Source organism: Cygnus olor, chromosome 1, assembly GCF_009769625.2.
Source record: "Cygnus olor isolate bCygOlo1 chromosome 1, bCygOlo1.pri.v2, whole genome shotgun sequence".
Lineage (NCBI taxonomy): Eukaryota > Metazoa > Chordata > Aves > Anseriformes > Anatidae > Cygnus > Cygnus olor.
In genome coordinates, this window is record NC_049169.1 from 20897928 (window position 1) to 20970016 (window position 72089).

Genomic DNA, 72089 nt, shown 5'->3' on the forward strand with positions numbered 1-72089 from the left:
TTACTGAGGGTGTACTTGATCCCCTCATCCAGATCATCGATAAAGATATTAGAAAGAACTGGCCGTAATACTGAGCCCTGGGGGACGCCACTAGTGACCGGCCTCCAACTGGATTTAATTCCATTCACCACAACACTTTGGGCCCGGCTACCCAGCCAGTTTCTAACCCAACAAAGCGTACGCCAGTCCAAGGCAAGAGCAGCCAGTTTCTTGAGGAGAAAGTTGTGGGAAACAGCGTCAAAAGCCTTACTGAAGTCAAGGTAGACCACATCCACAGCCTTTCCCTCGTCCACCCAGTGTGTCACTTTGTCATAGAAGGAGATCAGGTTCGTCAAGCAGGACCTGCCCTTCATAAACCCATGCTGACTGGGCCTGATCGCCTGCTTGCCCTGCAAGTGCCACGTGATGACATTCAAGACAATCTGCTCCATGAGCTTCCCTGGCACTGAGGTCAAACTAACAGGCCTATAGTTCCCCGGGTCTACCCTCCGGCCCTTCTTGTAGATGGGCGTCACATTTGCTAGCCACCAGTCGACTGGGACCTGCCCCGATAGCCAGGACTGCTGATAAATGATGGAAAGCGGCTTGGCCAGCTCCTCCACCAGTTCGCTCAGTACCGTCGGGTGCATCCCATCCAGCCCCATTGACTTGCGTACATCTAAGTGCTGTAACAGGTCGCCAACCATTTCCTCGTGGATAGTGAGGGCCACATCCTGCTCTCCATCCCCTTCCACCAGCTCAGGGTACCGGGTATCCAGAGAACAACTAGTCTTGCCAGTAAAGACTGACGTAAAGAAGGCATTAAGCACTTCAGCCTTTTCCTCATCTCTTGTAACTAAGTTTCCCCCTGCATCCAGTAAACGATGGAGATTCTCCTTAGTCCTCCTTTTCATGTTAATGTATTTATAAAAACATTTTCTATTATCTTTAACAGCAGTAGCCAGGTTGAGTTCCAGATGAACTTTGGCCTTTCTAATTTTGTCCCTACAAATCCTTACAACATCCTTATAATCCTTCTGAGTGGCCTGCCCTCTTTTCCAAAGATCATAAACCCTCTTTTTTTTCCTAATCTCTAGCCACAACTCTGTTCAGCCAGGCCGGTCTTCTTCCACGCTGGCTGGTCTTTGGGCACATGGGAACAGACCGCTCCAGAGCCTTTAAGATTTCCTTCTTGGGGAGTGCCCAGCCTTCCTGGACTCCTCTGCCCTTCAGAACTGCCTCCCAAGGGACTCTGCCAACCAGTGTCCTGAACAGCTCAAAGTCTGCCCTCCGGAAGTCCAAGACAGCAGTTTTACCGGTCCCCCTCCTGACTTCGCCAAGATTAGAGAACTCTACCATTTCATGGTCACTCTGCCCAAGACAGCTCCCGACCACCACATCTCCCACCAGTCCTTCTCTGTTTGTGAACAGAAGGTCCAGCGGGACACCTCCCCCGGTAAGCTCACTAACCAGCTGCATCAGGAAACTATCTTCCACACTCTCCAGAAACCTCCTAGACTGCTTCATTGTGCACCCCAACCCGCTCACCAGCAGGACAGTGCGAGAAGCTGAAAAGTCTTCAGTTCTCTGTAAGCCCTGCTCTGCAACAGCTGAAACATCAGTTTGTTATCAGCATTATTCTCATTCTAAATCCAAAACACAGAACCATACTAGCTACCAAGAATAAAATTAACTCTATCACAGCTGAAAACAGGACAACTGGTAGCCAGGGCTGCAGAGCTCAGGGCAAGAGCCAACATGGAGCCTCTTATCTACAAGATGCCAAAGATGGGAACCCAAATGTTACCAGAGTTCATATACTGGATTATGTAGGTATTCCTCTGTTGTGGCTTAGCCCGGCTGGCAGTCAAACACCACACAGCCGTTCGCTCACCCTCCCCCCTCCCTCTCTGGGATGGGGGAGAGAAACGGGAAAGTGAAGCCTGTGAGTTGAGATAAAGACAGTTTATTAAGACAGGAAAATAATAATAACAATAATAATAATAATAGTATTAATAATAATGGTGTGTACGAAATAAGTGATGCACAATGCAATTGCTCACCACCCGCTGACCGATGCCCACCCTATCCCCGAGCAGCCGCCCCCACCCCCCACCCCGGCTAGCCACCCCTATATATTGTTCAGCATGACATCAGATGGTATGGAATACCCCTTTGGCCAGGTTGGGTCAGCTGTCCTGGGTCTGTCCCCTCCCAGCTCCTGCTGCATCGCTAGCATCGCTAGCATCGCTAGCCTGCTCGCTAGCAGGACAGAGCGAGAAGCTGAAAAGTCCTTGGCTTGGTGTAAGCACTGCTCTACAACAATTAAAACATCAGCATGTTATCAGCGCTCTTCTCATCCTAATCCAAAACATAGCACCCTACCAGCTACTAGGAGGAAAATTAACTCTGTCCTAACTGAAACCAGGACATCCTCCATGAAAAACTCCTGTGAAAGGGAGATGGACCGTTTCCTCTGCCCAAAGTCCCCTAGGTCTACAAATTATCCAGGCTTCTGTGTCTGAGTAATTTGACAAGTTTGACCATGGATTCTTGTTTCCACTTCTCCAGCTATCCTGATTACCTGTGTTAGTAGATGCACAGTGGTCTTTAAAGAGCTTTAAGAACAGCATTAAGTAAGCTTAAAAACAATTTTACTTAGAATATACCACAGGGATAAAGAAATTATGAAGACGTTATAACCTATTTATCTCCTGTACTTAGTGTGTGGTCCAGTTAAGGGTATTCTAGAAAAAGTAGGCAGCAGGTACATAGCATAACTCTTTTTTTTTTTCAGGGTACTTAAGCAGATTTCAGACAATGTTGTGCTTCAAGTTGTTTCACAACAGAGCTATATGGGACATAGGAAGCCACCTTCCTGCAACACAGTGCTTTTGAGCATGTGTGGCCATCTAAATTGAAACATTTAGGAGAATTGTTGGGAAGTCTTAGAGAGTTGAGCAAGCCTTAAATTAAGTCAGTCTGTACTATTCTCTGATATAATGTGGATTATAAAGTTTTGTGGATTTAGGAGGAGTGGATCAGGCTGAGGAGACGACTATCGAGAGGTTCTCTGAATAGAATCATAGAATCATAGATTACCCTGAGTTAGAAGGGACCCATAAGGATCATCGAGTCCAACTCCTGGATCCACACAGGTCTACCCAAAAATTCAAAACATATGACTAAGAGCACAGTCCAAATGCTTCTTAAACTCCGACAGGCTTGGTCCCGTGACTACATCCCTGGGGAGCCTGTTCCAGTGTGTGACCACCCTCTCGATGAAGACCCTTTTCCTGATATCCAACCTGAACTTCCCCTGTCACAGCTTGACACCACTATCTCAAGTCCTATCACTGGTCACCAGAGAGAATAAATCGGCACCTGCCCCTGCACTCCCCCTCGTGAGGAAGCTGTAGACTGCAATGAGGTCTCCTCTCAGCCTCCTCTTTTCCAGGCTGAACAGGCCAAGTGACCTCAGCCACTCCTCATACTTCTTCCCCTCTAGGCCCTTCACTATCTTTGTAGCCTTTTTTTTTTTTTTTTCTTTCTTTCTTCTTTTTTACTGGTAGAACATGTAGCACTTTCAAACCTTTCAAACCTTTATTTATTGTGAATACACTTCCATATCAGAAATAATTTTATGTATTTTTTTTTAATTACTTTTGCTGAAAAGCCTCAAACAATGCAAGCTTTGAGAATTAGGGAATAAGTGAGAAATTCTTCCAGTGCATCTTAGACTGTATCAGTGCTGATAAGAGCCTTCTAGCACCCTTATGAAGGGTACTGGATCACACCTTAACCTGTTTTAAGCAGATGAGTACACAAGTGCATATAGAAAAAATATAATTGTACAAGGATTCAGCAGTTCTAAAGACAGAGGTGAGTTTGCCTGTAACCTTTGAACCCAAGAATCTGGAGCACAAAGGATAACTTCACTGACATGTGTAATTGCTCTCTATATCTAGTCATTTATCTCTTATCTCAGACTAATGCCAGGCTGTTCTGTCACTTCTCTGCTGTGGGAGAGGCTCAGATGGCAGGCTGTGACTCATGTTACATTAGACTCTGAGTGGAGCCGCAGCTACTTGGAAACGTTTACAGCTGCTGTCTGATCCAACCCCAAAACTTGCATTTGTGCTACATTGCATTTGCTCATCAAATTAAATGCTCTTACGAAAAAATCATTATTGTATTACGAATGGCATATGTATCCAATTATTTCAAAACACAGATGTTACTGTTCTAAATGTGTGTCTTAATGACATATTAAAGTCATGAGACATTGCATATATCTCAGAAATGTGTTTTTTTGCGATCCAGCAGCTCAATAGAACATTTTCTCAAGGGTCTGAACATGATTTACTAGAAAGTTTTATGAATGTCAATGGAGTTTTTAATATTTGGACACTTCCTTGTTTTATGCTCCACAGACCGTTGTTTCCCAATGTATACTATTCATTAATTTTGAATAAACTGTTCTGTGGTTTGACCCTTATAAACTGAATGGATTAAATATTTAGATTTCCCAGAATGATGACACTTCCAATTTCTACAAAGGGTTTTTATAACCCTTTGTCTATTAAAATAGAAGGAGATAATGGGGTAAGACAACATACTGAAGTAACAATCTTAATTTAAGATTAAAGCTGAAATTATGTAGAATTTTTTAATCAAAAAAATTAAGACATGAGTTGAGTATGGCACCCCTGCTTTTATTTCTGTAGGAAATAGGAGCCATTCAAATATTTATCACTTATTTTTGCTTGATGTGTTCTGGTAAGAGGTTTCAGAACGTCTATATGACTATCTGGAAGCATGTAAGCAGCTGAGATGGTGCAAAACGAGGAGACATCTTTAAAACCTTGCTGGGAACACATTCCACCTTGAAATCTAAGACTCAAGAGATGTTTTCCTTCAAAGGCTTTGCACAGTCATCAAAAATATCTTCCTAGAGAAAAACAGGTTTCACACATCTTTGCAGGATGGATTAAACCGGTGTAAATACGATCACATTTTGGCTGCTGCAAGACATATATTGCTCCTACATCTGACAATTTTTTTCAGCACCTTTTAAATTTATACTTCTCCTTAATGTTTATCTGTGTATGCATTGTGTCTCCATGTCCAGTCTCTGTGAGGAGAGACTGGGGTTGCCCCATGCTGAACACAGCTGGTTCCAGCCGGCTCCAGTAGACTCACTGCTTAACCTCTCAGACAAATTGGTGGCACTGGGAAAACTTGCTTAAGAAAGGGTGAAAAATGCTGCAGAGCAGTTGTGAGAAACAGGATGGAGAAAAAAAGTGTGAAAACAACCCTTCAGATACTAAGGTCAGTGAAGAATCACAGAATTACTAATGTTGGAAAAAAACTCCAAGAACATCTGATCCAACCATCCCCCAAACACCAATATCACCGACTAAACCATGTCCCTAAGCACCATGTCTAACCTTTTTTTAAACACCTCCAGGGACAGTGACTCCACCACCTCCCTGGGCAACCTGACTAGGGCAATGCCTGACTACTCTTTCTGAGAAGAAATTTCTCCTAATTTCTAACCTGAACCTCCCCTGGCGCAACCTGGGGCCATTCACTCTCTCCTGTCACTAGTTTTCTGTGAGAAATGGCTGCCCCCCAGCTCCCCACACCTTCCTTTCAGGTAGTTGTAGAGAGCAATAAGATCTTCCCTGAGCTTCCTCTTCTCCAGACTAAACAACCCCATTTCCCTCAGCCGCTCCTCACAGGACTTGTGTTCCAGGCCCTTCACCAGCTTTGTAGCCCTTCTCTGGACACACTCCAGAGCCTCGATGTCCTTCTTGTAGTGAGGGGCCCAAAACTGAACACAGTATTCAAGGTGTGTCCTCACCAGCGCAGAGTACAGGGGGTGTACTCCCTGGTCCTGCTGGCTACACTATTCCTGATACAAGTCAGGATGCCGTTGGCCTTCTTTGCCACCTGGGCAAACTGCTGGCTCATGTTCAGGCAAACATTGACCAACACCCCCAAATCCTTTTCCTCTGCACAGCTTTCCAGATATTCTCCCCCAAGCCTGTAGCACTGCATGGGGTTGTTGTGACCAAAGCGCAGGACCCGGCACTTAGACATGTTGAAGCTCATCCCATTGGCTTCATCCCATTGATCCAACCAGTCCAGGTCCCTCTGTAGGACCTTCCTACCCTCTGGCAGATCAACAGTTCCCTGCAACTTGGTGTCATCTGCAAACTTGCTGAGAGTGCACTTAATTCCCTCATCCAAATCATCAATAAAGTTATTAAAGAGGATGGGCCCCAACACCAACCCCTGGGGAACACCAATGGTGACTGGTTGCCAACTGGATTTCACTCTGTTCACCACTACTCTCTGGGCCTGGCTGTCCAGTCAGTTTTTAACCCAGCAAAGAGTGTACCTGTCCAAGCCATGTGCTGCCAGCTTCTCCAGAAGAATGCATGTTTGCTGAAGTCTAGGTAGATTACATCAACAACCTTTCCCTCATCCACCAGGAGGGTTACCCTGTCATAGAAGGAGATGAGGTTGGTCAGGCAGGACTTGCCTGTCGTGAACCCATGTTGACTGGGCCTGATCCCCCTGGTTGTCTTGCACATGCTGTGTGATTGCAGTCCAGATGATCTCTTCCATAACCTTCCCTAGCACCGAGGTCTTGCTGACAGGCCTGTAGTCTGGATTCTCCTTATGACCCTTCTTATAGATGGGCGTCACATTAGCAAGTCTCCAGTCATCTGAGACCTCTCTGTTTGAACATGATAGATGATGGAAAGTGGCTCGGCAATCACATCTACCAACTCCTGCAGCACTCTCAGGTGGATCCCATCTGGCCCCATGGACTTGCGACAGTCCAGGTAGAGTAGCAGGTCTCTAACTGTTTCCAGCTGAATCATGGGGGGGGTTCTTCTGCTCCTTGTCCCAGACTTCCAGGTCAGGAGGCTGAGTACCCTGAGGATAAGTGGTCTGACTAATAAAGACAGACGTAAAGAAGGCATTGAGAATCTCAGCCTTTTTCTTTTCCTTAGTAGTCATGTTCCCCCATGTATCCAGTAAAGGATGGAGAGTCTCCTTGGCCCTCCTCCTACTGTTAATGTATTTGTAAAAACATTTTTTTGCTATCTTTTGCCACAGTGGCCAGGTTGAGCTCATGCTGGACTTTAGCCTTTCTGATTTTTTTTCACTGCAGATGTTGGCAACTTCCTTGTACTCTCCCCGAGTTGCCTGTCCCTTCTTCCACTAGACATAAACTCTTTTTCTCCCAGACAATCAGCAAAAGTTCCCTGTTCAGCCACACCAGTCTTCTTCACCGCTAGCTCATCTTACGGCACATAGGCACAGCCTGCTCCTGTGCCTTTAAAACTTCCTTCTTGAGGAGCATCCAGTCTTCCTGGACCCCTTCAGGACTGACTCCCAAGGGATTCTCCCTACCAGTGTTCTGAACAGTTCAAAGTCTTCCCTCCAGAAGAGGGAAGGCAAAAGTTTTACTGACCCCTCTCCTGACTTCACCAATAGAGAACTGTATCATTTCATGGTCGCTCTGCCCAAGACAGCTCCTGACCACCACATCTCCACAACAAGAAGTGGTAGAAGGTGTTTCAGGTGCCTGAGATTCCTCTTCAGCCTGAGAGGACCACAGTGGAGCACGTTGACCTCTGTAGCCCATGGAGGACCAAGCTGGAGCAGATATCCAGACTGATGCCTGCAGAGGACCCACACTGAAGAACTTTTTGAAGGACCGCAGCCTATGGAGAGGACTCAGGCTGGAGCAGGGAAAGAATGTGAGTAGGAAGTAGTGGCAGAGAGGAAATCCTTTTCTCCATTTCCCCTGCACTTTATTGCTCTCCCCTGCACTGCTTGAGGTGGAGAGGTAGAGGAGCTGGAAATCAAACAGTGAATTTAAGCCTGGGAAGAAGTTGTGCAGTAGAGAGAGGAATAGGAAGGATGTTTAATTTGTTGCCTTTGTTTTTCATTATCCAAACCTATTTCAATTTGGAAAATAATAATAATAATAATAATAATAATAATAATAATAATAATAGTCTTGTTTTCTTCTCCAATCCTGTTGAGGAAGTTGTGAGACAGCAGCTAGGTCTGGCAGCTGGCCAAGGTCAACCTACTACAGTGGACATTGAGCCATGAGGATTCAAGTTTAAGTCCTAGATCTTGCAAATATTTCCGTAACATTTATAATTTACTTCAGCTTCAGAAACACAAGGGAAACATTGTCTAGTTACAGAGACATAGTATTAAGGATAGATTCCAGAAAATATTTTTTTTTTTTTAAAAAAAAGGAAATACAGATAATTGTTATGTTTAGTGAAGGTCTTCCTAATGCTGACAGATAAAATGTATCCTAATATTACTCTCTCAGTTAGTATATAGCTAATTATATTACATCTGGTTGTAGATGCTTCCAAACTCTCCACATTCAAAAATGTAGATTTAAACACTATTTCCCATTTATGTCTCATAGCAACCAAAAAAAAGAAAAAATACATGAATGGATATAAAAAATAAAAATAAAAATAAAAATAAAAATAAATGCCACTCTTCCCTCCAGCAGGCAAGATAACTTATTACCTGTCTTGTAAAAGCCCATATCTACAATATTAAAGAGTGTGAGTAGCATACCCACAAAATGGTAACACTATACATAAAAATGTGCATTAGGATACTTTTATGAGAGGAGAAAGCTTGCAATGCCCTTAACTGTATCTTGGAGATTATTCAGAGAATAAAATATTTGACAGAATTACCCTTAATAAATGTAAAGCATCTGCAAACACTGATTCACTTGTCTATCAAACAGTTGACTATTGGCTTGAATTATGTATTTTACAACCCACTTAATACTTCTGCCTTTATTTTTAAGCAAAATATATTTCATTTTTAAGCAAAATGTATTTATTTCAATATATGTATAGCATGTGCTGGACCATAGCACAATGGACTAAACTAAATTGCTGGTCCTGAAGAGTGTCTCTTCTAATATTGATTAGTGTCTTGAAGCAGCCTCATAAATTACTTGTGCAGACAAGAAAGCAAATTGCACTTTAGTTTGCACAAACACAGCTCAATGATTCTAAATCAGCGTTGGAATAATTTGCCTTGCTCACAATGTCTGTCTTCTGAGAATGTCTCCTAGACTTACTGGTTTGAAAAAGAATGCATCAAAATGGTGTTATGAACACATCAGTTCATTCTAACAAATAGAAATAACCTCAATTTATGGACTACCATATCTCTTCTTACATACATACATACATACATGCATAAGAGAGAAAATACATGAACAGTCCAGGCTGCCCTGCTTGGAACCATAGATGATTGCCCTAATTACAGTTAGTGGTGCTGATGTGTTTTATTGCTGGTCCTGAGTCTAGCATGCCGCCCTATATTGCCTGTGTCTCAACAGCTAGGATAGGCATCTCGTGAGGATGTAGGAGCTATGCAAGCAAACTGTCTCAGGCAAAGCTTGGCTAAGAACTTTGCTATATCCAATACATTGAAATGGTTTTGCAGGAAGGCAAGGAAGCAACAAGAGTGATACAGTCATCACCATCTTAAAAATTCACAGAACTTGAGTGTTATCACAGAATCACAGAATCATAGAATTGTAGGGGTTGGAAGGGACCTCGAAAGATCATCGGGTCCAACCCTTCTGCCAAAGCAGGTTCCTTAGAGAACCTTCCTTATCAGATCATAGGATCATAAAATCATTACGGTTAGAAAAGACCTCCAAGATCATATGATCCAACCATCCCCCAAACACCAATATCACCGACTAAACCATGTAACTAAGTGCTACATCCAACCTTTCCTTAAACACCTCCAGGGATGGTAACTCCACCACCTCCCTGGGCAACCTGACTAGGGCAATGCCTGACTACTCTTTCTGAGAAGAAATTTCTCCTAATTTCTAACCTGAACCTCCCCTGGCGCAACCTGGGGCCATTCACTCTCTCCTGTCACTAGTTTTCTGTGAGAAATGGCTGCCCCCCAGCTCCCCACACCTTCCTTTCAGGTAGTTGTAGAGAGCAATAAGATCTTCCCTGAGCTTCCTCTTCTCCAGACTAAACAACCCCATTTCCCTCAGCCGCTCCTCACAGGACTTGTGTTCCAGGCTACACTATTCCTGATACAAGTCAGGATGCTGTTGGCCTTCTTTGCCACCTGGGCAAACTGCTGGCTCATGTTCAGGCAAACATTGACCAACACCCCCAAATCCTTTTCCTCTGCATAGCTTTCCAGCTACTCTGCCTCAAGCCTGTAGTGTTTTCAAACACCTGTGGGATTCATCTGGTCAAATGTACATGTTTATAGCACAGATATCTGTAAGCTAGCCTTCTGAAGGCCTTTCATATCAACATATCAACAGTCACTTTTAGGATGCAAATTATCTTGTCTTAGGAGACACTTAAAATCAATCAGGTTATGCCCTACAAGTCCCACTGACTGTGCAGAGAGCTACTTAGATATCGTCATCAAGCATGGTAATCAGCTTTTAACCAAAATTCCTAATACATTACACTATCCACTGGGGCATCCAGCTTGCTCTAGAAAGGCCTGTGTCTCTCACACACCATGTACCAAATCTCCCAGCCTCATGCAGAGGTCTCTTATATCCTACAATATTACTAGCCATTTATGTGAGAAGCTGAGTAACCCTTACCTGTGATCAGCCAAAGAGCTTTGCATGCTTTAGATTTTCTCATTGATTAGACTTCCTTTGACTATAATTACACACCAATAACAGCTATTCAACTCACAGGCTGACACCAACATATAGATGCATACAATGCAGTACTGACCTCAGACTGAACACTAACTGTGCAGCATCCACGTTTTGCATTTGACTCAGCCAGCTGAACATAAACAACCAATGTTATTTGAGATTTTATAGGGTGTCCAAGAGAGCTACATGGCCCTGACACTGTAACATAGGACTTAAGAAAAAACATGTCTTTCTCAAGTGATGGGTAGAGGCCAGGCAGGTCTCCCACTATAAAATAGCACTAGATGCCCATTTTTAGGAAATTAGGGGAGAATTCAGTTGTTTAAACATGTGTTAAATAATATCAGGTCTCCTTGCTGGCTTCCATATTCTGCTTCAGAGAGTGTAAATCAACCATGAGACCTGAACAAGATCTAGTGTCTATACATTATTTCACACAAAAATGTCTAGTACTATTTCATTTGTCCTACAGCATACTTCCTGGCTTCCCTGTACTGTTCCTGAAAGACATGAGTGTCCTCTCAGTACTGCCTTGGATACCTCAGGACATTTCAAATGACGCTAGACACTCCTAAGTCAGCAAACAAATACTGCCTTTAGAGTTACGTGAGAATGAATCAAGTCTAATCCATTTTACGAATGCTCAAGCATGACATACTACTTCAAGATTTTGACTATTCTGTGCCCGTATGAAAATGCAATACTGAACACCAAGGAAATTCTAAAAAAGAAGGATATTTCACAGCAAAAGAACAACTGAGTAAGGATTTTCAGATTTATACGTTTTATTTTAGCAACCAATCTATAGTCTATACATCACTTTTGGCCTGTACTGGCCTTTAACATACTTTAACTACTTTAAATATAAATCAGTTAGTACACCAGTACTAGTTGATTTATATTTAAGCCCTTTGTTTTTACTTTTACTAAAAATCAAAATACTCTTAAAGTACAGAATTTGGGTGAAAAATCCAAAGGATACAGAAAATTCACTGTATTTCTTTAAAGATATATCAATATTGTTCCTAAAATAATTAATTAATTAATTAATAATGTGACTTTTTAATTTTCCCCTTCTTCATATAAATAAGAAAATAGGTAAACTAATGTTGAAAGTCTTTGTCAAAATAGATATGATTTCTTGTCACTTTTACTTTCACCTCAGTTTCTTCCTTTGCCTTCTTCAAACATTCATTTTATTGTATCTCAATATAATACAAAATTGTGCAAACCATAAAAAATTTACATATACAAAATATATCTAATATGGCTGTTGAAGAATTATAATGATTGCAGTTTCTATTTGTATCCTAGGTTGTTAGATATACTGATATGAATACAGTAATGCTGACATACTTGAATATTGTAAGTTATCATTTTTTTCCAGGTTGGCTTTCACACGCCACAATTTTGAGAATTTTTAAGGACAACAGAAATGCTAATGTTGATAATCAATACATTTATTTTATGCAATTAACTGTATAAGGCTACTGCCATTGTACCAAGTCAATGTTGCAAATCTCAGTTTTCACAAGGCCAGCGAACAGATCTCAGCTTGGACCTTTTCATTTTTGTTGATAAGATGCTTTAGCATTATTCAACTGAATCCCAGGGTCACTCTGATCTCAAATTATGTGGTTATTTCCAAAGTACAAGTTGTTTCAAGGGAAGCATGGTCTGTTTATTTACTGATGCATGTCCAGATGTGGTTTTCAGACTTTAAAGAACTGAATCAGAAGCAATTCGGCTAAGTCCTACATGAATAATTCATCTTGTTCTTGCACATTTTTAAGAGAAGTGACTTTATTTGTTAGCATTTTGCCAATGCAACAAAAAATGTTGCTAACTGGGATTTGTGTCATAAGTGTTTTGGTCACAGAGCTTGTCATGCTTGCACACTAGGTGTTTCATTAATCAAAGGTATGCTAGATTGTCAGACTTACTGAGGACAGAAAATCTGGATGCCCACTGATTTGTGAGTGTCATCAGTAATTTCCTTCCTCAGCTACTGCTGGCTTTAGAGCCAGCCTGACATTTTCAGTACAAATGAAAATGTTACAAAAATGGACTGCTCCTCTGTTGTGAGGTGGCACATTTAGAAAGTCTTTTTGTGAGCTCATATGCTGGAAATGTAAATATTGGCATATCCAAACTCATGATGTGAGGCAGGCCTTATGGCCCTGTATATTTTCAAAGCACTCCCTTGTTAATGCAGTACACAAGCCTAAGCAATGAGGCAAGGTTGGGGAGCCAAAGTCTGATTAGGTTCACCTAGTATGAAATGTCTGCATGAAACTGTCAACCTTTGTTCAAGCAGGAAGTGATTGGCTGCCTGCGATGGTAGCATGTCTCATCGAACACTGCTGAAAGGTTCCCTTGAACATGCAGGGCAGTACCCGGTCCCAGCCACTTGTTCAGGAAAAATGACTAGAGAAGGTACTGAAATGAACTTCTAGCATGAAAAAGTGAATGAAGAACATTTCTTCTAAGAGGAATATGCAAGGATCTGGTTTCTCTAGCCTAGCAAAACAAAAGTTGAAAATTATATGACTTCTCCCTTTAAATACACTAAGAAGGAAAATACCGGGGAGGGACAAGAGTCACTTAACTTTAATAAACACTATGTTGGCACAAAAACAGAACACAGAAAACAGGAATAAATTTAGGCTACACATCAGAAAGAGATTAAACTATTAAAGCAGGAATGTTCTGGAATAGCCTTTCAATAGGAGCATTTGCACCTTTTCAGCTAGAGCTTGATAAGCTTATACAGCTTGATAAATTCATGATGTGCGTGAGTAGAGATTACCTAACCAAGAATTTGACCACCAGCTATAGCTGGTTTTCTAAGCCATACATATTCATAATTGCTGTTCATGGATTTATTCTGCTTTTAAAAGAACCTCATTAAGTCTCTAGTCTAACTTCCAAATGGGTCTTGAAAATCCCAAAGGATGGAGAGAGACCATACCATTTCTCTGAGTAACTTCTTCCAATGTTTTTCTGTCCTCATGGGGAAATTATTTTCTTTCTTACATGTAGCTGGACCTGTCTTGTTTTGATTTAAGCCCTTTTTCTGCCATTCTCTCACCTTTTATGCTGAAAATTCTGGCATCACCTTCTAAAAAGATTCTCCTCAGATATTGGGTGCTGCAGTACAGTTCTCAAAAAGTCATCTTTTCTCCAGGCTGGACAACCCACCACACACCTCCCATGGTCTCTTCTCACAGAGCAAGCATTGCAACCCCCAGTCATCATTGTGGACATCTGCTGAAATCACTCCAGATTATTGATGACTATCTTCTTTTACAGGGGACACTAAAACTCAGTGCAGTACTCTAGATGGGGTCTGATGAAAGACAAGTAAAGGGTGATAATCCCTTCCTTCTGTGTGCTGCTTTTGATCCTGTTTATGCAACCCAGAAAGCTGTTAGTCCTCTTTGCTGCCACAGCACTGCTGGCCTATGCTCAACTTGCTGTCCACCAGACCCCCAGGTCCCTCTCCCCAGAGCTGTTCCTCAGCTCTAAGTCCCCAGCTGGTATCATTGCAAAGGAGGGTCTCCGCAGGTGTAGGGATTTGCATTTGCCTGTGAATTTCATAAGATGTTAGTTCATTTCTCCAGCCTGTCTACATCCTTTAGGATGACAACTTGTCCTTGAGTATCTCCACCGGTCATCAACAGTTTGTCATCATTCACAGAGTTGATGAGAGTTCACCTTGATGTCTTTCCAGGCCCCTGATAAAGATAGCAACAAGACAGATCCAGCCCTTGTGATACTCAACTTGTTACTGAGCTTCAGATAGGCAATGACCCACTTACTACTGCTGTCTGAGCCCAATCATTGAATCAGTTTCTACCCATATGGTTGTCTACTCATTCAGATTATAACATTCTAACTTGATATAATATCTTGATTTAATCTTTGAATCTACCTTCCTAGTCATTCCAGTTCTCTTGTTCAACTTGTTTTCTTGTTAGTTCAGTACTTGTAATTTCCCAAGATCTGTAGAGAAACATTTTAATGAATGGGGGGTCCAGGGACCAGAGCTAGTTCCAATTTCAGAGCTGAAAAACAGTTTCTTTAGTGGACAAAATTGAAAACGGCCTTACCGATAAGGTCATTTGTTTGAGTAGAGAACAGTCGCAAGGTATGAGCTTCTCACCTCATATTAGACATTTAAGAAGAAGCCAGTCATCCTGGATTCCCATGATGGTCAATAGAGTGAAATAGGTTTCACTAGAGGGTGATACATTTGATTTGTTTTAGACTTGGGAAGAAATACATCATTCTCTGGTACCCTTATTTCTCTCCATGGTCCATAGTCTTTGAACATCTGAATTAGGACAGATTAATCTACTTCCCCATGACCAGTATCATCCAGGAGATCCTGATAGATTATCACAATATTCTGTACCTCACTTATGATCTGTATTTGCATATAATGTATATAAAGGGTCCATGCCATGGTAGAGAGCAGTCATTTAATTGTGATAAATATGATATAAAAAGTTTGAAATTATATAAACTGATTGTAGCAGTAAAGATGTATTTTCACCTTTTAAAGAGAATAATCTGGACTGAAGGAGTGGGAATATAAATAAAGTGACCCTTAGACATAATCAATCTTTATGTTAGAATGATGTCACCAGACACTTCTTTTTTTTTCCAAACCATATGACATAACTTGTTCATGCATGTGCTTCTGTAGTTTCCACAGGGTAATTCAATAACCTACTCTGTTTCATTATTAATTCTGTAAATACTATGGTTAGCTATTTTTTAATCAAAATTAATGGTTGCCCTTCCCAAAGGTTCTTAGACAAACCAAGCTGCCTGGACTTATTAGCAGAGCTTTAAACTAGATTCAGCAGGGGAAGGGGATGTGCCTCTGAGTGACAGAAAAGAAAGAGAGAACACTAATACCTTGGGAAGCAACAGAGAAATGCCTGTGAACTGTCCCAAAGGAATTAGGGAGGGCTCCTCTAAAAAGATGATGTGGCTGATAGCCCAGCTGAAGTGCCTCTGTACCTATGCATGCAGCATGGGAAACAAGGAGCTGGAAACTACAATGCAACTAGAAAACTATGACCTAATTACTATCATAGAAACCTAGTGGGATGAATCACACAACTGGAAGGGGCAGAGGAGTGGGGACATGTGGGTGTTGCTCTCTATGTTAAGAAACAGATAAATTGCAGAGCTACCTCAGAAAGAGCCACAGTCAGGTTGAGAGCTTGTGGGTAAAAGTTTAGGACAGGACCAATAAAGGACACCTTTTGGTTGGGGTCTACTTGAGGCCAACTGATCAAAGAGAGTCTGTTGACAAGGCCTTCCTGCTTCAGCTACAAGTGTCATGCTCGTACACTCTCATCTTGACGGGGGATTTCAGCCACCCAGATGTCTGCTGGAAAGCTACACAGCAGGCTGTAAGCAATCCAGAAGACATCGAGGACAAGTTCCTTATCCAGGTAGTAGACAGGCTTCAGATGGAAATACAGCTATTGTTACCTTAGAAGATTAAGTCCATTACCTTCCCATGGAAAAAAAAAAAAAAAAAAAAAGAGAGAGAGAGAGAGAGAGAGAAGATGTATGAATACAGCTAGTCTATGGAGTTATACTGCCAACATATTAGTAGACCAGGCATAATGTCTATATGCCTACCATTGTGTAAGATTTAAATATTTTATATTGTATAGATTTTTTAATAATAACTTTGAGCTGAAGTGTGTTGAAGAACTGACTAGCAGGGTGGAAATTTTGAATGAAAGCCCTGCCAGTGCAAAGAAATTCCCAGACATGGGTAGTAACAACAGGAGCAAATCTGAGGCATGTCTTACAAAGAGAAATATGTTAATCCCTCTTTTCCACTGATGCCCAGGGGAACCAGCAGAAGAAATATTCATATTCAGGCTCCTTACTTTGTATGTGAAGCTCAATATATAATAGAAAAAAATACATAACTCTCATTTTTAATATATCATGGGTTCTTTCTTACTGCTGAACTGGTATGGCCTCACCTGGGCATTTAACCTTCCCTGGCAATGAGCACAAAACCCCTTAACTGTAACACCAAACACACAGTGGGACAGAAGTTCTATTACCATTACATATTTTAACACATGAAACCTTGAGGGAGTCTTATGTTCTTGATCCCAACTCACAGTAATGCCATGAGTTACCGTTTCTCTGAGTTACTTTAATGACAGAATTTGTGAAGCCACAGAAATTACACTCTCAAAGTTTTACTTTCAGTACTAACTCTTGAAGCGTCTTGCTCCTTAGTTTGCTGATTCAGTCAAAATAAAATAGCATAAATCTCCAGCATTTGTATTTCCTCAAAAAACATTGAAAGCTCTTTTCTATCCTGTCATGGAACTAAACATGTCAGAAACTCTGCTCCTTATTGACTTGATTACTCTGTCTCTGATAAATGTAATCTTACCATGCGCACAGCCATCCATAAAGCAACTATCAAAAATTTACTCAGACTATTCACATCCTTTCTCTATTTCTTGTCCACTGCATTGAAGAAGGCCTGCCTGTTTCTACTCTTAAAGCTCTTTGTAATTTCTCCTGCCCTGGCTACCATTCATTCATTATGTTAGAGTTCAGCTCCTGCCTACAATTGTCTTGTTTTTCCAGTCTTATTTGTAAACTTTTGAGATTTTTTTTCCATGTTGCGGTGAGCATCCATAAATATTCATTGTTTTTTGCTTGAAAACTCTCTATAACTGCAATACATATACAGACTTGTACTTGTTATGCTCCTAATATACCAAGGCACCAGAAATGGATCACTGGTTACTCTGCTCCTCTGTTAACCTGTACTTGCCTACTTGTCTTTTTTTTTTTTTTTTCTCTTTCTTTCTTTTTAGGCAGTCAGCTGTAAAGGTAAGGGCCCTGAAAGATCTATAGAGACCATCTATCTGTTCTGTGTTTCTGCTTAGTGTCACAATTGTAAAAATTACAGCTAACAATAGTATTAGGAATTAAATGAAAACCGGTCTCTATTTAAGTACCCTTAAATCTGCAGACAAACAAATCATGGTAACTGATAGGGAAATATCTCCGTTTATCCTGTTTTATTTTGTTCACCTAAATTTCAGGGAATTTTGGAGGCAAAACAATATTTTGCTATTAAGCAAAATACCTATACAGTGTAGTATCTCTGAAAGTGATTGGAAAGTTATTTGTTTTGCTTTGTTTACAACCCTGAATTTCTATACATTCTTGAAAGAATAGAGGGAAAAACTCTAGAGCTTTATCAGAGTACAAAGCAATGTGAATTAGCAGAGAAATTGGTGGACAATAAGAAACACAATTTCTGTTACTGGGTGCATTGAGGAAGTGTGTCTCATTGCCCAGACAGCAGGATGAAAGTGTTTCCCTTCTATGCATATTACAGATTAAGCACTGTAATATTTATAGCAGTCTTTTTTCACATTCCAGGCTGCAGGCTTCCAAAAATAGTCTTTCAACAAGGAATATTATTAAACCTTTAATATTTTTTTTTCACTGTTACTATAATATTTTTCCCACAAAGGGAAACCTCTTTCTCCTCTGATACAGTGTGGCTAATCATTAGTTACTTTCTTTTTCAAAGCTGCAGACTCATTATAAAAATGTGAGTAGCTAGCACTTAGACTTCTAACTGAAAGCCACTTAAAGCCATTAGATCTATGAACCCTGAACTCCTTTGCAGTCTTATCATTGTTAAGGTATAAAGAAACTGTTGTACAGTGTTGGTAAGTATATCCACAAACCTTCTTTGTGCTCAACAACACCAATTTTATATATAATTACATGTTATGAGAGACAGGGACCATGAAATACTTGTAGAGAAGACAGCTTCCAATATTTGCAACTTCTAAAAAGCAAGTGATAAAATTTTGCCCAGCAAACTGTAATGGCTTAAATGCCAATAATAATAAGTGCTTCTTACTATGATCAATAAAGATTGACAACAAGAATAAAATAAATCAATACATTAGTGAAAGAAAGCAAAATTGTCAGCATGTATTATGTTGGTGAAGCTGAGAGTAAATGTGTAGGCGCTTAGGCAAAAATTAAATTAGCCAAGTGAAACTGAGAAGCAAAAAAATCATAGGCCATTGTGCCAGATTACAGGGTAATTCCACAGAATTTACTGTACTTTGACAGAGTAGAAGATATTAAGTGGAGAATGTAGGGAAACAATCTTTTATCAGCTAAGTTCAATTAACACCAAGATAACATTTCATACTAAGATTCCTTTTTCATTTAGAGGAAATAAATAAAATATGTTTTGTATACAAGTGTAACAGATATGATCACTGCATTTTATAAGCATTTCATTCTGTCAAATACATGGTCTCTATTACCGTTACTTCCTTCTCAGATACTCAGCATAAGCCACTTATGTAATCACTCCCTAGAATACTTCAGTCCATATCATCCAGGGATTACACAAAACTAAACATTAGCTGTTTTAAGTTAACCCATTGCATTTGGATAGAAGCATACCATGGATGATTGGATTGATTTGATGAAATTATTTTAGATGTTGCCAGGATTTGCAAACAAGCTAGACAGAAATGATTTTCATTCTGGGAAAACTGACCAGGAGGTCTCATGATGAACTGAGAGTAAACTGAAGTAACAAAACAATGCAGTAGTGTTGATCACTCAAACGATTCTTCTTGGATAGATCTCTGATCTTGTTATGATCTTGTTCTCTTCTGTGGAAGGCCAAATGCATTTGGGTTCACAGTGTCATGACTCTGGGCATGGTCCTGGAGCATGAACTCCACCCCAGTTGTGTCTGCTGTTGTGGATGGAGTGTTAGTGTCTCAAGTGTTTCATCACCTCCCCACTATCAACCCTACTCAACAGTTCATACGTGGATTTTACATGTTTTGTCGGAAAAAAGGAAATCTTCTTTGTTAGTGCTATAAAAGGTGTGTCCTTCATGTCCTTCAGGTCCTGTTTAGATTTTGAGAGATGTTGTAATGTTAAGGTTTAAAAACTGTTGCTTCATGATAATAGAATGAATAGGGTGATTTCACCATAAATTAGGATGTTAATGATTACAAATATGGAAGATCCAATAATGATTGCTGCATACAATGTTTTATGTGAGAAGCACTTGTAGGAAAGAATTGTGTCAGATGTTTACAATACAGAAGTGAAATCTAAGAATTAGAGAATGTTTGTGCATAAATTCCTTTCATTGACCTAAAAAGAATCATTTTTACTCTACAAGAAACAAAGTCCAGTGAGAACAAACACTACCAGAAATGTGATGGATCCCAGTACAAAATGTGTTTTTTCAGTGTGTATTCAGCACAGAATTCTTCATAATTTTCCACATTTCTGGTATATTTATTCTATGATATATGAGACATTCTCTCTCTTCCGTCTGCTGCCAGTGACACAATATTTACCTCTGTTCAAGTTCTTCAAGCCATCAGTGCCATCTTTTCTTTATGTAAGAAGCTTTCATTGGGGAAATACCCTAAATGGAGAATTCTTTTTAAAAAGAAAATGCCTCATCTCATGCATCAATTCTCCACTCAAAAATTCTTTTATACTGTAGTTATTTCTATCTTGTCATTCAATTCAGATTTACTCCAATTTTAATCCCATGGACTATGAAAGAGTGCGGTTTCCCTACTTTTCATTTGCAAAGTCACTTCTCAGCTCACAAACCCACAGGCAGATGTAAGCACCATTTCATTCAACTTAATTTTTATCACGCACATGACTACACTTAGAAGACCTTTACAAATATCTGATCTGAACTTCTTCTGTAAGCAGTTAAGAGGGAGGTTTCTTCTAGATAAACTTTGGATATAGAAGCAATATATAGAAGTGTTTATGTGACTTCCGAAAGCACTTCCCATCAGAAGACAATGAAGCTTGTGCTTTGTTATCATTTAGGTGTTTGTGATAATCTCTAGCATCAGTTTAGCACTTTCGTTTGTTGGTTGCTTCAGTTCTGGCTTCATATAGATTCACATACTGGGATTCTATTCTTTTATTTAAAGAAAAGAAATCAAAGTAACATTACCTTGTCCCGTCCTCTGTGAACTCAGTAACTTGACATTCAAAAAATAGTAGAGTTGCTCCTATCCCATTTACCATTCTTTTTTTTTTTTTTTCCTCTAGAAATCTTTGTAATCATTTCTCATTATTCTGATGCACAAAGCATTTAAAGGCTTCATGAAAAATAGGTGAAAGGCTATAACCCTTCTTCACAAAGAGGAACTTTCCTATTGCACCTCCAGAAAATACTTCTGGCCTTTTTCATCGTTAACATTACGTACAACACTGTCTTATTTCTTACTTGTGCAATGTTGAGTGCACATGTAATGCCCAGTGCTGCTGGAAGCCTGTCAGTTAGGATTTATCTGAGCAGCCTGAAGGAATGCAGAACAGAAAACATTTTTCTGCTGACCTACACAGGAACACATTGCAGCTCCACTTCGTTCTTCCTGCTGATTGCTGTGTAAGTGCTAACCAGATGGAGAGCAAGCCACTCTCCTCAAGGACAGAGAGCAGAGCCTTGTACCCATGGTGTATGGATGGCAGCAGTAATATACCATCTTTCCAACCACTCTTATGAACACAGTGACCTCCTGCTTAAGGAAAGGAGTTTGCTTTCTTCTGACTTTCCCTCATTAAAAAACAATTCAGCATTTGTGTAGTCTCCTCTGCTCACCAATCTGGCTGTGCTAACAATGATTCAGCATCTATAAGAAAAATAAATTTTATGCTGTATGCATTTTTCAGAAGTTGGGACATAATTAAGCTTTTTGATTCTGCTCGTTAAGATAAGCCTGTCTCCTTCCTCACCTACGGCATAAAGCTGGCATGTGCATATATATTTATTGTAGAATAAATGGTTATCATTTCTACAGTTTGTTCTAAAATCAGAGGAAGAGTGAACACAAAAGAAAGTCAAACCAAATTGATGAGTGACCTGAGACAGGAGAGCAATCAGTTAATCCAGGGATGAGCATGGTATAGAACCAGATAAGTAGATTAGATGGAGCAAAATCTGGATCAGACAGCATAGAGAGAAAAATAAACAACATAAAATGGCAGCCTTCACCACTTGACTAAATAATCCAGAAGTCTTCTGACAATGCTAGCAAATGGTTGTATAATTTTAAGGCTGCTTCATAATACACATGTGCAGAGGGACAAAATTAAAACAGCAGCATTCTTTTAACTCAGGAATTAAATTTTTTAATTTTCATGGTTGTTTTTGTTTTGTTTTGTTTGTTTTTCTTTCAAAGTGGCTGGGCTTGTTTGGAGATTTAGTATATAATTTATATGAATCCCAGTAATTTATCAATTTATAATCTTAGTGCAGAGAGATCAGAATAATAAACTGCAAATCATTTCCAAATTAGTGCCACTGACATTCACACATTTTTCTTCCAAATCCCTCCTCAGACATCACTTCTCCCACAAAAATCATAAATACTAATCTATTCAACTATTTCTTTAAAAGAATAACTTCTGGATTTCTAATGGAATGAATGCATTATGACCATTTGTCTTGAAAAATGCTAATCTGCATTTGAGAAACATGTTTAAATATGTTATACAAATATATCTGTAATTGTTAGTCACTTAGGTGTAATTTTAGTAGAGTATGAATCTGTTGACTGGATCTTGGAAAGATGAGATGTTTACAGAATCACAGAATCACAGAATCGTCTAGGTTGGAAGACGTTTGCAATATTTGCAAGTTTAATAATTTTGTGTTTTCAGTTCTGTCCATGCTAAGTTGAAGCCACAAAATATTGTATTATTAGATATTTACTTGATAACTTCTTGGTGCAGGTGCTAAGGGAGCCAACTAGGAAAGATGCCCTCCTAGATCTGTTGCTGGAGAACAGAGAGGGTCTTGTGGGGAACACGGTAATTGGCGGATGTCTTGGTCATAGTGACTGTGAAGCGGTTGAGTTTAAAATTTTTGGTGACAGGAGGAAAACTGAGACCAAAACTTCAGCCCTGGATATGGTGAGAGCAGACTTCAAGCTGCTCAGGAAACTAGTTAGCAAGGTCCCCTGAAAAACTGCTTTTGAAGGCGTTGGCGTCCATCAGTGCTGGTCAGCCTTTAAGCACTGCCTCCTAAAAGCAGAGGATCAGGCAATTCCAAAATATCAGAAGTCAAGCAGCCAGGGCAGTAGGCCAGTTTGGCTGATCAGGGATCTTCTTCTGGAGCTTAGGCATAAAAAGAAAGTGTACGGCTGCTGGAAGATGGGTCAGGCAATGTGGAAGGACTACAAGGATGCTGTTTGCATTTGTAGGGAGAAAATTCGTGCGGCCAAAGCCCAACTAGAGTTGGAACTGGCCAGGTCTGTGGGAGACAATAAAAAGGGCCTTTTTAAAAAACATGTCAATAGAAAATGGAGGACCAGCGAAAACATTGGTCTGCTACTTGATGGGGATGGTCACCTCACAGACAATGACATAGGCAAAGCAGAGACGTTTAATGCCTTCTTTGCCTCTGTTTCAATGCTGATGATGGGCTTCAGGACCCAGGGTGCCCTGAGCTGGAGGACCATGATGGTGGAAATGATAAACTCCCAACTGACCTCAAATATGTGCAGGATTTGCTACTCCACCTGGATGAATACATGTCCACGGGTCTGGATGGGATTCATTCCAGTGTGCTTAGAGAGCTGGTTGATGTCATCGCGGGACCTCTCTCAATTATTTTTCAACAGTCTTGGGAATCTGGAGATGTCCCAGCTGACTGGAGCTGGCAAATGTTGTACAAATTTTCAAGAAGGACAAGAAAGAGGACCCTGGCAACTACAGGCCTGTCAGTCTCACGTCAGTGCCTGGTAAAATTATGGAGAAGGTTATCCTTGAAGTTACTGAAGTGCAGCTGGGGGACAATGCAGTCATTGCTCCCAGTCAACACGGGTTCATGAGAGGTAGGTCCTGTTTGACAATTTTTATTTCCTTTTATGATAAGATCACCTATCTAGTCGATAAAGGGAAACCAGTTGATGTGATCTTTTTGGATTTCAGTAAAGCTTTTGACACAGTTTCCCATAGGATCCTACTGGACAAAACATCCAGCATACAGCTAGACAAAAACATCATATGATGGATGAATAATTGGCTGAAAGGCAGGGCTCAAAGGGCTGTGGTAAATGGGTCAGCACCAGTCTGACAGCCAGTCACCAGTGGGGTCTGCCAAGGCTCCATTTTAAGGCCAATTCTCTTCAATGTTTTTATAAATGATTTGTATGTAGGACTAGAAGGTGTTTTGAGCAAATTTGCTGATACTAAGCTCGGAGGAGTTGTTGGCTCTGTTGAGGGTGGAAAGGCCTTGCAGAGAGATCTGGACAGATTGGAGAGCTGGGCGATCACCAACCACATGGAGTTTAACAAGAGCAAGTGCCAGGTCCTGCACCTGGGATGGGGCAACCCTGGCTATACGTACAGACTGGGCAATGAGATGCTGGAGAGCAGCCCCGCAGAGAGAGGTCTGGGGGTCTTGGTTGATAGTAAGTTGAATATGGGCCAGCAGTGTGCCCTGGCAGCCAGGAGGGCCAACCATATCCTGGGGTGCATCAAGCATGGCATTGCTAGTTGGTCGAGGGAAGTGATTGTCCCGCTCTACTCTGCGCTGGTCCGGCCTCACCTCGAGTACTGTGTGCAGTTCTGGGCACCACAGTACAAAAAGGACATGAAACTATTGGATAGTGTCCAGAGAAGTGCTACAGAGATGGTGACTGGCCTAGAGGGGAAGACATATGAGGAGCGGCTGAGGTCACTTGGTCTGTTCAGCCTGGAAAAGAGGAGGCTGATTGGAGACCTCATTGCAGTCTACAGCTTCCTCATGAGGGGGGGTGGAGGGGCAGGTGCCAATCTATTCTCTTTAGCGACCAGTGATAGGGCCCGAGGGAAAAGTGTCAAGCTGTGACAGGGGAAGTTCAGGCTGGATATCAGGAAGAGGTTGTTCACTGAGAGGATTGTCAAGCACTGGAACAGGCTCCCCAGGGAAGTAGTCACAGCACCAAGCCTGTCAGAGTTTAAGAAGTGTTTGGACTGTGCACTTAGTAACATGGTCTAAAATTTGGGGTAGATCTATGTGGTGCCAGAAGTTGGACTCAGTGATCTTTATGGGTCCCTTCCAACTTGGGATATTTTGTGATTCTATGGTTCTATGATTCTATGGTATCTACCGAATTCTTAGAGATAGTCCTTATTAGCATAGATAATTCATTTGGAAATATTACCAAGACAACAATTCAGAACATTCTGGGATCTTCTTGGTACATTTTATTCCCTGCAAGCCTGAAGATGTCAAACCATTTTATGAACAGAACGGATGACTTTAAAGTTTGAAGGTTTGAGTGACTTCTTAGTATGCCTTTATTAATTTACCTGTTCCTACTTGGGAAATTCTATTAGAAGTGCAAAACATCAGTTACCCCTAATTAGCAGTAACATTTAGAAAGAGAAATGTAGGCATAAAATCAGTTGCAAAATGAACTCTGAGATTCAAAAAATACCCTTTCTCCAATAATATTGCATCTTTGCAGTAGGTCATAAGTCATAGCAACAAAATAATAAAATGTAGATCCAGAAAAGAATACAGTGTAATATAGGTGACAAGAATCTAGTCCAGTTTTCTCTCCTTTCTTACATGAAGTCTTGGATATTTCAATAAAACCGACTACTGCTCTTAAAATATGTAATACCAATTAATTGAGTTTTTTATTGCAATATCTTTGAGTCATTGCTATAATAGAGTAATATGAGATACATTTTGGAATATTTAAGTCATATCAAATTAAATGTTAATCCTAACTTTTTATTAAAGTTTTTGTTTGCAATAATATATCTTGCAAAAGCACTTTCATCTGTCTTCTTTCTTTTATTAGGGTCTTCATCCTGTGTTATAACACCTCTTTTATTCATAGTAAGAGGTACCATACAATATGAAGAATCCCCAGCATGCACACTGAAAAAGAAAGACATGTTAAGAAGCAATCTCATTGATTCACTGTCCAATGGAGACTGAAATTATTAGCTGATAGAAATAGAATTCATAATATTATCTAGAGGATATATTTTGTCCATATCAGCATTTAATTGGCTACTCTTTGAAAGATGAGAACTAGTTGTAGAGAACCTAAATGAGGAAACCAAAAATGACCAGACGTTGATGAATCCATGATCCACAATAACAGATTGAATGAACAAGAATTATTTAGCATAAACTCAACAAGGAGGAAGGAAATCACAACATTCCTTCGTAATTTGTGGCTTCCTGTTCTTTCAGCTATCATACCGATCATTTAGGATCTCTGGTAAAGGTCTGGTTAACAATTCCAGTACGATTTTAACAATCCTTATTATTGGATTTCTCAAAAGGAGTCTTAACATAAAGTTATAGATATTTATAGATAATATATTATATACCTGCACCTATATAAGCAGAAATTGATTAGTTTAGGAGTACTTAAAATATGTTCTCAAGGTTTTAGCAATGTAATAGAGATTCTCAGTATTCACTAGATAATGATTGATAAAATCCATCTACCCTTTTAAAAAGATAGACAGATAAAATCTAGATCTAGATAAAATCTACCTCTACCCTTTTATCAAAATTAAAACTCTCAAAACTTTTTCAGAATGGACAATCCATGTATTTCAAAATACTTCAAATGTATTAAGCAATATAGCACCCTGTGAGTAAAGGAACATTATTCTTTCTATTTTACAAATGAAAAAGATTAGATAGGTTGATAAAAGAAATCTGACAAGAAATAAAGGAGAAGGGGGAGGCTGCATTGCAAATGATGTGGGTGTCTGTTACATTTCAGTCTTTGTATAGAAGTATTTCTACTCACTCACTATTTTAAGGATCTGCTACATTAACAATAACATTTCCTTTCCCTTCACCTTTTAGAACTTCCATAAATGTCTTTATTTCTGATTTTTTTCCTTTTGACTCTACAGAGTTATTGTGAATTGCACAGAAGATCCTTAGTCAGGAACTATAATCATTTTAACATATATTTACTTAGCAAAGTTGAATCTTCAATAGCATCATTCAAAAGCACATGCTGCAAATTGTGTGAATATTCTGTTTCTAATACTGGCTGTTATACTATCTCTTCCACATAAATGCATGCCTGTGATTTATTTTGTTTTTTCCCAACTGAGAGTCAAGATATTTTTTCTCATCTTCTTTCTCTGTCTCTGAGCCAAAACTCTGGGGAGGTTCATTCCACAGATAACTTGGTCAAATCCACTACCAGCAGAACTGGGCACAACTTCATACTCTTTAGTAGAGATATGACTAATCATGAATTGTACCATTGAACTTGGACCAAAAGTACACTTATTTCCAAAAACAATAGTGAATTTCATGGTTTCATATTACAGAGAAAGTATAGTCAGTTCCAAAATAAGATCATAATTTACTTAAGAGAGAGCTTTCATTATTAATGACCAACTGAGATCTGCATACTGTGCTTTCTTCTATTAATATGATGTGTGGTCATAAATACAAGGCATTGCCCTTATATCAGTGTAGCTTTTTTCACATTCCTTTAGAGGAATGTGAATGTTTACCCATCTTGCTGTCTGGTGAGCTGTATTTCTATTTTCTTTTCTCATACCTGCCAAGTTGTACATTCTTAAGCATCACCACAGAATTGATAAGAGCTTTGTAGCATGAACTCACACATACCATTTGAAAACATCTCATCCCAGACCAGACAAATACTGACAGTTTGAACCATGTCAGTCCAAACATAAGAAAATATATATATATATACACTATACACAACTGAAAAAAAAAAAAAAAGTGAACTTCTCAAACATTCCTCTTACTGCAGTCAATCATCTAAGACTCAGGGGAAACCTCAGGACTGAGGTGGAAACCAACCCTGAAGCTTTTACCATCAGCCACCTACTACCTTCCCACCAAAAGGTTTTGAAGTGAGATCCTTACACAGTTATATTTCCACTTGGACCTCTTTCCTGGGAGCTGCATGCTGAATGAGCTCTTGTAGTTCACATATAATTTTTATTTGTGTCCTCCCAGTTGTTTCTACTGTCATGGATTGGGGCAAAGTTTTCATGTCTATAGTTATTTCATAATTGTTTTCTAGGAGACACCAACTTATTTCAACATACAACAGTTTTGTACCATATCGTTGTATTATTTTCTGAATTATCCTATCTCAATTCCACCAGAGCTCACCCTCTTTCTTCCCATTTCTTTTTTCTCTCCTCTCATCCTATGTGGTCACTGCTTAACGTGCAGAATAGCTGACTGCTGATGTACCAGTGAGGATGAAGCAACAGCGGATAATATTCTCTGCAATATGAATTTTCTGCTAACAGTTTGGAAACTAAATGTACAGTTCTGTAGGTTCAGCAGCTCTTCATGCCATGTAGAGTTAATTGCTCTGTGCATACACAACTTCAGTGATGAACCAGAATCCATGAATGCTTTCTTTGTGCTGGTCATAAATCTGCTATATAAGCTGCTGCAAAGCATAGTTAAGACAAAATATTATTTTAAGAGCTGAAACTTGTTTGTCCTCCCCCTCCCCCAATTTTAGTACCACAGAAATCTTGTAGGGATTATGATGCACATCTGAGATCATTGAGTGATTACTGCCACCTAGTTAATTCTCCATGCAATTAGTTATATGCAAGTAGTAGAAATGAAGAGCCAAGTCCTCAGTTGATATATCTGTCTGGAAATAATGAAAAAGTGAGGACATTGAGTCCTGTCTCCATTAAGGAAAACTTGCTTTCTGCCATACATTTATTTGTTGGCATATTGCTAATCATTTGTTTAGATGTTTATTTCTCCAATTAATAGATCTTCTTGCCTCAGATATCCTCATATGTGTGCTGAGTTTCCCCTCTCTATTGCAAGCAAGTGCTATACCACTTTTCAAGGTATTTTGCCTCTGTACTATAATCACAGCCACTGAATTCACAAACAAGAGAAAGAAAACGGCCATCCATTACATGGTGAGAATAGGGGTAGATTGTGCCTGCTCTACCCACTTGCTAAAGGAAATCATTCACCATTCGTAAAGATTTGAGACAAGGATATCCCATGATAACAGTACAAGCCTCCCTGTGACCCTACACGCTTGATTAGAGCAAAAGTCAGACATTTTATCATTAGTATCAATGTCCCACCACTGATATCGTTCTTTTTCAATACTCACATTCTAACGCATTTTTTTTTTACCAACTCCACTGCACACCTCCTTCTCAGAACTCTCAGTATGAAGTGGAGAGCACAAGCCTGGGACTCATCTGTTCCCACCGTTGGCCTTCGTGGTGTGTCTTGTGGCAGTAAACTGTGTTTCTATGAAAAAGAGACTGGTCTGTGCACTCAGCTTCCCTCTGCTCTGTCACAGGAATTATATAGCCCACAGCAGCTGTCAGGAACCAGGTATTATTTGGCCAAGCACCTACACTTCTGAAGGCTCAAGCATTTTACAGACAGAGTCCAGAGTCAATCTGAGTCCAGAGCCTAGCTGGGGAGAAACACCCTCTTTCTCACCAGGATCCAGCTCCCTTGGAACAGTGCCAGCTTCATCCCATTAAAATTAAATAAATTCTGCAGACAATCTTCCTGGCCCACAAATATTTTAATCAGGTCAAAACCTTCTTGTGTACAATCAGTTCTACCTTGTCAATCCAGGAGAGAAGAAAAAGCCATCAGAAGGCCTGGTGAGAACTCCGTATGCTAATTGCCTTTCAGACTGGAGAAAAATGCAGAAAAAGAAAAACAAAAAAAAAAAAAAAAAAGAAAAAAAAAAGCTGGTTATAAAAGAGGACAATGAAAAATTAGTTGCTTTGTCTAAATGCTTCCAGTTGTTGATAAATGCTCACTGTTTAGTCTCACCGATTTTTTTTCAGCCTGCAGCTGCAAAGCCTGTGTTGCTCGTGCCTTGCCATGACTGACGATCTGACTGCGTGCCAGACAATCACCAGTTCCCGCTCTGCTGTCTGTTTCAGTTATTTTTTAACAGCATTTTTTTCTCCTTTTCTTGAACCTGATGATCTCACACCGGAAACTCAGCTTTTCTCCCAAAGAAGAGGGTCTTTTGTGATGGCAACAGAGCACTCTTACAATCAGCTGGGAGTTTTCCTTACTTAGGCAAGAAAAAAAATAAGGTCAAGAATTGACAGAGTTCCAGCAGTGCTTAAACTCTAACAGCACAAAAAAGCTATTTAAGGAGCAACAAAAACCTAAAGACACATTTACTCTGAGGTAATGGTGACATAATTTTTTGGAGAATAATTCCCAGTTATTTTAACCTATTTTTTCTTGCTGCATTCAGGACCTAAATGTGAATAGGATATAGATGTAAACTTTACATGGAGACAGTGTGTCTCACAAATCAGCGCAGAAATGTTCAGCACAAAAATGGCTCTTTACCTTGACAATAAAGGCCAGTTTGATAGTTTATTTTCTTTATTCCTACAATGAGTCCATTGAAAAACCTTCATCATTTTTATTCTGCTTCAATGCCTTACAGTTTTCTATCCCTTGTAAAGGAAATAAAGTTACTGAAGGCAATTTGGAGGCTCTGAATGAGATCTTGTTTTGAAGTTTTATAATGATTTCATGAATTTATTTTGTACTGCAAATTACAGTCTCTTGATTGCTAACATGAGACTTTCAGGTTTTTATTAGCATGTCTGTGGCCAAGAGACTGGTCAAATTTACTTTAGCCTTGATTCAAGCTTCAGCAGTGCCCTCACTTTACAAGTAAAAGCTCCCTTTGTGTTCAGAATATCTTTACCCTGCTAATCTAATTTTTCTGCTCCCATTTTTCATTTCCCAGTTGACTGCTCCATGTTCTGCTGCACAGACATTCCTGGAGAGGAGTTAGTGCCTATTTCTTCTGCCATATGGGAAAGCAAATCTACTTTTCACCACTCATTTTGCCCTTTAGAAAGTCTTTTCAATTCCATTAGTATTGCATGAAGGGGTAGAAGTGATCCAACTCCTACAGGAAGCCACTCCCTGTGCCCCAGAAAGTATATGAGCTTTTTCCCAGATGGCACAGAGAAGAGGTAAACCAAAGCTTCTGAAATGCTACCAAGACTTCCGAATTAACATTTTGACCTTTATCTTGTTATAGTAATCTCAAATTATCTTGCATCGGAGGCAGAGTGTAAGAATGAGGCCAGTTTTCCACTCAGGTAGCTTAAACTTTCCAAAAGGTGTTCACATTAGCTAATTTAGTTATACAGATAGACACAGAGACAAAGGTAGAGAGATAGAGATAGACAGATTATAGATAATTCTTCAACAGTCAGTAGAGCAGAGATGTTCACAACATTAGGCCAGTTCAGAAGAGGATGGATGGGGGGGAAGGTGTTTTTAGTTTGCTTTTGTTTTCTAACTGCTCTAGTCTGCTAGTGATAGGCAATAAATTACATTAATTTCCCTATGCTGAGTCTGTTTTGCCCATGGCAATACTTGGTGAGTGATCTCCCTGTCTTTATCTCAACCCTTGAGCCCTTTTCCATCATATTTTCTCCCCTTTTTCCTTTGAGTAGGGGGAGTGAAAGAGCGATTGCAGTGGAGTTCAGCTGCATAGACAGATAAAATCACCACAGTAGCCCCTGACAGAATCTGCTCTGCTGGGGAGTATATAAGGACCAGAGCCTTACGGAAACAGGACAGGGACTTGCTAGGAAGCTTGCTGCAATGCAACATGAGCTTAAAGAAAAGCAAAAAAATAAAATAAAAAAATACCTGAGCTTTAGCTGGGATCCAGCTCTTAGATCACTATTTAAAATTTCCCATTGCAAAGCCTGGCCAGCTCAGTTCTTCAATGCTGAATGCATCTAAATGTTAAAGAAAGATTTGTCAAGAATAAAACCGCCCTACACAGGTTCAGGATTAGCTACTGATCGTGCATGTTAGGTTAGATTCTTTTTGAATATGCTCTCCTGAGTCCCCCAGCCTTCTCCTCACTATTGAAAATAAGTAGTATACATCAGCAGAACTGCATCTCTTTCACATTGCTTCTTTCTTTTCTTCCACCTGAAAAATAAAGTTTTGCACAGAGAAACATCTCTGACTCTTCAAAAATATCAAAGAAATTCAAACAGTTTTTCAGACAACATAACATTTTAAGAGGATACATGGCATTATTGACAGCATCTCTGTCTTGTTTAAGGGAACACAATGACTCCAGACATTCTCAGTAACAGACTCTTGATTTGAATAGTAACAATTTGAAACATCCACTGGGTAGATCATCTCATCCTTTCTGCTAATACAGTATTGTTTCCTCTGTTACTTTCCTTGGTGCATCATTCTGTCTTACTTTGATGTTCGTCTTGATAGAATATTTCTTTGCCAAATAGGTCTATTGCTAGTAAATACAGCGTATTTAGTCCCTATTTTCTTGTGGTTTGTGGGATCCCATTTTTTTTCAAAAAGAGTTATATTTCACAAGGCCACCTCCACTAAATGAAGAAAAAGAAAAAAAAAAAACCCTTGGGAAACCACCAACAATTTATATATTTTTCAGAACTTGAGACCAATAAGTGTTGGTTTGGCAAATTCAGGCTGCAACTGTCATGCTATGTTCTTGTAAAGACTCAAACATGAATACTAGTCAGATATCATCCCCTCACTATTTTAGCACATTTGGTCCTGAAATAAATTCCAGACATTCAGAAAAGAATGAAAATGAAAGAACTGAAGAAAATATTTCATCCATATTTTGGGCAAGAGTTGACATTTATTTATAAATAATAAGCAGAAAACTGAGCTGAAAAATTGCTCTTTTTATTCTTGGTTACTTAACTGTTCATGATACAGTAAAGCCATTGTCTCTACAAAATAAAGTTATTTAGTTCTTTCATTATTTTTTTTTTAGTAATCATGAGTTAATTAAACTTCAATGTTTTGTATAATATAACAGCTGGATTTGAATCACCCCGGATATAGATTGCAAAGCCAAAACCACATTGATCTCCCAGTGTGTGAATAAGATGAAACCAGACTCTTACATGAGAATAATAAGCACCACACATTTGTGATTCACATTTGCAAAATCAAACCAAGAAATAAATTGTGAAAATGCCAAAATAAACCAAGCTCTGTTCAATCTATTTTCTGCCATGTTTTCCTAAAGCAATAATTTTAATGTGATTGTGTTGTCTGGGCAAACATCTATCCCACTGTCTATAATGATTTTTAAAGCCACAGGGCAATTTTAATCAAGTTTGAGTGAGGGATAAAGGTCACTAAGTCACAAAGTCACATTTCTACAAATTTTGCAAGAACTATTAACCAGGTGTGGGAAAGAAACACAAATTACACTTCCAGTGAGGAGATGGTGAAGGAAACTTGTTCATCATACGTTTTGGTTGATACCAGTCAGCTTCCCAATCATAGTTATAGGTGAGCCTAAAGGGGAAGAGAGGATAATATAGGAATGTAAAGTGATCTGGGGTAGTTCAGTACCAGAACAGAAACTTTGTCATACAAAACATGTCAATAGGAAAACGCATTTCTTTAGGTCAACTGATTACAGAACAAAAAGTTTTTCCCTAAATCAGCAACTCACTTAATCTTTTGTTGCTGTTATTATTTTTCTTCTTCATTCACCCAAGCAGTCAGAGTTCAGGATCCTACTTAATAAATACCTGAAATTTCTGCAAATCTTTGTGAATCTGTGATCTTTTACCTGATCAGCCGAGAACTGTCTTTAGCATAATATTCTGTGATTCTGTAATATGAGTGTTCTTCTTATTTTCAGTACTTCCAATAACACAGAATCAAGATTCTAATGCTAAGCATGTGGGAAAGGTTGTTTTTGTTTTGTTTTGTTTTGTTTTGTTTTACTTCTAGAATGCATAGCTGGTATTAGACAAAAATGCATGCCTAATCAAAACTTTGCGTATAGTGATCCTACAAATACTAACTTGATGTTCATTCTATTAGTAGTCTTGAATCACTGTTTGCATTTAGTTTTTTTACTGATCTGGCCTAACCAATAATTATATTAAAGATATAACAAACAGTAGCTGAAAATGTAGACGTTCTATAAGAGGCTTAATGTTCTTTTAATAGAAAACACTTCATAATTTTGGATGAGTATTACTTTTGTACAAAAGTGTGCATAATCATATTGGACTACTTAGTAAATGATTTACCCCTAAGGTATTTATTTTTTACTACATGAGTCTCACAGCTCCAAAGTGAACCAAAGTACGACATTACTGCAGTGACTGTTGAGCACATTCAAAGGCCTTTGGGACATGATCTGCAGAAGGACTTAGGCACCTTACTTGAGAACATAACCCCAGATTTTAGGTCTAAAGGCCACTGCTCAGATGCTACTTAACCTTGGAAGGAGTTTAAATTTGGCAGCTGTTTAAGTTTAGACCCAGAGCTAAAATGGCATGATGCCTTTGACTTCAGTGGAGTTACATTTGTTTACACCCACTAAGGGTATACCTCGAAGTTTAATGACTCATTACAAGTTCAGAGTACCCATGACACAAAGGTACATTTTAGGTTTTAAAATTATTTATCATGTTTTGTTTTTTTAAGTAACTGATCAGTGTTCTGAAACAATAGCATTAATTGTTTTCATTCTTTTCATTTATGTGAGTACCAAACAATTTGTGTTATTGATCCAGGCTTAGTGTTACAGCAATTTCTTCAGTGATTTGTTAGATTACGTGCTGTGGTAGTTGTCTATACCAGTGATTATTGTTAACACAGCCTTTGTCGTTTCTGTTCATTTCACAGTACAATGATTATAGTTATTATCATTACTATAATTATTGTTATGAGTGTCAGATTGGTTAACAAGTTCTATAAACACAAACGGTTTTTTTTTTTTGATATTTGTCAAATGAAGCAATATAAAATCACACTTGTTTTCTATTCAAACTATTCTTACATTTTATTAGTTGTACTCTTATTCATTCTCTTTAAGGGAAAAAACAACAACAACAACAACAAACTTCCTACACGCTGATGAGCCTATATAGCTGAAGCCTTGGCTTTTGGCTGCTGGAAAGAGAAACATTTAGCAGTACACATGTTTGTTCTGAATAAAGTAAGTACACTTGGATAGAGTAGGATATGCAGAATGGAGATTTGCTGAATGGCAAGGTGCTACAATGACTACCACCAGCTGGTAAGCTCCAGCCTAAGAAAAGTAAACAGGAAGCATATTATAAAACTCTAGGTTTAATGTTAAGTATATATATCCCATCTCCTCTTCTGGCCAAAACCAGCTCTCAGGCTGCCTGCAGACACAGTCCTCAACCTTCAACCGGTGTGTCTACATGGGTGGTTGCAGTCTGGCAGGGCAAACCCTAGGAACATGTAGGACTACATGCCTGAGTGCACCCACAGATTTGGTCTTTGGACATGTCCCCTGGGTAGTCAGTTATCCATCCTGTGGGTCAGCAGGCAGGTGGCTACCACCACATCATAAAATCATAGCATCATAGAATCATTAAGGTTGGAAAAGACCTCTAAGATCATCTAGTCCAACTGTCCACCTACCACCAGTATTGCCCACTAAGCCACGTCCCTAAATACCCCATCTACCCTTTCCTTAAACACCTCAGCCCTGCACTCAGAGCAGCTTTTGGTGGTCGCCCATCAGCAGCTGCAGAGCCAGAGCCACTGGGTCACAGTCAACTTATGCTTTCTGTCCCTCTGTGAGGACATTTACGATGGATGAGGCTGGAGGGATCCCATCAGTGGGGCAGCACAGAAGGCCACACCACCTGTCAGACACACTTCCATGGACCTCATCATGATACAAAAAGTAGAATGAGTACAGTTACACACTGCTTACAGATAGTTTTCCCCAGCTGATGCAGAATTGAAATTATTCGTATAATAATAAAACATTATTTTACCTCAAATAAAAAATAATCATTGGTGATTACAGTACCATACTGAATGGTGAGGATGGGGATACAGAGTAGGCTGCTTAAGGTAATGTTTTGCTGTAGTCTAGTGCTGGCCGGGAAACAAGATCTTTCAATCTAAAGAAACCAAAGAAACTTTTTTGTTCATAAAAAATATTTGTTTTGTTTTGTTTTGTTTTAAGGTTGTAACTCTATTAGCAAAAACATCACTGGAGATTTTTAATGCTTTCACTGTGTCTGTTGACCTTTCCCCTAGCCATGAGAATTCTGATTCATCTGCAATACATTTTCATCATTTTACTCCAAGCTTTCAGGTCTGCAAGAAATTTAATAAACTAGTTTGTGTGTGTTTATACTTTAAAATGTGCTTAAGTAAAAATGACATCCATGTAATTTAGGTATGTAATAACTTCTTCACTGCATTGACCCTGAAGGTCAAAAAGCCACCGATAGTAGTTGGAGATATTGCATTCTGATTCAATTTGAGTTTTAAGGTAGTGTACAGATCAGGTTTTGTTTTATCTGATCCAGCTCACCTACTATCCCTGCTTAAGATACAGTAAGACAGCACTGTGTCTTTACAGATCAAAGACAAACAGAAGGAAACCAGAGAACCAGGGAACGGAAAGTACAGGAAAGAATAGACTTTTCTTGCTGATACAATTAAATAGAAGACAGTTGTTGAACCATTTAATGTTTCTCACCTCTCTGCATGAGAAAGCCATAAATATTGTAAGGAGCAGGACTACTTTTCTTCGCAGTGCTGCACAATGGTGTGTGTTGAAAATGACGTGCACAAGACCCCATCTGTGAACAAATGTTTAGTTAGACCTTGAGTTCATGCACAAAGAGCAATAAAAAATTAAGTAGAGAGAGAAAGAGGAAAAGAATAGTAGACAAAGCTCATATCTCTGTGGGTTTATATAAAACCAAACAGAAACAGGAGGCAATATTGGTAGCTTTAGTATTTTTAGTACAAAATATTAATGATGGAATTTCTGGAATAATATATTGGAATTTAATATCCAGCTATCCATATCATAGTTATAGGTAGAGGCAACCAAGAAGTTGTCCTGATGTTCCTAGGACTTACAGCTTCCTACATTCACAGCCCCCTACTCTTTATATTTATACCCTAGGAAAGGGTCTGATGCTCAAGGAATCCCAGCAGAAGTCTCCCTTACAAATATCCCTGTAACATCAGGATTTTCTTACATCTCATATCATGCAGTATCCACTGGCATATCCAAATGTCACCCCCAGCCCATTTACAGTGTAAGCCAGGGTCAGATCTTGCAAAGGAAGAAGGAAATTTGTTCATCTGCCTAACCACCACTCTATAAAATAAAACCTAGGAAAATACTCTGATACCCAGTCGCCACACCCTGGAAGGGAACTGAGGCCAGTATGGATGTATTTCTGCACATGAAGTGTGTGTCATCTCACTTAAATTGTGGTGAGACCCCTCTGATCCTCACCACCCATATGCTTTTATTCACTCTATGGTCAGAAAATGCCAGATTCCAAACCCAAACTACTTTACATACTTCCATGAACAGCTTTCTGCTACAGAAGGGAAAGTAGAGTAAGCAGGGAAGATTTTGATGTTTTTGTTTGTTTGTTCATTCAGTTTTTTATTATAAACTTATACACAGAACAAGAGCAGAACTTGTGGGGCCTGTGGTTGCCCTTCGAGATTTGGGTGTCTTTAGTATGTGAAGAGACTAATCAGAAGCTGCTGACTAGCACTTGATGCCTGTGATGAAAAGAAAGCTTAAGCCTCAGAGGAATCAGGTGGTTGTATTGGTTGACAAAATAAGGAATCTTTCACAGGTGATGGTAGATGGGCACCTGATCTTGCGGGCACCTGATCTTGCAAGCACCTACTGCATTCATTTTTTAAGTCTGCTGGCAACCAGTGTGGCAGGTGCATTGCCACAGAATAGCTAAAATTTGCAATATCTATTGACCTCCCCCGGCTTGAGAATGCTTGGAACAAGATTAATCTAGATCTTTATAAACCAACCCATAAACTTTCAAGTCCATAAGAAATGTATTGAACCATGTGCATTCCTGAATTTTCCTGCAGTGCTATGGAGTGGGTGATGCCAGTAAAATGTGCATGGTATACTAATTATTATGATGCCCCTGCTCTCCAGATGGCCACTAGCTTATTCCATGATTTACTTTTTATCACTTTTTTTTCAGTCTTTCCAATCTCAGTTCCTACTCTTTTCTAGCATATTGCAAGGATATATTTCTTATGACTGAAAGATGGAGAGGTTGATGCTGCTTTTAATGTAAAGGAAAAAGAAAAACATTAAAGAAAAAGTTACAAGCTCCTATAAGAATTGCTGTCAGAAGCTGTTCTAGAGATCAGCCAAGACTTGAAATGAAGCAGAAAGTCCTGAGATATGACCTGTTGTGTATAGGGCCTAGAAATAGAACAACATTGCCAAGAATCTCTGTTCTGAGAAAAGGTTACTTGCCCATTTGTTAGATCTATGTACACTTTGGGATTGCAATTGGATTTTATGGGCTGTCTGACTTTTTCTCAATCACAATGATTTTTAGTGTATTTTTGACTCATATTTCCTGTGCTAAGGAACCATAGGGTAACACTTGTGTGTCTGGAAGAGAGAGTGACATACAAGCTAGATATATCTGGGTTATATATTGTGTATGGTTTGTGGTCTAACAGCCAGAAGTTGGTGAAACTAAGAAAATTATTTTGACAAACATTATATAGAGAGTAAATAAAAACAACTTAGGGGTGAAAAAAACCTTAGAAGTGGAATCAGGGCTTAAAACACAAAAGCAAACTTTATGCAAGACATGGAAACGAACGCTTCGGACAACAAGACTTGTACATTTATTTACTGTTCCCAAATCAGCCAAGTTTTCAGGACACCAATAAGATAGTACACAGCAGAGTTACCATCTGCCAAAGGCAAATAAAAACTTTTCTAAGAGATGAAATTGAAAGGACACTAGTCTGAACCCTGCAGGCACCTCTAATGTGCTCCACTTCGTGGGAGAAAAGGCAGGGAGCCCTGTGCAAGCTGGTACTCCAGGGACTTCCAGTTATGTTTAGTCTGAGGATGTGCCCACTGAAAATAAGAGAACACTAATCCTGTTGCATCTCCTTCCACAGAAAGGTAACAAGCTAAAACTATGGAGCTTAACAGAGAGACAGTTCTGGAGCTCACTTTGAAAAAGGCAGCTGAAGAGTCCATGAGCTTATCACTGGGGATTCTGCCTGAGGTGGGGTCCTGCCAGAGTAATTTAATTCAGAGCCAGTGTACAGGTAAGAAAAGGAGCATTCTGAGACTAGAAAGACTTCTGCCGTCCTCCAGTAAATAACACAGTTCTCAGACTGAACTACCACAATTTGTGCTTATTTTACAATTTCACCAGCAGGATGACCAGAGCACTAGATCTAGGATTTCTGGGAAGCAGGGAGGGAGAGAGAGTTGTGGTAGTGTGCGAGGGAAAAAAGACTGAATACAAAAGCCACAGAAACAAAAGTAACTTATAACATGAATGAAATCAGTTTCACATTGCAAGGGAAGACTATGAGGTACAGGCATGAAAGTGAGAAACCGCAGGTTTCCTTCAAGAATTACTTGTGGGAACTACTAAATTTGATAAATTAGGGAGACAGCAAAATGTGTCCCTGTCCCTGAGGGTACAAAACTGATGATACCTCAGAGACAGGAATAGAGAGTGCCTGCTGAGCTCTGTCTTAACACATCTGACCAGATGCAAAAAGGAAATGACAAAAGCTGCTGTGGTGGATCAGAGCTAAAGGAAGTCGGAGTCCAAGCACTGAGAGCAGGGGAAGGAGAGGAGTCTAACTGTCTGACCTCACAGGCAATTTACCAGATCAGAACCTATAAACAGGCTAATTCTGACGTAATCACATCTATAAACATATCCTCCCAAGCAGATGACACACATCTCACTGATGCTTTTGTTCACCTCAGACATTGTTCACACAATGTAACTTGATACTCATTTGGGCGAGCAGCCTGCCTGCACGTTAGTGTAAAGATACTTGTACAACCAGGGAAGGTGAAGTCTCAGTATTAATTAGAATTAATGGATATATTGGGCAATGGTGTAATTTAAAGCATATTTAAATGTGCTTGTGTATTCTTGTAAAGTGTTTTGCTTATTTTTTAAGTTTGTGATGATATCTATGAAGAGCAACATACTCATTTACCTTGGCGTGCAGTACAGTGACCTGTTTAAAAAGCTTTGTTAATCAAAGAGTATGAGATTCATCCATTCTAAGGCCAAAAGAAACCACAGTAATTTTATAGCCCCATATGACTGCAGAAATGGAAAAAAATGGGGCCAACAAGAGCTGCTTTTGGCCCAGGCCAGAAAAAATACTTAAGCTTTGTTACTGACCTTACCCTGGCATCCTTCTTATTTTCCACTGACTTATCTTATCCCCTTTTCCAGCTCTCTCACCTCTCATGTAAAAACAAAATAACTCCACATAAAAGCCACACAGAGGGAACCAACATGACTGCAAAGGGAGAAACTGAGAAATGGCAGTGTAAGGAGCAGGGGATATTAAAGAAAAGAGCTCGAAGGGACTTCAGTTCCTCTGATGAACAACCCCTGCTATTAGTGTGTCTCTTCAGTCCTGCATTCCTCTTCCATAATGTAGGTGATTGATACTGAGCCTGAGGAAGTATCAATTATGATTTATCTTTTGCAATTTAGACAGTGGTAACTAAACACATTTCATTTAACTATTTTCAGAGCTAAGTCCTTTTGCTTGGAAGAATATCCTCATCTTCAGTAAAACTGCTCACACTCAAAGCCTCCCTTAAGACTCTTTCTAACTTAATATTAAGTCCATTTCACCCTTTAGCACACTACTAGCAGAAGCAGAAAAAATGTTCACTACAATTCTAGAAATGGAAGGATGCTGAAACCTAACCTGTGAACAACCTTTCCATTTTCACAGCTAAATGTTACAACTACCCTTTATTTCTTGACAGCCTGCATTCTTGGCTCCCAGGTGTAAATTCTTTGGAAATCTGAGATGCAAGGCTTTCAACTATATGCTGAAAGCTGTAAATATCAGGCACAATTTCCTTTTATTTTAATGAGTGAGTTGTCATGGAAACTTTGCAGTGGACTGTGGACTTCATACTTAAAACTCTCGAGGTTTCTGGCAGTTCCCTGATGGGTCCTGTCAACTGCTCTTTTCACAGGAAGTGATAATAAAAATTCGCTTTCCTGTTCAGTGAACCTTGAACGAACTGGGGGAGAACAACCTCAAATCCACTTGCTTCCTCTCACTCCAAATTTCATATGCATGACTGATAGCATGCTACTTAACCCTTTCTATAACTTTGTAAACAGCTGAGATGTGTAACAGTTAAAATGTCTGTATTATTACCTGATATTGAAATTCATTAGAGTTTTCCATGAAATGGGCATAAAAAGCTGCCTTCTTACAAATTTATAAATGATGACCTCTAAGTGAAGTTGGGGAGTTAAAACGTAAAAGGGCAAAGCCTTAACTGTTCTAATCAGAATACATTTTTTCTTCCCAGATTTATTTCCTGAGCTTAAAACATTTCAAAGTAATGGCAGAATGAGGTTAATTTCCTGTTTTCTTACTTTTAATATATTTTTTCTCTGTAAATGTCATACAGAAATATGTCACATTAGTGAGACAAAGACAATAAGGAAGCCTAAGCATCCTTTTCTGATACATGATTAGGTATTTTTCAGCAAGGTTCATATATTCAGAAAGTTCTCCAGCTGTACAGTACTTCACTGTTATGAAATGATTTTATGAGAACTATTCCCTCAAGGCTCCTGCTTTTACTGCTGAGGAAAGATTCCTGAAATCTGTCCTGAACATGATCACCAAAATGCTTGCAAATAATCAGGCATATATGCTGCTGGTCATGCTTTTTCTCGTTTTTCATATTTCTCAGTTTCACTGCTGTCAGTTTTCAACACATTGACCCAAACAGTGTCTATTAAGCTAACTTGTCCCTCTCATGGCTGACCTTAGATATGTCTGCAAGGGAAAGCAAAGAACTTCTTGAAACTGGTGCCATTATTGAGTATTTGCTAGATTGAATTATTGAGTCTCAGTAACAACTCTGGGAACATTTTGCTTCAGCGTGTGCCCAGCCTCCCTGGAAGGTGAATGATTTCAGCAAATAGCATAAGTTGGCTGTTGTGCCCTCTTTTCTATCAGCTGCATCCCCAGTACATTGCACAGTCAGATTTTTAACCTTACCATCTTCCCCTAATGTTAGATTCATGGGGGGAACTCCTATAAAGAGAGAGAGAGAGAGAGTGAGAGATGGATAGTTAGACAAAATAGATTAGATAGATAGATAGATAAACATTCTGGCTGCCTATCCACCAATATCTGAGCCAAGTAATAAACAGGAGAGAAAGTAGAATGGCTCACTCATGGATGTAAATTCAAGACAATACTACTTAATCCTGCTGCAAAGTTTTGCATGATTAAAAAGTTAGAAACATTAGTTTTAACTATTTAGAAAACATCAGATAGCAAAACGAGAAAGGAAAATGAGAAGGCATTACCTGCCACTGACAATTTACAGGCCAGTGTTCAAACAGGTAAATGGGCTCAAAGTTAGTGCTTCCTTTCCTCCAACAATTTACATGGGTAAACTATATCCATATATGCTTATATACAGCATATGTAAAGAGGAAAAATAAATATATATACACCATTAAAAAAAAATGTCAGAGAAGATACCTTGTGTTTGCTACCTGAAACATTGCTGACTAGACTATTCCTGAAAAGTCTACAAGGAATATTGCTACTTTTATGTGAAACTCGTTGTGGTAGATGAATGGGAGCTGCTTGAAAAACTGAAGCATTCCGCCTGAATAAGCAAAACTGATCACAACTTGAGCAGGCTGAAATCCTGATCCATAGTTAGATACTTATCCCTTGAAAAGAGAAGCAACAGAAACCTCAGGCCTCAGTGAAGGCCTTTGTTCAGAGGACAGAACAGAAGTTAGTGAAGGGAAGGTCAAGTAAGATGCAATCAATAGAAATAAGATACAAATATTTACCAGTAGATGTGTTTAATTTTTCTCTGCTAGAATTTTAAAAATCAAGATTGCCTACAAATCCAATCGGTATTTTGTAGATAATCCATAGCTACTATTCTTGAAGGCAGATGCAGTAGAAAATCTATGGTCTCATACAGGAAGGACGACTAAATTATGAAATGGTTTCTTATGACATTATAATCTGAGAAAGTGATTATCATTGTGTAAACCACAGAACCTTCAAAACTCGTCTCCAGTCCCACACCACCACCACAATGAGAAAAGTTCATGCTTGTTCACACTTTCGTGAAGTAGCCCACAGTACACATCACTGCTATAACCCTCCTTGTCCAAGCGTAGCGTCTGCATTCTGATTTTGCAATGGTGTTCAATGGCGTTGGTACAGTTTTGTCTGCACTACTGTCTGTATTTATACTGACTCCCAAGCCAACTTCAGTTCAGGTGCAGAGACACCCCACAGCACTGGGTAGGTGTAGACCTTTCTTAGATCAATAGCACCAATGACCCCAGTGCCTCACTTCCCTAAAATATTATCATAGAATCATAGAAAAGACCTCTAAAATAATCTAGACCAACCTTTAACTTAGCAATGTCAAGTCCAAAATTAACTATGTCACTAAGCACTACATCTAATTAGGGACATAGTTTAGTGGGTAGTATTGGTGGTAGGGGGATGTTGGACCAGACGGTCTTGGAGGTCTTTTCCAACCTTACTGATTCCATGATTCTACATTGACCTTAGTATCTGAAGTGTTTAACCCAGTGAAGCATACACCCATTCAAGCCATGAGCAGCCAGTTTCTCCAGTAGAATGCTGTGGGAAATAGTGTCAAAAGCCTTGCTGAAATCTAGGTATATCAATATAATCATCTTCCTATAAGGATGCAGCTGAAAATACCGAAAAGTGAAAAACTGATTTAATTCATGCTTCACATGCTAAACTTACACACAGTTCTGCATTCCTTTTTATAGGAATTCCATACTGGTGATTGAGATTCTTTTCTCTTGGAAAAAATATTAAAATAACAATCAGCTGCACTGAGTGAACAGTTTCTGTTTTCAAATACTGTCTCTCCAGAACACTAATATTTTAGTGGTCTTGTTTTCCATTTGATGGTACGGTTCTTTCTTCATGTTAAACTACGTTGTGATGCAGCAAGACCTTGCATTTTGTCTTTACACAATGTGACTATCCCCATTGACTTCAAGTGGCCTTGTGACTTCAAGCTGTCACAAACATAAGTCATCACAATGTCAGTCAGACCTTTAAACAGCAACTATCTGGTCTTGCTACTTCTGCAGAAGAATTCAGTCATTTACATACTGCACTTTTGAACCCACAGATCCCATGCTCTCTGCCAGAGGTTTGAAGAGAGGTAGGGAATGAAACTAAATCATTCTATGTATTGTTAGGGCCCACTATGAAATTCAGCCTGCTTTCTGTTTCTTCCATTGTACAGTGTTTTAATTAATTTATTAGTAAGCTTAAAGATGGTTAAAATTAGCGACAAGAGGATCAATAGTTTAATAAAACAGCATGGAAACTCTAGGAAGCACAGATCTGTATTTCTATTCATACATCTCAGACACTTGCCTTTCAAACAGTGCTTATGTGGTAGTTTTATAATCCCCTCATATTTCTATTGCATGCATAAAAACAAAACAATTGTTATGGCAACATGCTGAGAATGTATTTATAGTGTTTCACGCAAATAAATAGAGGTTGGCAAACCACAGGGAGAAAATGGACATTAAATTTCCTCAACTGAAGAACAAAAAATGCATAATGATGTAAAAAAAATACATTCAAAAAGTTTGCTTGATGCTGCATGTCTCTGCCAGTTATCACCAAAGTGGTTCTATTTTCTACAAAAATAAAGGTAGTAAGCATGGCTTAAAAACTGTCCTAAATTTCCAATTTTACTTTTAAAATTTACATCACAATTAAAAAGATAGGTGTCTGAATTCACATAGTGTGGGAAAAAAATATTTTGTTACAGAAAACCACACAATTTTTTTAATATAAAAATCAAAATAGAGAGGCAGGACACCAGTTCTTATAAATCATTCTGAGACTAGTTAATATCATTGTGAAGCATTATGTAATGAAGCCTGGAAAAAATAAGGGAAAATGTATATTTATGTTAATTCACATATCAGTGTTTAGAGCAAATGAAAAAAATAATAATAATAATTCTAACACTAATTCAATGGGCAACTGGAGTATTGTAAACTGGTGGCTACAAATTGATTTCTTAGATTAAGTCATCTACTAGATGAATTCAGTTTCTCTTTGGCTAGATGACAGGAAAAAAAATGAAACACTATCTTGCAACACATGCATGTCAAATGGGTATTAGCAGGTAATCAGATTAGGTGGAATCAGTACAACATCTTTTAGACAACGATTTTAGCTTGTTCAAGTCTGAAAAGGAATTCAGAAAGCTGCCTGACTAATTAGAAAATGCATTCAATAAAATGTGGATGCTTAGAAATAGGGATAGATAGTTTGGACATGAATTAATATGAATTATGATTCTAGGGTTTTACATTTTGAAACCTACGCCATCTTCTTAGAAAACTGGCCAAAATAGACAGAAAATTATGTACTATGCTGTTAAGTTTGAATAATGAATGAGGTTATTGCCCAAGATGTTTATATGATCTGAAAGATTTAAAGCATACAGACTAATAGAAAGACTTGGACTTGTTTCTTGCTGCTTCACAGCTGAACACAAACCTCTGTAGTTTGCATCCAGGCATGGTGGTTCATCATGGGTTCATCATCCAGGCATGGTGGTTCACCCCAATTCCCTCAACCACTCCTCATAGGTCATCACCAACTTTGTTGTTCTCGTCTCGTCTCCTCTCCTCTCCTTTCTTCATGCTTGAGCAACTTAATGTCTTTCTTGTAGTGAGGAGTCCAAAACTGAACACTCAAGGTGTACTCTCACCAGTGCCACACGCAAGAGGACAATCAATTCCTTAGTGATACAGGCCACACTTTTTCTGATGCAGGCCAGGATGCCACTGGCCTTCTCGGCCACCTGAGCACACTGCTGGCTCTTGTTCAGCCAGTTTTCAAACAGTACACACAAGTCCTTTTCCGATGGACACCTTTCCAGCCACTCTTCCCCAAGCCTATACTGCTGCAAGGGATTGTTATGATCCAAATGCAGCACCCAGCAATTAGCTGGTGATGAATTGAATGTCTTGTGCCTGGATGTGGCCCATCAGTCCAGCCTATACAGATCCCTCTGCAGATCCTTCCTGCCCTCAAGCAGATCAACACTCCCACCCGACTTGGCATCATCTGCAAACTTACTCAGGGTGCTCTTGATCCCTTCTTCCAGACAGTTGATAAAAATATTAGACAAAACTGACCTCAAGACTGAGCCCTGCAGAATGCCACTGGTGATCAGCTGCCAGAAGATTCATTCACTATGATGTTTTGATCCTGGCCATCCAGCCAGTTTGTCACCCACCAAAACTGTACACCTGTCTAAGTCACGAGCTTCCATTTTCTCCAGGAGAATATTGTGGGAAAGTGTCAAACACTTTGCTAAAATCCTAATAAAAAACATCATAGCCCTCCCTCATGTACTAAGCATTCTTGTCATAGAAGGAGATAAGGTTAATTAGGCAGGACCTGCCTTTCATAAACCTACACTGGCTGCTTCTGATCACTTCATTGTCCTCTATGTGCTCTGTGATGGCACTCAAGATGATCTGCTCTGTAACCTTCCCTTGTACCAAGGTTAGACTGACAGATTTGCCACATTGCTGGCTGATAACTGACTTTCATTAAAAATTGCATTGTTTTAACATTGCCAGTTTCACAGTACCCAATCCTGGAAGAGCAAGAAGTTCCCAGTGTGCATCCTGGTCCAACTGTTCCTGTGCATGCTCTACCACCACCTCCAGGCACAAATGAGCTGACCCATCTCTTTGTGGGGCTGCACCATTACCAAGATCACTAAATTTATCTGGCTTGAAACTAATTCTTTTTTATTATTATTTTCCTTTTTAATATTTTTGACCTGGGTTCATTCACTGTTTCATCTGAGAGCCTCATGAACACTTGCAATTGCACATCTGAAGGGATGAAGGGGTTGGGAATGCTTTAAACTGTTATTGTCACTGAAGCTGACATACTGTGAAGCTACAGCTTGAGGAGGGGAGCACATGGTATTTTCCCATATGAAACCAATATATCACTACATTAACAATTTTGTATCTCCAACAATACTACATTTTTGGTCATTGTGGTCAATGGGAATTGGATTTACACTGCCCACAGAAAATATTTGGTAATAATCTGCAAAAGAAGAACAACAAAAACCTTATTTAAAAACATTAACTGAGATGTATTGAGGATCTTTTCTTACAAGGCAAATAAAACATTTCATATAAATTCTATTTTTTTCTCAGTGCATCTTTTTAAAACTTCTATTTCTAATCACCTGTGTATGACTGAAAATATCAGTCATCCCATGTTTCTTTATAACCGATGAGGATCAAAAAATGTACTGGGCATTCTCAGAAGTAAACAGGTGTTTAATACTAATTTATTTAAAAAAATAAATCTTAATATAAGGTAAATAATAAACACTCTATAAGATATCAGCAAGATGCATGCTGAACTCAATAGGAATCGTGTATGGACAGATCTCAGTATAGGATCCCTATTTAATGATGGTCAGTTCCTCATGTTATTCAGCACTTCCAAGACTGATCAGGAATTAAACACAATATTGATTTTAACATATCTTCCAAGCCTCTCAAAAGAACATAAATAATGAGTGGACCAAGCCAATCACACAAAGCATTCTTCTGTTGCTCAGTAAATTCACAGAATACATTTAAACTGAGCCAAATGCAAAGGAAAAATCTAGAAAGAGGCAGACTATACTTACAGAGTGAAGAACTACATCCTGGAAAGCTGATATTCAGCTGAGTAATGATGGATGAGCAATTTGACATGCATTCTCAGTGGTTTGTATAACATTCTTCTGCCATGGCAAAAAAAAAAAAAAAAAAAAAAGGCATAATTATAAGTCTGCATAGTCAGTTGAGGCTAGCACTGGAAAGTGGTATGACATTTTCTTATCGCTAGGTTTTTAAAATGACATTGGCAAATCATGCAGAAAACAAGCCATAAAGATATTTAAAGTTGGAAGGAAATACCTCACTGTGAAGACTGTAACAAGTCCATCCATTTGTTTTATCAAAAAGAAGACTGAAAGGTGATTTGATTGCATTGTATGAAACCTTGTGGAGAAATATACTGAAGAGAATCTGATCCAGTAGAGAAAAACTGAAAATAGACAAATTCAAATGGGAAAATAGGTGCTCTCCTCTAAAATTGGTGGTAATAAGTCAATGAAGGAAATGACTGAGGGAAAAGATGCATTCTATAACTGTTGATGTCTCTGGATGATGTTTAACTCAAAAACATGATATGGTTCAGCAACACTCCTGATTCAGCCCAGAGGATGCCCAGCTGGGTAGATTCTTTCCACCTGTCATATCAAGGTAAAACAGATGATCTGGTGTCTCCTTTTTGTTGTAAACTGTAAAAATACCTGCTTTCAGTTCCTGGAGGTGCTTTTACATACCATCACATGAGCACAAGAAAATCTGTTGTCCAGTGGTAACAGAACTGTTATTCTTAACATTGTTTTCAGTGTTATTCTGAATGAGATGCAGGTCTTAAATCATTTCTCTATAAGAAACATCTGCAGCTTCCTATACTGGAGGTTGGCAATTGTTGGCTGGCAACAAAAAGGCAATTGGCCCATTCTCAGGCTTATGTTTTCATTATTTTCTCTGATTTAGAAGACCTCTGATATTATTCTTAACAGTGATGAAACAATGACTTACTTGTGTCTTCAATAAAACTCTGATTTTGAACACTGGCCTGATTGTTTCTAGAACAAGCTCTATGACCTTAGTGAGGAGAGGAAATTTACTCATATGTACATATTTATCTCTAATCTGATTCTAATGCTTAAGAGTCTCATAAAGGCAGAATTTCTAAAAATAAATAAATAATAATAATAATAATAATCTATGATTCATATTGGACCATTTAAGTATGATATCCTTTAAATGATATAAATACAGAAATGTGTACCTTAAAAGAGCAAAGATCAAGCTAGGGCCTTCAACATTTCTGCTCTTGAAATCTATTGTCACTGAGAGAGCAGCCAAACAGTGTTCAAATTAGCCTCAGAAAGATTTTGGGCCACAAAGTGACTCAAGACCTTGGGTATTGCCATTGCTGGATTTAGGCTCCTAGCCCTGGTACTGGAATTCACACCCTACAGAGGTGCTTGTACAAAACATGCCATGAAGGTGGGGGTGGGATAGAAGCTGGGAAAAGGACTGTGACAGCCAATGCAAAGAGCAGAGCAGAGGCCTAAATCAATCAGTAAGAAATATTTAAGAGCACTAAATCCTGCCCTTCCTACAGGTTTCTGCATACATATGAGACTGAGCTTTCTGTCTGACTGCCAGTTCTGAATACAAGTGTCAAAGCCCTTCTTCAGGCAGGGATGACCAATGGCCTTTCACTGTGACAGCTGTCCAAGGTGGAGCTGGTGGAGGTGGCAGTGCTCGCCTCTCGTACTGCAAGGTTTTATGCCACTCACTTCTTCAGATGAAATTGTATCACTGAAGAGAGAGAAAAAAAAATAATAATAATTAAAGTAGGATTCTACAAGAAAAAAAAATGGTTGACACTTCCTAATGCAAAATCTGACAACCAAGGAAGTCCTCAGTCCTCAGGGCTGAACTAGAGGAACATGCATCTTGCTGGCATGAAGTAACAACTATTTTGGCCAGACACTACAGCAAAACCTTACATCTATGTCCTTAGACTTCCCAACCTTTGCAGCATTAGCCTGGAGGTTGCATATATCTTGAATTTATGTATTGTTATTACACCTGTGTCCCAAATACCATTCTGTAGGTGTACTGCTTAGATCCAGCTGAATTCTGAACTGTTTCCAAAATCTAGCTACACATCTCCACATTGTCTCAGTACAAATTTAGGCCTCCTGTGTAGTTGCATTAACATAAAAGATTTCTGACATTCTTGCCTGCCTCATACTGTCAAAAAGGCAAATGAGTTACATGAGAATGACCAAGACATGCCAAGGTCCATTCATACTTCAAATAAGCATACCACAGAGTGTCTGCAATGTCCCCAAGGCTTTCCCTTCCCTCCCTCTTTTTTCTCCTAGGTAGTGATGAGGAAAACATATTCTGAAAATACCTGGAAGCATGAATTCACACACTGGGAAAAAAAAAAAAAAAAAAAGAATTATAACCCTTTAAGCAAAACAGATTGACAGTTTACTTGAAAAGAAGCATTTCTAAACACAATACTTCATTAACCAGCTAAAATGATAACTTCTTTCCACAAATAAAGTGGTGTCTCCCTGAGAATTACATTCTAGAAAAATGCTGCCATTGACATTGTGTAAAAGTGACAAAATACTTTGCTTTGACAGAACCGAGAGAACATTTCATTTTATGTTTCAGAGATTTATACTCATGGATTCATATTTTCAGGGCCAAAAGGCTCCATTAGATGTTTTGCATAACACACAGTTGAATCACAACTCCTTATTCTTGTATAGTTTTCAGCATTTTCTGTTCAACCTAACATTTATCTTTCAGAGAGGCATCTAGGCTTGATATTCAGAAAGATCAGAAAGAAGTGAGAAGTGTATTTCTTTTCTTCTGTTTTTTTTTTTCTTTTTTTTTTTTTTCATTTGGTTTGGGGAAATTTGCAACCAACTTCTTATCTTGTAGCTTCAGTCATTTTTATGGATGTTTGGAATATTCAAAATATTTGAAAACAGAACAACAGATTGCATATTAACTGAAATAGTTGAATTCTGAGCGGTTAGTGGCAAGGACAAAAACAGGAGAAGTTATTTGCAAAGTAAAAAGTTTGTGGATACACCTGGAGAGTTGCTTTTATTTGGATGTAGCTCTTTATATTGTTAGTTCGTGGGTTTTTTGTTTTTTTTTTTTTACTTTTTTTTTTTTGTAGATGTTACACAGATAATGGTAATTCATGAACTAGTTTGTCATGCAGGCCCACTTTATTTCTGTGGTTGTGAAAAATTACCTATCCATATTCCTTCAGATTCCCAATTGCATGTAAATGCTGAACTAGTGCCCTCTTTAGAATTATTTCAAACTAATCTGAGGGGACACTACTACAAATTAAATCTAATTACATAAAGTACATTATAGTTGTGGTTGTAGACACTGAGTTTGTTCTTTCAAATTTGCACCTTTACACAGGAAATTAGTCAACATTTCATGCACAAGCTTATATTTGCCAAAAGGGCGTAAAACTTTTTGGGAATAAAATGAGGATGTGAGCAGAATGGCAACCAGATTAAAACATGTGAAGTAAATCTGGATATTGAAGAAAACTGTACTGAATCTTCTACTGACCAGCAGTTAGAACAGATGTACCCAAAGAATTTTTAGCATTTAAATTATGTGAGCAAAAACAATTTGAAGTTTCTTTTTAATTTTTCCTCTAACATTAATCTACTGAGAAGTTCAAATGAGTAATTGATGTGATAATAAAATTCACATTTCTTTTTCTGGGGGAAAAGTTTTATGCAACAATGGAATGCTAATAATCTAAGGAATGTTTTGGATAACTTCCTTACTGGTTTAATTTGTGGTTTTAAATTAGACAATAAAGGAAAGGTTTAACAATAGCTGCTTTAATATGACTTAAATACTGCATGGACCTCATCCAGGATATGGAATGCAAGGAATTTCTCTGCTGCCCTTCCAGCATTCACTGAAATGAACGAACAGAAAAACATTTACCAACAAACATGCGTAGTCACAACCCACCAATATATTTTCATCTGTTTATGCCTGCTAGTAGATTTTCATCTTCTGCATGATAGATGAAATTAGACTCTGAAAAAAAGTTATTATTTTCTCCCAGCTATATGTTAATATACCAAACAAAATCAAATGAAGTTCTGTTGCCTTTATTTTTAACATATATTTTTTTTCTGTGCATTTTAGGTTTTTTGAACATTAAAGATATTCTGAGACTTCATCAAAAAGCTATTTTCTAGAAAGTTACTTCTATTTGTGTCCAGTGCATTATATCAATAATAACAAAACTAGAAGATGGTGTGGTTATGTTTAGAATTTAAAACACCTGTGTCAGTACGCACACAGTATCTCATGCTCAATACTTAGATTTAAAAAAAAAAAATAAATAGAAAATTAGAAGAACTAAATTTTTAATGAATAGTACATACATATATAACTGCCTGGAAATGACTCTAAGCAACCTACAACTTGGCTCTAGCACAATGGATTAGATATTTAGTGTAATTTCTAGTAATTTTTTAGCAACACTTTTAAAACAATTTAAAACACACATGAAAACACTTTGCTATATTTAAGACGTACCCTAGATTTATCTAAAATAAATAAATAAATAAATAAATAACAGCACCTCAAAATAAATAATTAAATAAATAATTAGCTTCAGCAAAAGTCATTATGCCAAGAAAGCACTTGGTGACTCTGAAGATTTGCAAAGCAAAATTGAGCATTGTAGATATGATCCCAAATTTCTTGTCTAACAGAATAAAGGTCTTACCAGATTTTTTTTTACTAACATATCTCAGGATACATGCAGAAGGAAGAAAAAAAAAATAGTTGACTACAAAGAATTTCCACTTAACTTGTCTTACTACCACAAATTCACTGGAAATCTTTTATGCTTTATTCTTCATATTTAACTTCAGCTGAAATCAAAATCAATAAGAAAGACATTGGCAAAACTGTAATTGCAGTTTCTCTGGTGGGGAAAAAAGCTTCAGAAAAATCTGATTGTTTTAATAGCTTATGTTAAGGGCCTAAATATTACATGGGTGTGCCTTAGACTACATCTGCCCAGGACAATAGATTAATGTCCAGTTTACAGAACAAGAAAAGGCTCTGCCATTGTTTATAGCTGACATTTTAACAATGGTCTCAACTACTAAGTTTGGAATATGGAAAATATAATCATATGGAAAAGGTTAATATTTAACAACATAATATATTTTTATCTAGTATTCATTGTTTTACACAATGCTTGTTTTAATTAGACAATACAATTAAAGGAAGCCACAAAAAACATATAAAGCAAATTTTTTTGGATAATTTAAATATAGAAGTATATGCATGCACAATCATTGCAGTTGCATGAACAAATCAGATAACTGTATACACAGACACAGTGAATTATGCACATTTGCAGACATAATTATCCTGTCTGTATATCCATTAAGTTAATTGCCTGCATGTACAAATTTGGCATGTAATCACATCTGCACTTTAAACATGCATACATATGGCTAAATAGTCACAAAATCAAGCTCAAAATCCTTATCCTATCACTTGTGAGAGACATTACTGACTCAATCAAAACATGAATTATTAAAGTGATGGAAAGCACATGGAAGTTCCCTTTACTGTATTCCTAAATCTTTGTAGGTCCTGAAGAAAAATTCCTTACTAACTTTCACCTTTGTGAAGCAGACAAATAGGCTTCTCCATTTTCTCCAAACAAATATTATTTTCCATGCCATATAACAGAGACAGTTATGGACAGAATTAACCTTATAAGCTCCTGTCTGTCTCCTGCCCTTCCCACTGCAACATGCCTCTTTATTCATCTGTGTGTTACTAGCATCTACACTTAAGCATCAGCCTTCTGATGGTGCAAGCTGCAAGTGGCCAGTTTACCTCTCTCCTAGGTGGCTATGGTGACCCCTGGTTTTTGACTCAAAACAAACCTGCTAATTACTTCTATTTTTCTTACCCTTGTTTTCTTTGAAAATTATGCAAAGGTTAACAAAGGGAATTATGCATTGTTTCTGCATAAAGTTAAGGCAATTTTATTACTTTCTTTGGCTGAAACAACCTGGACAAGCCTGAGAAGTGGGCCCACGTGAACCTAATGAGGTTCAACAAATAAAAGTGTAAGGTTCTCGACCTGGGTCAGGGTAATCCCAGACATGAGCACAGACTGGGAGAAGAACTCATTGAGAGCAGCCCTGTGGAGAAGGACTTTGAGGTTCTGATGGACAATAGGCTTGACATGAGCCATCAGTGTGCACTTGCAGCCAAGAAGGCCAACTGCATCCTGAGCTGCATCAACAGAGGAGTGGCCAGCAGGTCAAGGGAAGTGACTGTCCCACTCTGCCCTCGTGAGGCCTCACTTAGCGGGGGAGCGGGGGGGGGGGGGGGGGGGGGTGATGGATGGATCTAGATCTGGGGCCCCAGCACAAGGATGTAGACCTTTCAGAGCAGGTCCAGAGGCTGGCCATGAAGATGATCAGAGGGTTTGAGCACCTCTCTTATGAAGAAAGGTTGAGAAAGCTAGGGTTGTTCAGCTTGGAGAAGAGAAGGCTCCAGGAAGACCTCATTGAAGCTTTTCAATACTTAAAGGGGACTTATAAAAAAGATAGAGAGCAACTTTTTGTTCAGACAGACAGTGACAGGACAAGGTGGGATGGTTTAAAACTAAAAGAGGGGGCATTTAGATTATATATTAGGGGGAAATTATTCACTCAGATGGTGGTGAGGCACTGGACCGGGTTTCCCAGAGAGGTTGTGGATGCCCCATCCCTGGAGGTGTTCAAGGCCAATTTGGATGAGGCCTTGGGCAAGCAGGTGTCATTCCTGCTCATGACAGGGAGGTTGGAACTAGATGATCTTTAAGGTCCCTTCCAACCCAAACCATTCTATGGTATGATTATGTGAAACAAGAATGAGATTCTAACCTTCTCCTTCCTTGAGGATTCTGTAAATAACTGAGGAAATACAAATATTCATCTTTCTGAAAATATTAAGAGATACCCCAAAGACCTGCTAACAATTCTATTTAATATGGCGATGTTATTTATTCTTTCTATAGTGTCAGTGTCTGCAAGTCTACCACAGGTCAGATTCTCTGTTGTATAAATGAAAATAATCACCATCATAACAAAAAAAATAAATAAATAGATAAATAAATAACAGTTTCTGCCTCAAAAAGGCAGTCTGGTTGCATTCCAACTATACTGGAACAGTTATAAGAAGAACAGATCATTAGTTTTAACAAGAATTTTTCCCCCCAATCTTATTTGTTTTTAGTATTGAGTAGATCAGCTTAAACTGCTGCATTAATACATAGTTTGGAAACTGCATTCTCTCATATTATATCATCTTTTATTACAAAACCAGCATGCAGTATTCTCAAGTGTTCCTGAACAGAGCATTCCCAATATTTATGTATCACATCTTTATTATGTCAGTACTTTTACTACTTTCATGACTTTACTAGATCATAAAGAAGTGCTTTTAAGCATTGTTCCAAATCCTTTCCTAGAGTCGTTGAATATTCTCACATTCCAGCAAAAAGCACTCTGGCCAGTGCCTTAGTCGTGATTGAATCCACAAATATTCCTGGTTTATGTAAGGGCAACATGTCTGCCATGTTACCATACTTACTGAATAACACAGGACACAAGTGTCACTACAGAGCTGGTGATGAGAATTTCCTTTGTAACTTGTTTATTTTTATATTTACTTCTTTACAAACATATTTACTCAAAAATTCCCACAATATGTCATGCATTCCTGATGCATTCATTTCTCATTTATCAAATGTGTTTTGACTACATTGTTAGTTGGATATAACAAGAAATGAATCATCTCTCCTGTACCATGTGATATACTTTTATACTTCAGTTAAAATCACAGCCTACTGAAATGTGGTCATTGAGCATGTATAACAGGGAATTGTTTGTTTATTTATTTATTCTAAAAGGTTAATGGCTCCTTTCACAGAAAATTCTCAACTGTTCGATACTTGTCTTTACCTACAGAAAGGAATCACAGAATCACAGAATATCAAATTGGAAATGACCCACAAGGATCATTGGGTCCAACTCCTGGTTTTCTAAAGACTATGTGTCAGAGTATTTTCCAATGCTTCTTGAACTCTGGAAGGCTCAATGTCATGACCAGTTCCCTCGAGAATCTGTTCCAGTGCCCAAACACCCTCTCAATGAAAAACTTTTTTCTGATATCCAGCCTGAACCTCCTCTGTCATAGCTTCAAGCTGCCAGAGAGAATAAATCAGCACCTGCCCCTCCGCTTCCCCTTGTGAGGAATTTGTAGACCATGATAAGGTCTCCCCTCAGCCTCTTCTTCTCCATGCTGAACTATCCAAGTGACTTCAGCTGCTCCTCATACGTCTTCCCCTCTAGACCCTTTACCATATTTGTTGCCCTCCTTTGTACACTCTCTAACAGTTTTATATCTTTCATATACTGCGGTGCCCAAAACTGCACGTAGTACTCAAGGTGAGGCTGAACCAGCACAGAGCGGACTGGGACAATCACTTCCCTTGACCGGCTAGCAAGGCTGTTCTTGATGCACCCCAGGATAGAGTTGTCCCTCCCGGTCACCAAGGCACACTGCTGGCTCATAATCAGCTTGCTGTCAATCAAAACCCTCAGATCCCTTTCTGCAGAGCTGATCTCCAGCATCTCATCCCCCAGTCTATATGTATAACCAGGTTTGCCCCTTCCCAGGTGCAGAATCGAGCACTTGCTCTTGTTAAACTTCATATTGTTGGTGATTGCCCAGCTCTCTAATTTGTCCAGATCTCTCTGCAAGGCCTTACTGCCCACGACGGAGTCAACAGCTCCACCCAATTTGGTATCACCTGCAAACTTGCTCAAAAAAACTTCATGTCCTCTATCTAAATCAGTTATGAAAAACATTGGAGAGGACTGGTCCTGAAATGGAGCCCTGGGGAACCCCACTAGTGACAGGTCACCAGCCTGATGTAACCCCGTTTACAAGAACCCTCTGGACCCAACCTGTCAGCCAATTGTTCAGCCATTGTTATGCCTTTATCTAACTGTATTCTGGTCATTTTGCCAGAAGAATATTATGAGAGACAGTATTGAAAGCTTTACTGAAATCCAGAAGATTACATCGACTGGCTTCATTTGGTCAACTAGCTGGGCGATCTTGTCTTAAAAGTAAATTAAGTTTGTTAGACAGGACCTTCCCCTAGTGAACTCCTGTTGGCTGGGACCTATAACTGCATTGTCCTCTAGATGTTTTTCAATAACTCCCAGGATAATCTTCTCCATAAATTTACCAGGCAATGAATTGAGACTGACAGGCCTGCAATTGCCAGGATCTTTCTTGCCCTTCTTGAAAATTGGGACCACATTTCATAGAATCATAGAATCATAGAATCACAGAATCATAGAATCACAGAATCATAGAATCACAGAATCATAGAATGGCCTAGGTTGAAAAAGACCTTAAAGATCATCTAGTTTCAACCCCGCTGCTCTGGGCAGGGTTGCCAACCACTAGAGTACGCTGCCCAGAGCTGCGTCTAGCCTGGCCTTGAATGCCTGCAGGGATGGGGACATTTTCTAACTTCCAGTCAACTGGGACCTCTCAGGACTCCCAAGACCATTGAAAATAATTGAGAGAGGTCTTGCAATGACATCAGCCAGCTCTCTGACTACTCTGGGTTGAATCTCATCAGGTCCCATGGACTTGTATGCATCAGGTGGAGCAGCAAATCACACACAATACACAGTTCACATGTACAGCTCAGAGTCCATGTATTTGTCCAGTCTTAGGACAACCTTTTTTGAGGCTGCCTGCTTCAAAAATTGCTTTGCATGGGTATTGAGAAAATGCATCAAAAAGAGCAGTATGACCTTGTCTAAAAAGTTTTTATTTGACATGATTTATCATAAATCAAAACTTGTAATTTTTTTTGTTTTGATTTGATTTGTTTTTCCCCTGTTCAGGTCTCATGATAAAATTGAACATTTAGTTTTTGTAATCCTCTAGCCAGCAGCTATTATACAGAGCACCAGAAAATTGATCTTTGCCTTTTTTACTTCATGGTCTTTCAAATAGTATCTTAACACCTTTTCCAGGTAGTACCTGAATCTCTCCCTCAAATTCTGTGATCAGAATGTACTTTTTTTGTGAAAATTACTGTACAAGGTGTAGAATATATAGAATTTAAGTGGGAAAACAGGTGGCCAGAACAATGAGCTTTTCATGAAGGTTTTTCCTTGGAAGATACTGAAAAAAGTAAACATGCATCCCAATTAATTTTATATTTTAAATTAGCAGTTTGCTCTGCAAGGCGACAGTAGTTTCAGATTTTTCTCCTTCTATAATCATTTCTCACTTATGTCAAGGGTAGAAAGGAAAAGATTAATGAATTCTTTGGGATTCCCCAGGCTGATTTCTGAAAAATTTGAAACATTTTTAAACCTGTATCTTGTTTCCACTTGTGACTCTCACATGTATATATATATATATATATATATATTAAATATTTATATGTACACAGATAGGTTTTAGTATGTCTGTCTTGGAATATAGAATGTTTCTAAAGATTTGAACAATCTATAATGTTATTTTTCAATAAATAGTACAATATAAGAAATAATAAAAACGGAATCAGTCAAAACTACATGAAGGGGATTTGGAATAGGTGGAAAAAGAGGCATGAAGATAAAACTAATTTTAAAAGCCTTGCATTTACCAGCATTTGAGTAGTATCATATCTCTGATTGGTTATTTTGCCAGCTCATAAAGAACAAGAGAGGGCCTAAGGGACAGTCTGTGTACACTAAGATCAACACTCTTTCTTTGCTGTTCTTTTTGAAACACTGAATCAAACTAAGGACAAAGGCTGGAGATTTTTAATAGAGGAAACAAATGATTAAGCTTTTACAGTAAAAGCCAAGACGTGATTTGAAGACAAGACCAGATTGACAGCAGGCTAATAATGCCTGTAAAAGTAAGTATTTTTACTGACTTTTTAAGTGTAAAATAATTCCAAAATCTTGCGTTTTTAATGTCCTTATCTTCCATGGAAGATCAGAGCCAATCTGTTTTAAAAGGATGTTCTGGGAGAGAGAGGAAGGGGCAGAGAAGGGGAAAGGAAAGAGGAGAGGAGAGGAGAGGAGGGGAGGGGAGGGGAGGGGAGGGGAGGGGAGGGGAGGGGAGGGGAAGAAACATCGTGTGTCTTGCATCAAAGCATGCTGGAGAGAGAACCAGACACGTTCCCGAATTAGTCAGTATAATATAAATTGTTTGTACACATATAACAGTAACCTTTCAACTGTTTGGGGGCTGATTGCCTCACATTACTTTGGCTCCTATACTGACCGTTCTTTTTTGCGGGAAATCATAAAACACATAATAGGGAAAGTTGAACTACAGCTTGAACTACAGAGCAGCTAATTGTCTTCTGATATAATTTCAGAATATATTTCTATTCTTAAATATTAATGCCCATAATTGATTGATTCTGTAAGTTTTTTTAATGTCAATATCAAATTGTAATCCTTTTTATTTATTATTTTCATCAATATTCTGCCTTCATCCCGTCCTGCCTCGAGGAGGGTCCACAAAAATGAAATTCAATGAAAAATGAAAAATTTTCAAATGAAAAAATTGTGTACTTTATTTTTATTAATAAGTTAAATCTGGTGAAGGCTGATCATTGCTTTCTTTGCTCTGTGAACTTTTAGAAAGTTCAGTACTTGGTCTGGAGGAGATTGGGTACAAGATTCGCAGAGGCCTACTGACTCATACAGTCTAGCTGTCTGTTATTATAGACAACCATACCATATAATTTATTTTATAAACTAGACTTTACCTTAAAATTAATTAAGCTGATTCCATTACTTTTATTAGAAGAACATCCATCATTCCTCTGATTGGTCCTCTAATTTCTAACCTAAATTTTATAATGACCCTTTGTTTTTGTGCCAACGATGTCCTTTAGATTAATTAGTTCTTCTCCCTCCCTACTGTTTATTCCCCTCTGATGCATTTGCAGAGTGCAATCATATCTTTTCTCAGCCTTCATTTTGGGAGACTAAGCCAAGTTCTGTTGCCGTTTTTCTTTTGCTATAGTAATATGTGCCTTCTATTCCACTGATCATCCCTGAACAGAAATTCCTTTTAGTTCTTGAGTGCACAGACTTCTTTCTGTGTTTTAATATTTTATTTCGTTTCTGTTACCTCAATTCTCATTTGTCCCTGTCATCTATTTATTCCTACGAGATCTTCCAACCCACCTCTGGTTTGATGACAAACACCAACTTTGTTTCTTCAATAATATTTAATGAGCATTAATGACTTTTGCACAAAAAGAAAATCAATAGAAGTATTAAATAAGATTGATTCTAAGACTGATCTTTGAGGAACTTCGGTAATAACTTTCTTCAGTATTTTTCTTAATGATAACGTGGTGTCATGTTCTTCCCAACCAGTCTCAGACTTACTTTCCCATCTGTTTAATACTAATCTCTTTGTTGGTTGGTACCATAGCATATGCTTTAATGAATTAGAGGTAGATTAGATCTACCATTCCCCTTGTCTAAAAATATCAGTTCTTTAATAAGTGAAAGATACCTGGCTAGATTAGTACAGTCTACCTATAACAACCTTTTTTAATATTTGCTTCTATTTTCCATAGAACTCCACAACTTTCATTATTCTTTCCCTCAATTTTTCTATAAGCTTGCACAAAACTGAGGTCATATGAATTGTTTTTTACCTGCCCAAACTATTTCCTTGCTCTTCTTATTTATTATACTATGTTTGTTATTTTCCAGACGGATTTGCTTGTGCTACTGTATTGTATGTTAACACTTTCAGTGTCCCGGGATAACCAGCAACAGAACTTCAGTATAAAATATGGAGTTGAAAGGCCATAGACTCATAGTCCATCTCTTTTTAGCAGGGTATTAAAATAGGTGATTATATGTCTTTTTAGCTGATTTATTTCTGAGCTTTAATTCAAACATCCTTAAACTGAATAAAGATGGATTCAATTTCTATGCAGAAATAGTATTGTAACTGCTAATCCACACTACAGACACCAGAGGTTAAGAATTACCTGCTACTTAATGCACACTGTGTTTGGATATTATGTAGCTTCATTCCCTGTATTTTTCAAGATGAATATGACCACATGTTTCTTGTCTGAAGTGAAAGGATTACTGAGACAGTACTTCAGGTAATGTAGATAAACATAAGGCTCTAACCATCAGCTACCCTGGAGCCAGTAAAAAAGAAATCACTTATGAAAGCTGATTTGCTATACAGTCTGTTAACCCTTAACTTGTAAATTAATCTCAGAATCATTGGTCCAACGGAGACCAGAAACAAAATATATAAAGCTAAGCATTTGTGGATCTCAACAGTGATGTGTATGTGAGTTATTCTTTTATCACAAAGGTGAAAAGCTAATCCTACAGGAGAAAAAAAAATATCTCCATTAACAACCCACTTCACACTTCATTTAACAGCGAGCATCAACAGGCAGTGGTTGTAATAGAACTCACAGTAACCTTTCTGGCTTTCTGTCACATTGAGGGGAGGAAAAAAAATAAGAAGGGAAGGGAAGGGAAGGGAAGGGAAGGGAAGGGAAGGGAAGGGAAGGGAAGGGAAGGGAAGGGAAGGGAAGGGATTAGCAAAATGCATAAATACATGTGAAGAAGAATGCCATCCTGCTATCCTACAGATCTTTGCAACTGCACCATTCCAGAGCCTTAAATTGCAAGCAGTATTACATATTATTAGTATTATTAGTATTACATAGTATTACATATTACTCACAGCAAAACCTGGAGAATATCTAAAAAGCCTCAGCCAAAGCAGAGTTTCTTCAGAATTTATTTTATAACTGAAAAGGCTGCCTGAGGGTGCCCTCAAATAAACTCCTTATGTGTGGGCCCAAAACAAATCTGACGCTGTTGTATTTATAGATCATTTCTGGAATAAGTCTAAAGGAGTCTGTGTGTTCTACTGCTTAGAGCCAAAGAGCCTGGAACAGGCTTTCAAAAGGATACCAGGTGTTACTCCCAGTAGTGCCATTGACTGACCTCTTTATACCTCAAGCTGCTCAGCTGTAAAATTGAAGGCTTTTTAAAAATAAAATCAAGAACTCTGAGAAAAATCAACAATAGCATGGTTTCAGGCAGGTCATGAAGTCAAGCGATGGCATTTCTATTCCTGGCTCTGCAACATACTCAGCCGATCCTGGAGTGAGTTATTTAGGGCAAACCCATGCCATGCAGCTATGCTGAGAACACTGAGCCAGCTCAGAGCAAGCCAGGTTCACAACCAGAAACAGAATAACTGCAGCAGGATACTGTTCCATCTGAGCTAGCTCACTAATTAGCTCTAATTTGGGCTAATTAACCCAAGCATGCGGGCTAGGCTAAATCATCTATACTGATTCGTACACGCAGGATAGTCTCTTTGAATGGCATTGCTCTGTGTTGGATAGCAATGCCAAGTAGCCTGGAACTACCCAGGATGTCTCTATCACAGCACAGAACAATGTTGTAGGATGCTCCTCAAAGTCATGGGACCTACTAATTGAGCCCAAACCACTTTTTTATTTTTTGTCTTTTTTTTTTCTTTTTGTTTTTATTGGCTCACTGGAAATTCTAAAGTGTATCTTCAAATAAGCTTTACAAAACAGTAGTAGAAATCTCATACAAACTCATTCTTAATACCAGATGTTAATTTTTTCCCCACAGAGGTGAGATTACCATAGTTTGAGAAAGAACAGCTGTTTCAGTTGTAAAATGAATATAGTAAATAAAAGCTAAATAAAAAATATATTTCTAGAGGACATGAAAATGATGTAGTTTTCTTAAGCCATTGCCAGCAATTGAAAGTTGTAAGGAAGATGGAAATGGGATTGTTTAAACAGAATTTCTATATTCTGCCAAATCTTCAGCAAGACAGAGAAGAAAGCAACGAGATATATGAATACCTTGAGACCAGTGCTGACTCCCCCAGTACCCTGAGCTCTGTTCATGTGGACTGGCCTTTGCTTTGAATGGTGTGATTTAAAGGAACCAAAGGTGTGACATAAATTGTGGACAAACACAGCCTTTTGTTCTCTTGCAGTGTTCTTGTGCAAGTCCTAGGAGCAGTCAAGAGGCTAATGCTAAAGCCTCCCCTGTAAATCAGTAATTGGGGTGCTCCCTACAGAGCCATCTAAGGCACTCTCATGCAATAGAAGATGACGGGAAGGCAGGGTATAAAGTACTAGCTCTAAGAGAGTTTGTCCTAATGCTTGTCATAGAAATTAGATTAGTCACAAGACCTTTCTCAATGTTTTAAAATCACCTAATAAGGGATCTTTTCACTTTAGCTTAGATATAAAATCTCTCTCCTCCCCCTCTACCTCCCTCCCCCTGCTTCACTTTCTTTCAATTTGCTAAAAGCAAGGAAAGAAAAAAAAAGTCTAACCTTGTCCATTAGGATGTTTCAGCTGACTGTTGTTTAGACATATTTGCTATTAAAAGCATCCATTAATTTCAAGTTGATAGCAAAATATATGCTCCGTTATATATGGATATTAGACATCAGCCATTCTTTCTGAGACTATAAAACGTTCCTGCATTTCTAATTTTGCTTGGCCAAGAAAATGTATTGGTTTTGGAAATCTTTTGGTGGGACTTACAAATTCTAGTGTTAACATGAAACTCTTGTATTAGTGATTACCTTTTTAGTTGTGGAGTAACCCACATTTCAGCAAGGATGTTGTCATTGCCTTTTCAAGCCAAGAGGACTGCTGGATATTCTGCTTGGATACAAGGACTTAGAAAACAGGAAACAGATTTGTGTTAGAAGCAATGGGGTTGGAGAAAGAATTGTACTAATATCATCTCTTAAAAAATGAAGTTGGGGGAGACATGACTAAAAGTTTACTTGCACAGATATTGTTTTGCATTTTAAGTTCACACAAATCAAAGAAAAACAAAACCACAAGCAAAAATGGGAAAAAGGATAAGCAAAGAGAAAAAGAAAAAACTGTATAGTCTGGAAGAGAAAAGGTGTGGCAAAGGGGAAACATGCTGTACACCCTACAGCAGTGGACTTTTAAGAGAATTTTTTTTTAAGTTTTCCGAAAGGTAGCAGGAAAACCAAATTCTTCATCTCACAAGCATGCAAATACTTCCAGCACAGACAGACAAGGAAGGAGGGAAGGAAGGATGGAAGGGAAAGAAAGAAAAAGTCAAACCAACCAACTAAAAATGGCTAGCAGGACTATGTGCAAATCCCACAGTGCACCAGAAAAATGAGGAAAGTAATCAGAGACAAACACTTAACTGTTTTAGCGTCCTATCTAAATTGGTTATATCCCTTGTACTAATTAAAGCAAAAATTACTTGTGTAAGAACATATCCACTTATGCATATGAGCCATAACATCTAAGATAGCACTGACCCAGACTAAATCAGGAAAGAGAAAACAGTAATTGCAGCATCACAGCCCTATAATAGCCTATTGACATCAAGTCTCATGCTAACATGCTAACAGGTGGGGTTTTTTTGTTTGCTTTGTTTTGTTTTGTTTTGTTTTGTTTTGTTTTTTAACAGAATTTGAACTGCTTCGTTAATAGGTATAGAAATATTGGTTTATTTAACAATTAGCCTGAGATGCAGCACCACATTTCACTGCAATGCAGAAACATGCTTTGATTAGCGTTTGCAAAATCCTCTATAGTTTTGTGCTTTCCCCAAAAATTGTTCCAGAAAAGGTGAAACCATTAAACTGGTCTGTAAAAGTTGAAAGTATTGGTACATTACTACAATGCAAGATTAACAATTAATCTCTGCTGAACATATCCCAACAAGTTCAAAAGGAGAGATGATATTCCAGCTGATTGTGCTCAATGGAAATAAAAGAATTTCCCAGGTCCTAATATGGTCTCACACACACACTGCAACTGGGTGTGTTTCCATCAAGGAATTCTTACATGGTGCTGTGCTGCAAGCAGAAAACTTCATGGCACTGAGATCGGCAGCATTAACTGCATTCACATTGACACACAGCTGTCACAGAGAGCTCAGCATTTGAATTTACATGGAAAAAAAAAAATCAAGTAGTTGCTTTCCCAGTACAAAGCAAAGCAAAGGAACTATTCTAAGCCAGTGCCAAACTATAACATTCGGAAAGTGTGCTGAACTGAGCTGAGTTAAAATTTAGAAATGGCACACAGCTTTGCTTTTTGGACTGTTGTTGTATTTAGGTAGCATTTACCCATGATAAATTCCAGAAATCATAATGATTTGTTATTCAGTTGGAATGTGAATCAAAACACAGATAGTAATGCCTAGACTTTTTTTCAACTGACTTGTACTGTAGTAAAGTAATCCAGTGTTTACATGCTATAGTTGTGCTAACATCAGAAATAATATGTGGTACAGTTTCACCAAAGTGACTTAGTTTCAGGCATGCTCCAATTTTTGTCCATAGAAATTCTTGTTAAATACAAATATAAGCTTGTCCATATATTTGTATCAAAAGTATTATGGTTTAGTGGGATTAGAGGTTGCTTATAACAAAAATAAAAAAGAAAATAAAAATTGTTGAAACTCCTTGCTAAGCACATTTTAGCAATTCTGAAGATGTGTTGAAAGTTACCCCCTGTAAATATGGCAGGTAGAGCTGGTGGGAATTAAGGGAGCACTTCTCCTACGTAGAAAGGCTGAGAGAGCTGGGGCTGTTCAGACTAGAGAAGAGAAGGCTACAGCAGGCCCTCATTGTGACCTTTCAGTACTTGAAAGGGACTTACAAAAACAATGGGGAGCAACTCTGCTCAACAGGTTAAGGACAGGATGAGGGGGAATATTTTTAAACTAAAAGAGGGGAGATTTAGATTAGAGGTTAGGACGAAATTCAGAGGGCAGTGAGGCACTGGAACAGGTTGCCCAGAGAGTTTGTGGATGCCCCAAATAGTGCCATTAGTGTTGTTTAACAATCAAGTCTCTCTTCTGCACAGGGCTCGTTAGCTCAGGCTCTGCATTGAAGAACTAACTGCAGCTGATTACAAAGGCATTCCATAAGCATTTAACACTTTTTAAAATGTCTTTTTCTGTGTTTGTATCTACCATCTGTAAGGTATCTCCAGTCTTTCTGATTATACCCCAGGCTCACAGAAGTCTTAATGTGTTAGTAGTCTGTGACATGTTATTGAGATCAGAAACCAGAAACAATAGCATGTGGCTAACATGACCATTCACAACTAGCCAGCAGATTTCTGCCTGCGAACATGAGGAACCCTATTTGGGAGAGCTTGTAGACAAGTAGCTTAACATACAAACATTAAGATTAAAATCCAGTAATAAGTAATTAAAGAAAACTACTCTGTGCTCAGGTATCTGGGATGTGTAGGAAAGTTGTTATTTGCTGCAGATTTTTCTTTTACCTCCTATAAATTAGCTTTGTACATACTTATCAAAAACTATAGGTAAAAGAATTAAAAATGAACTTAGTTTGCTTTGTCACTTACTGCTTGATCCAGAAATGATTTATGTTAAAGGAAGAATTGTGCTGACTTCCATGGGCTTTACGTCACTGCTCTGGTGATGAAGTTAGTACTGAAGATCTATAAGAAATAGAGATGTTGTTATGCACTTTTTAGAACTCAAGGTTTGTAAAATGAAATAAAAAGCCATTCAGGCTGAAGGAGCAATGTTCTTCAAAGTCTGTAAAATGAAATTCAAAATTTGAGTATATACAAAACCAAGTGATCCTACCCTTTTGAAAGAAGAAGAGTGTTCCTGTTTAATCTATGAATTACAAATGCGAGAGCATCTGATCCACAAAGCCATGTTGTTGTTGTATTCTTTATTAAATTCAGGAGTTTAACAAGCTTATCACAACATGTTCTCCTCTTATCTCTTCCTGTCCTCCTTTTCCTCTTCTGCATTTTTCTGAAGAAAATATTAAAGGAATAGAATACTCATAACTTGGCTAAACATGACTAGGGAGTCTTTAGTTAAATCTTTTATCAAGTGTCCAAAGATATCAAACAAGCAAGAAGTCGAGCTGTTTAGTGTGATGAAGGATTAGTAAAATGAAATGGATTTAATATGATTGTTTGCTTTGATTAAATAGTTAGTTCTGTAGTTGAGGAGACAATGGTAGATGTTAGTAACTCAACAGCAAGATTTTAGATATGGTCTCCCATAGTATTCTCTCATCCAAGCTGGGATACTATGGTTTGGGTAGATGTCCTACAGAATACCCGTTTAGTGGGTCAACCTGCAGATCATTGCGATCAAAGAGTAGTGGCTGATGTTTCATACTTGGAGGCGGGTTACAAGTGGAATTCTTTGGGTGTCTATACTGATAATGCCCTAGTGTAGTATCTTTATCACTTGTCTGAAAGAGATGGAATTCACCCTCACTATGTCTGTGGATGACATCAAAGTCACAGGTGTGAACAATGTAGTCCATGGCTAATTGGGTCACCGTTCAGACTAGACAAATGAGACAGCAGGAACCTTAGGAAGTTCAGCAGGGACATATCCAGAGTCCTGCATGTGGGATGGGCTAATGCACTGCAACTGTACAAGTTGAGACCAACTGGTTGAGGAGGATCTCTGCTGAAAAGGACCTGGGGGCCTTGGCAGACAGTTGTCAGGGCCCTGGCTACACTTCCCAGTCCTCTGGGGGTTTGGCTGCCTAAGCTGGCTACATTTGAGACCAGCTGGCTGAGCAGAGCTGTTGAGGAGAAAGAACTGTAGGAAGTCTCAGCAGGGCTTCTCCCCTCCTGCCCTTGGGAGCTGCTTCCAGCCAAGGCTTTCTTCGTTGGCCCTTGCCTGAGCAAGGTGGCCCCAGCCACCTTGCGGTCCTGCCTGTGCCTATCCAAGCCCCGCTGATCCTGACCTGACAGATAATCTAGCCAAGTCGTGACTGACTTCCCAGCCTGACCTATGACCTACCTTTTCACCATGGACCTGCCTGGCCACCACCAGGCTTTGTCTGATGCTGGGTACTGTCTCCAAACCTGCCCTGCTCAGGTCCTGTGGGACAGATTCTGACTAGTGAGATCTGAGGATATGAGACAATAGACATAAAATGGAATAGGGAGGTTCTGACCAGACATAAAGAGAAAATTTTTCCCCATGAAGGCAGTGGAACATCAGAAGAGTCTGTTCAGTTTCTCAGAGATCTGCAGGACCAAACTGAGCAGCATTGCCTTCATGATCCTGCTTTGAAGGACATGCTTTGAGGTGGACTGATACCTTCTCAAGTCTCTTCTAACCTGCACAATCACATCCTAAGAGAAAAAGCTCCCTGAAAGCAATGTGCATTTCTCTGTGGTTTGGTAAAGGCATAATGCCCAATAACGTAAAGTACATTGAATGGGACTAGAAATACCATGAGTTTGAATCTCTCTGCCTCTGACAGCTCCACAAGTTTAGAGTGATATTATGGGTGTTAGGCAGCTCCATGAGGACCTCATTCTTGATTATTCAGATTTTTAAAAAATGTGTAGAGATAATTACATGGAAGTGTAATGCTTGAAACACTGAAACTTAGAAGAAAACTTTAAGAAGAAAACTCTAGAAGTAAAAATTTCCCGTGTGACCTCTCTTACTGTAGTGCATAACATATCAGTACATATGGTCTGGAAATCTATATGCATGTATCTTTTGCACATGCACAGTAAACTCAACGCTTTTAGGACATGTTGAACCTCCTGGGCATGCACAGAGCAAACCACTTTGCACATCTGCAGATGGTTTCATGCACATGGAGCTGGTTTGCAATATTTTGAGGAATTCCAGATGTGTGGATTTTGGTTAGAGGGATATGACTTGCTAAGGCCAGAGACAGCAGAAAATCCTGGAAAAATGCATAGTCTTTAAAATCCTCATAAAGAAAATCCCAATACCCCACCCCACCACCACAAAAAAAAAAAAAAAAAAAAAAAAAAAAAAAAAAAAAGTCCAGGAAAACTTAAATATAACATTTTCATACAAAATTTAACCACTGCTTGATTCTTTCTCTTCCAAAATCCAGCAGTGGCATGTGTGACGTGGCTGCTGAGGAATGGCAGATAGGAAAGGTCTCTTATTTCTCCTCACATTTACAAAACCTTCCTGATTAAAGGAATTTACAGTTTCCCCCCACAAGAGATTAGAGGTTTAGCAGCAGCCTCTGCAATATGGCAGCCTTTGGTCTAAAAAACATTGCGACTATATCAGTTGTTAGGTACTTGCAGATGTCTATGAAACAGTCTAAAGCCATAATAATGTTTGTACATGTGCCTGACAGTTACATTCTCACCCTGTACAGCCCTAACAGGCCACAACTAGAGAGGAATGACTCTCTACCCTTGGCTGACCTAAAGCTAAGAAAAAATGATTAGACCCTGTAAGGCTGGAAACACTTGAGAAATCGTGTTTTTTTGTGCACATCGATCAGCAGCCCTGAGATCTCTACTCTGTGCCAGCTAGCGACAATGGCACTACTTCTTGCTACCTACAGTTCTCTCTTTTCCTGTTGCAGCATTTATTTCCACTAGTTACTGTGTAGTCACAGCAAACTCAGTTTCAGAAGCCTATTGGCAGCTACCACTAGTGTGGCAACTGGTACTTCGTATGGCTTATTCAGAAACCCAGTAAGAAACAAAAATTGGAAGATTACTTCTACAGCTGTGTTGCTACATATTGAGTCTTGAACAGGATATAACTTTTTCGTCAATGACTTTTGTCCTAGCTAAAGCCACCCTAGAACTATAAGGAAAGGAAATAGGATCATGAAGTAATGGCAGAAAAAATATATTAAAAAACAAAACAAACAAAAAAAAACTCTTTTTTTTCCTGAAAAGGCAAATAAACAAACTTGGTAATGCCAGAAGGTATTGTCAATGACCATTATGGGACATGTCCTTCTATAAGGGAACACTAATAGAAATGAAAAAGAACTGCTTATCCTTACTAATTTTAGAGGGTTCTTCCTTTTGAGCCAGACAAGGAAAGACAGGAACTGAGGTTGCTGTAATAATCTATTTCTTCTGAATTTTTCAGCTCTACATGTGCAACTAGTCACAGCAAGAACTGGAGATTTAAAATACAGCTGTTGTCAAAGGGTAAAGGGCATTTTCCTTCCTTCAATACAGGCCATATTTTCAAGAAAGCAAGCTGTGGATACATGCAATTAAAACATATCATTAACTCACAAGGCAAGGGGTTAATTGCCATGAAATATGTATATGTAGATGTAATTTTCTGCAGGCTCTGTGTCATTTTGCACGTATGGTACTTACAGGTTGTTTTTGTTTTTAATGCAAGCATTTTGATAAGTAACCTGTGTAGCTGGTTCAGCTATTCACTGTATGTATCAAACCTGACATACATTCTGCAGTAAAGTCTGCTTTAAAGAAATGATAATTAATGCAATATTTGTTTCCCAGCATATCCCAGAACATTCTAGGAATTTGAGAAAATGTACTAAATGCACATAAACACAGGACCTATATTCCATGTACATATAGCACAGTCAGCTCAATGATGACAGCTATAAAATGTTGAAAGTGTTTTAAGTATTCTAAGCTTGCTTTTCTTCTTTTCTCTCCCTCTCTCCTTTCTCTCGCCCTGTCTCCTCCTCTCTCTCCCTCTCTCTCTTTTTTTTTTCCACAGTGACCCTTACAGCAGAGAGTTATATTTAACAGTGGATTTCTAACATCTGTTTGCTAACGCAAATAACGTAGGCAAAGTTGTGGCTGGAGATAGTGCCTAGAAACAGCAAGGCCATAGAAAAGGGGGAAAATGCAAGCTTATGCTGAAGGATCCTTTTGTTTAGCCCGTTTGAGAAAGACCTCGGTGACCTTAGAAAACCTCCAGCTGCAGCCTGCGAAACTGGGTTAAGAGCCTCAGCAGAGGGCTTTGAGAGCCCTCTACAGGCCACCACCGCGGCCTGTTAGCTCCAGGGAGACTGATCCTTTCCCTCCGGCTCCTCCTGGAAGCCCTGCTCTGCTCATCTTCATCTGCCTTGATGTGTGGATGAAAGACATGTTTTATTTGCCATTTATCACAGTGGGGGTTTCGGTGTGCAACAGTAAGCCATCCCTTTAATGATGCATTCAGCTGGCAGCATTGTTCGGCTTAAATAACTACTTGCCAAAAAAGGAAAAGAATTTGTCCTCTCTCCGGATTTGTTATTCCATTAGGGTTCCTCAGGAGAACTCCAATAAAGGATTTGGGTCTATTAATCACCCTCCACAACCTTCTCAAGTTATTAGTCTTTAAAAATGTTTGCTAGCTCCTTAGTAGTACATAATTTGACGGTGCTCAGTGAATCAGCCGTGGTTCAGCCCCACTAACCTTTGGAGGTTTGGTCTGTCTGAGCTCATCAGTCTGGGCCCCCAATTGAACTGAAAACTGCACTTTTTTTCATTCTTTGTGGCAGGTTTATAGTACAGCCCCGCTGGACGCCTGCCATGAAGGAAAACTCAAAACATATAAATTCTTCATAAGGCAATGGTAGAAGGTGGCACAGAGAAATAATGCGCTCATGCTGTCAGAGCTGCAGCAGGGGGAGCTGGGGTGGGGGGTGGGCATTCATTCTAAGACAGATGTAGCAACACTTGCCCCTGTTTAACTCCCTAAATGGGTAATCCTAGTTTATGGGGCCCCAGTGATGGAAATCTTGCTGACATCGCTCTGAGGATTTTTTTTTCTTTTTTCTTTTGGCAGGGATTATGGGCTCTCAGGAGAGCACTGCAAGCATCTCAAAATTTTAGATGCAGACACCTTGAAATAAGAGTGAAGTGCAATTTTCTTTGAGGATGCATACATTTTAATGACATATTTCACAGTGGACATAGCTAAAATATTTGCAGTTTATTCTGTACATAAACTGGACAATGAGGCAGTTTCATACTAAAAAAAATACAAAGTTGCTAACCTCTACTGCAAAAATACGTTTGGCACCACTAGATAACACAGTTCACATGCCTTGTTACTTTTTCTTGGCATTCCCCGTTCCACTGGCCTTGTTTCTGGTAAATTAAGAAAGCAATTACAGATTCACAGATCACTTTGTGGACATTCCAGGGTTTTGTATTTGGCATTACAGAGAGATACAAGCTGCCCAAGCTAGAGCTGTTTAGAGGATAAGCATTTCATTTTGCTGCACCCTTTGAGGTTTAGACTTCTGCTGGAGATTTTGTTCTGACCCTGTCCTGAAAATGAAGTCCTTCAAATGATTTTGCAAAAGAAATTTGAGCTAAAATGTCCATTTTAAGATTAGACCTTTTTGCATTTTTGGTTTAATTCATTATTCTCTTCTGCTAACAGACAGACTCAGATACACACTGACACTACATAATTTGAAGATCAGGGGCAGTAGGTAAGGATATTAAATTTACCAGCTCAAATCTGTACTCTTCCTGCATCCAAGTGCAGCTTTT

The 72089-nt window shown here is 38.8% G+C and overlaps 2 long non-coding RNA genes across 2 annotated transcripts; both read right to left on the reverse strand.

The window, feature by feature from the left end:
- Positions 1-25424: 25424 nt before the first annotated feature.
- On the reverse strand, positions 25425-31545 carry LOC121066001. The gene is made up of 4 exons (XR_005817455.1): positions 31491-31545; positions 29625-29874; positions 28939-29481; positions 25425-25697 (listed from the first exon to the last, which is right to left on the reverse strand). It is a non-coding gene; the product is annotated as an uncharacterized LOC121066001 (long non-coding RNA).
- A 15263-nt stretch (positions 31546-46808) lies between these two features.
- On the reverse strand, positions 46809-48056 carry LOC121064103. Its single transcript, XR_005816341.1, has 3 exons — positions 47933-48056; positions 47662-47757; positions 46809-47063 (listed from the first exon to the last, which is right to left on the reverse strand). It is a non-coding gene; the product is annotated as an uncharacterized LOC121064103 (long non-coding RNA).
- Positions 48057-72089: the final 24033 nt, after the last annotated feature.